The sequence below is a fragment of the Oxyura jamaicensis genome, chromosome 4 (assembly GCF_011077185.1).
Source record: "Oxyura jamaicensis isolate SHBP4307 breed ruddy duck chromosome 4, BPBGC_Ojam_1.0, whole genome shotgun sequence".
Classification (NCBI taxonomy): Eukaryota; Metazoa; Chordata; class Aves; order Anseriformes; family Anatidae; genus Oxyura; species Oxyura jamaicensis.
The window spans coordinates 67,595,110-67,666,743 of record NC_048896.1 but is presented as its reverse complement, the minus strand read 5'-3'; the positions used below and the strand labels follow the sequence as shown (position 1 = coordinate 67,666,743).

Genomic DNA, 71,634 nt, shown 5'->3' with positions numbered 1-71,634 from the left:
AAGCATTATAAATAGCAAAAGTTGTTTTTTTTTTTTTTTTTTTATCAATGTCTAAACTTCTACACTGTACCACTTGGGCTATACAGTTAATTCAGTTCCAACATGTAAATTACTACAGTTAAGCATCAAAATTGCAAGGAGAAAAAATAGATAATCAGTATAATGAAAGCAGCATGCAGATGAAATGGTGGTAATTTCCTGTCCATCATTCCAACAACCTAAAATGCCATCAAGGTTCCCAGCCCAATGGGAATTTACAATGTTACGTTAATCTGTTTATTAGAGGTAGGCACCAAGTAAAAAAAAAAAAATCAACATATTACTAAAACTCAATTAGGAAAAGTATCTTAGAAGAACAAAAAATATAAAATAACCTATAAATACTTGTCCCTCGCCTTCTAGAACTGCAGAACCGTTGTCGTCTCTGACCTCAACTGTTGTTCCAAGGAGCGGTGATCCCAAAGGTACAGAGAAATCAGTTCTAAATATATTGAAGAGAGAAGCAGTAAAAATCTTTCCCTTCTGAACACAAAACAACCATTCCACGAACAATTTAACATACAGTCTTTTAAAAGATCAGGGCAAGAGTAGATGGCTGGGGCTTCTTTCTACAAATATTTCTTCTTAAAAAACTGCTCTATTTGTTCAAAATTTAAAACTTCATCCATGTGCATGGGTTTCATTATCATATACAAAAAAACACCCAGAGAATGATAGAAAATAAGGCTTAATGGATGATGAAATCCCCTGAGAGTACCCTGAGTTTCTGCCAGCTTTTAAGTCCCCCTGGTTGAACCTCTATCAAGTTCAACCATTTTAAACACATAAACACTTCCTAATTCATTCTTTCCCTACCCTAGTTTGGGCTTTTATTCTTGTTGGTTACTGATATTGTGTCAATGAATACAGATGACTCTTCCAGAAAAACCTGCAATAAAAGGAACAGCAATTTCAATATCATGTATCTTATTACAGAATTCTTCCACCGAGCTGCAGGCCAACTAATTCCTTTCCCTTTTGCAAGCACTTTGCAAAACCTCATTCACTGAATACAGACACTACTTCTGAGTGAAAGTAGAGAATAATATATTTTTTTAGTCAAATAAAATAAAAAAGTAACTTGAAATAATTTTGGTAATATATCAAGTTAGGCATGTGTTTCAGCTCAACTTTGATCATAAAGTCTCCTATTTGAACGTAATACTCTTGCTCAATCCCTGCTATTTAGGCTGTTGAAATCTCTTCTTTTTTCTGATCAGTCACTGAATGCTTTATCCTGCGTTAGCCAAAACGCACTCAAATTTTGTATTTTTTCCCAAGTGGGGATCTTCTTTTCCTTGCTCTGTTCAGCTTCAAAACAGAATTACTTGGCAAAGAGAAAGCATCCCTGATATTCAGTATGTTTACCCCACACCATGGGAAAGTCCCAACGAAAATAATAATAATTAAAAAAAAAAAAAGTAAAATATAGCAACTACAAAACAAACAAACAAACAAACAAGATTACTACATATATTATAAAACAGCAAAATTAAAAACAACAACAACAAATTCATTTTGACATTATTTTTAAGAGACTTGAGATTACAGGTTTAATTTTGCCAAACCTATCTAAAAAACAGAGGGGAGACAGACCAATAATGCACTAACTTTTCTGCTGGTTTTTTGATATTCTAGTGTTCTCTAGAAACTGTGCCGGTTTTTATAATTTAGATAGCAAACGTAACAGACCACTGCACTCCAATTGTCCTACCAATACTAAGAAGTGCAGAAGGCATAAAACCATCTGTCCTGTTTTTGGTCTTGGGCTGCTTATTTGTTTACTGCAAAGAAACTGTAATTCCCTTACGCTTGGAGGGAACAGACTGCAATGTGAAGAGCAAGAGCCAACAGTCACAGACTATACAAATTTTCAGCATTCCAACTGCACCTTAGTTTGAACAGAAAAGCAACAGATTATCTCCTGAGCACAGAAACTTTGAGTAGAAAAAACAGCTTCACTGAGGAGAAGCCAATGTCTGGACTCAGAGAAAGCAGAATGAAACACTAGAATCAGAAAATTTCAGTGCTGTAAAAGAACTCACATTTTCTGCAGAACAGTTATTAAATAACAGGCCACATCTAGAAGAGTCCTTGCTTATTCAGGAGTTTTGCTGGAGAATTTGACAACGGTTTATGACCATCCACCATTTTCAGTCTTCAGTTGTTAAAGCACCAGGTTAAATATCACAGCATTTGTCTGAAACATCCCATTTCATAGGATGTGTCTAACTGAAGTCACATGTACAACACCATGCCAGAGAATAATTACACATTTCAGAGAACAAACAAAACACTGAGCTAACTCAAAGAACCTCTCATGGCCTTGACACTCCTGCAACTCTCTTTATGAAATACAATGAACAAACAAAAAAAAAAAGTCTTTAATTGTGTGAAAATAGAAGAGTGCTAAATGATGAAAAGAAAGTACTTCTGGAAGTCCAACTAAAAGGACTGTGAAACCTTGGGTGAGCCACTTTGTACAAATTTTTGTCATCCGTGCTTGTCAAGTAACATCAGTGGGATCATTTGTTCAACACTGTATTATCCAATGTCAGAAAAAAAATCAGTAATTAGTCTCCACTTCTCCATTTGTGGAGTTTTAAAACTGTAGGTAAAAGCACTGTAGTGGTAAGAACTACTCTTACATCTATTGATTACATTTGAAAGTCATCTCTGAGTATTTTTGCTTCAGATAAGTAAATCTCAGAAGCAACCTTCTAAACTTGACAGAACTAAGCTACGAAGGTATCTTTGTTCAGGGGCTATGATTAAGAGTTAAAGAGCCTCATTTTTCTACTCCCACTGACAGCTCTATTAGGTTTCTTCTATTTGAATATGCAAGATCTCACTGGAAAAGCTTCACGAGGAGCAAGAGTAGGGCTAACTGAAGTTGCTAACAAATTGGGTAGGAGCTATTTGCCTGCAGAGGTGTAACACCAAGCCAGTACCACCACAGAGATAGCACAACCTGGACTAGGCCAGTCCAGGTCCACCAGTGGGAAGGCAGGCTGGGATGAGGAAGAAGTCTAGATAGAGTGATGACCAAATCAGAGCCCATCATGACACTGCATGAAGCAGTGTTACAAGTATGCAGGATTTCAGGCTGAGGTTTTACAGTTCAAACATCACTCAACAACTTTTACTTGAGGGGGCTGTAACAATGTGAGAAATGGTCAGATTTGCCTATTTCTACATAAAAAACATGTGTAACTTCTACTGGCATAAACACTGATGAGGAATCAAGTAGTCCTGGAAACAGGAGACCTAGGTTTCATTTCTGCTGATTTTTAGCATTCACACACCAAGCCACAAAACAAATGGAATTTCCTACCTAAAATCAGCACTAAAAACCTCTTCAGGAATCTTGTAGCAAGTGGCCCAGCTTGACACTTCGGTGATACCATATAGATTAAAAATACTTGTTCTGTTCTCCTTGTGCTTCCAACTTCTCAAGACACTCAGTACGGAAAATGCTTCACCACCAAGGGCTAAGACTCGGAGTGAAGTATCTGCAGATAACACTGTTGACTTAATAATGTGAGCTCCAAACCTCCTGAGAAGTGTTGGTGTTGCCTGAATGATTCATGTTAAAAAAGATGAGAAACACCTGTTACTTTTTTTTTCTCCCCCATATGTGTACCTCTTCTTGCTTTATATCTACTATCATATTTATGTTATGGATCTACTTAACCATTATCTCTGTACAGTAGATGGCATCAACCATCAGATGTCAGTATAGAGTGTGCTGCTATTTTGCAAGGTTTTCTATATTGTGTGAAGCCTTTCATGAGTACTATCAGCACCAATTTACATTCTTCTGTAGAGTTTCTGCTTTACCTAGCTTTACAAAATACTTTGTTACACTGCCAGGTAAAAGGCCAGCATTATTCAACCACGCTTGATGCTCATAACTTCAAGCAAATATTCCAAAAATGAATTTTAAAGTTGTTAAAAATGAGATATTCCTATTCTAACACAGAAGGAACAAATGAAGCCTCATATAATTAGATGGCATTAAAACAGTAAAAGTGTTGCTGGGGAATCAATTATTCTATTTCTCTCATTATTGTTAAAACAAACAAACAAACAAAACTAACATTTTATCATCCTATCAATGGCACTATTTCAGTTGTATTTTCAGTACAGAGACTACCGCTAAAATTCAAAAATTGTTTGAGGAATGGCTCCAAGATCAAGTCTATTGCACAGTGCTAACATGTTTCTAACAGCTTACTCCATAATTTAATTAATTCTTAAAAATTAATGGATCCTGAAGATGGATGTTGGTTTTATCTTCAGTTCATTGCTTTCTGTTGCAAACTGTATGACGCTTCCTTCAAATGGTAGTTTGCTGAAGAGCTAATGTTTTACAGAAAAAGGATAGCATGAGCTCCTCTCCAGGAAGAACACTCCTGTCGTTACTGTTTAGACTGATGAAAAAGTAACGCACATTAGGAAAGGTGAGAAGTGAAACACTGAAAAACGTCATCTTAGGTGTTGCCTACCTGCAGAACTGTCACATGGTGATGGCGAAACAGAGCAGCAGACAGCTCCAAAGGCATCATTTTAACAGTGTTTGGGACTACTAGAATCGAGGCTCCACTGGTCAGCGCAATGAACATTTCAACCACAGATGGGTCAAATGTTAGAGGAGAAGCCAGGAATAGCACGTCATCCTGTGTGATCTCAAATATGGATCTGAAACAAGAAAGCCAGGAGTTACAAACCTGATCCATGTTGTTAAAAAATCAACTCCAAACTAGAAGAGCAGCACAAAAGAGGTTCCTCACTTAAGCAATGCCAAGGGGTTACAGACTACTCTGAATATGAAGGCATGCTGCCTGAATATGCAGACCAGTCAATTTCAGCAAGAGCTCCTGTATCAAGACCGTAACTATTGATATAAACTAATGAGGTCCTTTTACAAGTTTATCCACCATATTACACACCAATACAGCATGCTGAAAGATGTATTTCAACTAATGGGTGCTCATTTTTTTAAAAAAAACACACAACTGTTATTTCCCATAAATAGATTTTCTAGAAATTATTAAATAGAACAGAAAGCAATCCAAGGAGACTAAAAAGGAATTAGGATTTAAAAACTACAAAAAAAATATATAAACTATAACTGTGAAAAATTAACTTTGTTATCTATTTCTTTTAAGCAGCAAACCAGCAATACAAAACTTACAGCAGCACATTATTTGAAGTACACCCATAAAAAAATGAGCAAAACACATTTTAAAACATAATTTAAAAAGAAAAACAACAATATAAGCTTATTTTAAAAATAACTTAAAAGCACATTTACACATTAAAAATTACACTGAAAGAAACAAAACTTTATGATACTATTTTGAAACAATAGAAACACCCACAAAGAAATCTGAAAAGCAAGGGAAGAAGTGAAACAGTGTTAGCAAAGACCCAATGTACATCCCTCTGAAATGCTTAGAGAGTCCCTAAATATCAAATTTGTAAAAGCTTTTAAAGGAAAAACTGGAAACCACACGTACTTAAGATGCTGAATATTTGGCACTATACATTTATGAGGTACTCTGACAATTTTGGGGGTCCCAGTAGTTCCTGATGTATGCAAGACGTAAGCTAAAGAGCATTTCTGGCCAACATCCATGTATTCTCCTTCTGATGTTTTTACTTTGAGTTGCTCTGGGCAAACAGTATTTCCTGGCTGTGAGTTAGCCATAGCTTTGAAAGGTTCAAATTTACTGTTCACATTGTCTACTTGTGAATTTACATCAGTATTGCTCCAGCTTGCTTGGAAGAGAGTTAAACCCATATGTTCCACTGCGGAAGAATTGCAGGAAAACCAGCCAGTGTGGGACATCTGGAATTTCTGTAAAATAAAATGAACAATTTAAACAGCAGAAATCAGGATGTGCTATTGTTCTACCATATGTAATGAAATATGGAACAACATTTTTCACAAATAATCTTTAACCCCTTTATTCAGGAGGACTTACACCAGATAGTTTTAAGCTCATATATGTTTGTATATTAAATATGAGTAAACACAGACTTTATGAATGAGAAATAAACACCTGAGCAAATAATGAAAAGGGAAAACATACAAAAGAATTCCATGGAGGACAAAGAATTTTTCTGAACAAGGGAGAAGCACTTTGTACTTCTAATTTTAAAGATGTGCTTTTCTGAATGAAAGCCTCTTGTCATGAAAAAAAAAAAAAAAAAAAAAAAAACAAGCCTGACCAAGCTTATGGAAACAGAATACAATCTGAATAGCTACACATTTCTAAATTGTGCTTTGATGCTTCTGTAGAAGCCTGAACACTTACCTTTATTTTGTCATTCTCAACAAGAATATGTTGAAGATTGCATTTCCTTATGAAATATGTAGATAACACTGGTGGTGCATCTGGATCAATAGGGGAATAGGCAGCTGGAACCTGAAGGATTCTAACAAGACCCCCAAAAAATAAATAAATGAGTAAAAATCCACAGAGAAATGAAGAAAACTCTAGGAAAATCTATCTGAATTTAACTAAGATTTTTTTGTAACTGTAATTTGTACCCAGAGCCAGAAAAAATTTAGTTATAACCTGACTTTTAAATATTTTATTAGAAATAAAGTATGAAGCAAATTATAATCAGTGTTGCCTTTTGGCATTTTACAGCATGGAAAAAGATTAGAGCTAGATTTAAAAAAATCAGAATTCTTCTTGGCCAGGCAGGTTGGTGATGACAAGGGTAACACCGACATAACAGCACCATAATTTCAAAACTTCAGCTACAGACTCTGGACAGAAATACAAGCATTCATCAACCTGCAACAGTTATTTTTTAACAATATTAACAGTTATTTTTAACAATAACCTGCAGCAGTTATTTTTTTAAAAAAGGTCTACCCACTGAATGCAGTTCTTATTCTCAGTAAACAGTCCAGTATAAGAAAATTCTGAGCACGTACCAGAACTTTTTTCCCTAACAAATAAACAGAGGAACACTAAGTGTCGTTCTGCTCGTTCACACTGCTTTATGTTGTAGTTTCTTCAACTGTTGTTTACTGCAAGCACTCCCTCTAGCGGCTCAATTCGATAAAAGGCTAACACTTGAATTTATTAACTCCAAAAAAAAAAATCGGTAACTAAAATATGAAAAGTTTCCATAAATCTTATTATTTCATCTTAGGCTGGGTTCCCGTGTCTAATTTGGTATACTTTTCATTGTGCAAGTGATTTACCAGTATAATACTGACAAGATCCTGAACAAAGGGTTGGAAACTCTAGTGTTCTGCCTACTGGAATCAATACCCACGTAAACCTGCCTTGCATTATATATAGCAGTTAATTACTCAGCGAAGATGGCTGTAAAAAATCAAAATGCCCTGCCAGTTCCCAGGCATATCACAACAGAGATCTGTGTTGCTGCTCAGGGCATCAGGGCACAGAATAAACCAGGACAGATGAGACTACAGGCTGCCCAGTACAACCTGCTGCCCCAATGCCATCAGCCCTGAGGCCGTTGTGCAGGACTTTGTCAGTCAGATCTTGAAAGTCCCTGAGGACAGAGCCTGCACAACCTCTCTGGGCAACCTACTCCACTGCTGGACTGGGGAAAAAGTGTTTCCTTATTAGTGAGGAAGCTCCTCGGCACTTCTGGAAGGTTTACGATTACAGCACTCGATTGAGATCTTTATAGTCAACCGCATCTTCTGTGATGTGATGCATCTTCTTATGGTACTGTGTATTTTAGATGCAGTGTGACAGCAGGAAAATACCAACACACCTAAGTACCAATACCTAGGAAGCACAACTCCTGCAGTATACATCAGCTGAAGAAAATATGCTTGGGATGCTAAGATACTGTGTTATATCCTAATAGGTAAAAGGATACAAGCATTCTAATTCATCAATAAATGTAAGTTATATAAATTGCTGAATTAACATGAGTATTGAGAGAAACATTTCAATTTCCTAGCCATTAAATAATCAGTGTCTCTTTAGCGCTGCATTGCTTATTAGTTTCTCCCGCAACATTCCTGTAATGGAATTGTACCTATAGACTCATTTAGCTTAGAGCATGACTTATTTTCATTACTTTATTTCCAGCTAACAAGACGTGAAGAATGCATTAAAAAATGTATACTTGTTTTTGAATAGGTATTTATTCTGTTAAGTTCACTTTTAAACAAGTACAAAGATAGTCAATAATTGCTGATATTTCTATAAATATACTTAACCATACATTAAAAAGAACTACATACATTTTAGATCAAGGAACCTAAGATTCAATAAATTTTAGCACAGGCTTTTCAAAGACTACACTGTAATACTGCGATCTTTTCCCTTTAAGATTGCAAGACTCAGAGTGCCTCTAGACGGTTAAGGAATACTATAAAGAAACAAAAAAGCAAGCATTTCAGCAGTAGCAAAACCAACTAGTAGGTATTGCTTATAGTATTACTACATTTTTGTTGATCTTAAAAAGATGAACAGACTGAAAATTTACTTAATAGAGTTGACCATTAAAATACAATACAGATTCAAACCATTACCCTAAGATCCAAGAGGGTAAGTTTATTCCTGGATAGCAGTAAAGGCCTATTTCACATTTTCCTTGGTGACTGCAGTGCTTTTGAAGGAAAGCTGTTAACTCCGCGGCAAATTTAACCACTGTTGCATATGTGTAGAAAGTTGGAGGCTCATCGTTGCATTGATCAAACCAAACCGCCTTTCTATCCGAGTACAGGCTAGCTGCCTGGTTCACCATCTCCTGAAGAGTCATCCCAGCTGCATTTCTTCAGTAGCCCTGGAAGATTAACAAAGCAGACTACATTGTCACCTCCTATTTTATATATATATATATATATATATATACATACATATATATATACATACATGTATACATATACACATGTATATTAGTCAAATGACATACATGCACAAAACAGTACCAAGCAGGAAAGAAAAAAAAAGAAACAAACTTCTCAGTTAACAGAAAACACAGTGCTTCACTACAACACCTTATACTGCTAGAATGTAAAACTTAATATTTTAATCATATACCATGGGTCTCATGCTTAGGAGCATGATAAATTCAGTTAGATTTAATTACTGATGTAGTTTGCTCCTCATCATTACACCTATTATAAAGCTGGGCACAACTAAAATATTAATTTTAGTAATTTATAGAATCGTTAAGGCTATAAAAGTCCTCCTGCTCCCCACCACCAACGTCACCCACTAAACCACATCCCTAAGCACCACATTCAACCTTTCCCTAAACGCCCCCAGGGACAGCAACTCCACCACCTCCCGGGGCAACCCGTTCCAATTTCTGAGAAGAAATGTCTCCTCATTTCCAACCTGAACTTCCCCTGGCACAACTTGAAGCCATTCCCTCTAGCCCTATCACGAGTTACCTGTGAGAAGAGGCCGACCCCCAGCTCCCCACACCTTCCTTTTGGGTAGTTGTAGAGAGCAATAAGGTCTCCCCGAGCCTCCTCTGCTCCAGACTAAACAACCCCAGCTCCCTCAGCCGCTCCTCACAGGACCTGTGCTCCAGGCTCTTCACCAGCTGCGTAGCCCTTTTCTGGACACGCTCCAAGGCCTCAAAGCTTTAAACTGACCACCAGCTTTAACAGCACAGGGAAATTCCGCTTAAACAGGGACCCCCACAGGCGACTCCTAAAGCTTTACCAGTGTTGCTCCCGCAGGGGCGTCTCCGTGCACCACAGGGCCCTCCCGCCCCAGCCGCGGAGGGGACAGCTCCGCACTAAGCCCCCCGCTGTGTCCGCGTTCCCCCCCCCCCCCCCACCGCACCCAGCGCTGCCCCAGCCCGCCCCCAGCCGAGCAGCCGCCGCGGGACGGACACCGGCACCCCCAGCCCCAAGGCCCCCGGCTCCCACCTCAGGCAGCAGCCACCGCTCGCCACCTCCTAGCAACCGAAGGACAGCGCTTCTGATTGGCGGGGCCATTATAATCCTGGACAATTCCCCAGTAACGCGCGCTCTCATTGGTCAATATCTGTCGCACAGTTCGGGCATCTGAAAATGGCGCCCGGTCCTCCAGAGGCCTGCGCGGGGCGGCGCCATTTTGTCCTCGGGGGAGGAGGGGGGGACGATGACACCGGTGAGTGCGCCGCAGCCCTGCCGGCCCTCCCCGACAGCGCCTCCTCGGAGATGAGAAGAGGAAAAAAAGACACGCGGAGAGCCTCGGGGTGGAGAGCGGGCTGAGGGGTGCGGAGCGGCCAGGCCTCGCCGCTCACACACTGCTCGTATCCCCCCTGTCCCTGCAGAAGATGGTACGGGCGGCCGGGGGCGCTATGGCGGCTGGAAGGGCGCGGCCGCCATTTTCTCCAGGGGCAGCTGTGGAGAGGGGGCTGTTGGGGGGGGGGGAGGGGGGCGGTTTGTGCTGAGGGACAGTGGGGTCGGGCAGGGGGGTCCAGCGGCTGGTCCCAAGTGATTTGTTTCGTGGGGAGTTTAATTAAAACGAATTCGAGGAGTGTTGCCGGCAAAGGCAGCGCGGAGAGATGACGAGAAAAGCGGTTTTTAATGTCGTGTATGGGAGGAGTTAATACGTCAGCGCTCGACTGTTTTGTCCTATTTTTAAAATAACAGCATGGTTGCACGTTGGTAATAACAGTTTCACAGTGAAACACTGAAATAATACAAATGGCAACACTAGAACTGAAGTGTTTGTTTTGTTTTGTTTTTCCCCACTCAGTGCATGTGTGTATCCCACCGTGTGGGGTTGAAAACAAAACAAAAACTGGTATCCTGAAGCACGCTTCCAGTTGTCCATGAATAAAGTGACACTTGAAAAGTTTCTCCACTTTAAGGTCTTAAATACTAAAGATGAGGCGTGTACCATTACTAAAGATCACAGTGGTTGCAGTAGCGGACTTTCCTTGTAATTTCGCATGCATTACGTGGAGGGAAAAAACGTTCTGGGACTCTTAATGAAATCAGAATTATGGCACCTAACTCAAATCATATTTAAGCAGTTATTTCCACATGTAAAAATAACATATTTTTTTTTTTGAAAATGTCTCAAAAGGCATTTTAAAATAAGTCCAAAATAAATTGAACTAATTCGCACAAGTTTCATGTACAGTCTGTTTTACAGACAACTTCAGAGATACTGATTAAATTCTGCTTGCAACGTTGTGAAACTGTCCACCTACGTTTGCATGTCACATAGAAAGGGCTCCTCACAAGCCTCTAACATGCTCAACTTGCCCCTTCTTTTAAAAATGTTTGCTTTTTTGAGGGCAAGAAAGAAGAAAGGTGATAAATGTTAAGTTTTCCTGTTTTCTCACCCTTCTCCCTGCTAATCTAAGAGAGGGGAGGTCAGAGTGACTGCACCCGGTTCTGTTTTCTCAATTTACTGTCCAGGTTATGGGACTGTTAAAAAACAACAAGCTTGCTAATTAGGTGAGATCCAAATACCTCTCCCAATATGTGGATCTGGGTTTTGGTGAAGGGCGTGATGCTCACACTGAAAGAGATTTTTCCATGCTCACGCTGAAGGAGATTTTTCCATTAGCTTGACTGCATGTAGGTTCTGATTGCACAAGACTCAGTCTCGACTTCCACGAAATGTACTGACATGCTTTCTTGAACTGGGACTTCTGTTTTGTGATTGTGTATCAGGCACAGTTGCTACAAATCCCACCTAAGAAAGCTCTCTTCTGAATTTAATGACCAGCGCTGTAATTCTCAACCATGTGTAAGATGGGGAAGGAAGAATCTCTTAAACTTTTATTTTTCTTTGTTGTTGTAACAGTGTCACAAACAATTGTAAGGGCAAAATATACAACATTAAATATAAAATCTAAAATTAAATTGCTGGTAGTCAGTGAAAAAAAACGAGGTATACAAAATATTTTTACAATTGTGCGTAAATTTGTGATATTTTTGAAAGGTGCTTTTCCCTTTCAGCTAGTGGTTCATTGTGAAGTCATCTTTATGTATACAAGTAACCGTAATTGTTACTGATTAAAACATACAAGGCATTCAATACCTAATGGTTCTTCAAAACTTTTTTTTTAAAAAACATTACATTTATAATAACAGCAGTAATGTAGGAAAATAAGAGTATACCCAGAACAACTCATAACATTCAGTTGATCTATCACTCTCACTGTTAAGAAAATGACTTTATTTTTGAGTTAAGTTTGGACACTGACATCTAGAAAGCACAAATAGCTTAGACTTCAGAAGTTGTCAGGATTTGTCCTGGAGAAAACAAGATGTGAAACAGAAAATAAAACAAATGGCACTGCCAGATATTTTTCTCCTTCCACATCCTATTGCCATCTGGTGAAAGCACCTGAAGATCGGTGGACAAAAACCTGGAAATGAGCTGGCAGGCACACTTGCAGCCCAGAGGCCAACTGCATCCGGGGCTGCATCAACAGCAGCATAGCCAGCAAGGCAAGGGGGGAGATTGGGCCCCTCTGCTCTACCCTTGTGAGACCACACCTGGAGTGCTGCGCTCAGCTCTGGGGCCCCCAGCACAAGTGGGATGTGGACCTGGTGAAGCAAGTCCAGAGGAGGGCCATGAAGATGATGAAAGGGCTGGAGCACCTCCTACGAAGACAGGCTGAGAGCTGAGGTTTTGAGCCTGGCTCCGGGGAGACCTTACAGCAGCCTTCCAGGGGGTTTATAAAAGGAAGTGTATAAAAAAGATAGTGATTTTTTACATAGGCACATAGTGATAGGGAAAGGAGGAATGCTTTATAAAACTAAAAGGGTAGATTTAGCAAGGAAATTATTTATTGTGAGGGTGGTGAGGCACTGGCACAGGCTGCCCAGAGAAGCTGTGGATGCCCCATCCCTGGCAGTGCTCAAGGCCAGGCTGGATGGGGCTTTGGGCAACCTGGGCTGGTGGGAGGTCTTCCTGCCCATGGTGGGGAGTTGAAATTAGATGGTCTTTTAAGGTCCCTTCCAACCCAAACCATTCTATAGTTCTGTGATTTACACTGGAATTCAAAAAAGAATTTTGAAGTTATAAACCTAGAAAGCTTTTGGCTGAGTGTTTCCCTGAGTCTTCATTTTTTAAAATCATGTGCTAGACCTTACATTTATAGAATCTGGAAACTTAGTTACAAAGGGCTTGATTAATAATGGCCATTTAGTTATATACGCAAAAGTCAGGTACTTCTATTTTTAAGAAACCTAAGCAAGAACTGCTGAGGAAACAAGAAGACTCTTCAGAATCAGGTATTTTTTTTCCAAAACAGAAAAGCAAGCTTTGCATTCTTTTCACTTAAAGATTTAGATTAATTTGAAGTTATACCACATGATTCATAATTTGTACTTTGTGAACAAGTCTTGACAGGGATATCTCACATTCGGGGCAAGACTGAAACAAAAAGCTATGGAATTGTTACATAATTATAAACACTTTGGTTTTTAAAATATTTTATGAGAAAATAGAAGGCACTACCGTGCATCGAAACTATATGATTTTGTATTTCAATCTGCTTACATAGTTTTCTTCAGCACAGACTTTCTCTAAGTCTTTACCAAGAACGATGTATTTTACTAACAGTAATCAGTCAACTATAATGAGCTTTACGTATTACCTAAATGTAAGAAGGCTATTATTAGCAAGAAGGCATCTTTGCAAAAAGTACATTCAGCAATGATGAACCCAAGTGCATCCACTAAAAATTCACCATTCTAGCTCTACGGGATATTCTCCAGTGAGACATGCTGTGCAATGACCAATCTTTCCAACACGTGATTTCTGGGTTTTAAGGCTGTTCTCATTCTCTTGTCTTGCTCTGATGCTTTCTTGCACAGATGATACCAGCCCTTCCACAGAAAGGTAGACAACACTGTCTGCCCCTAGACAAGATAAAGAATTCATCTGTTAAAAGCTGCAATAGTGTACCAAATGCAATGCTCCTAGGAAATGCAGTCGCATTGTTGTATGGATTATGATGCAAGGTGGATCACCTCACCTAGAGAATGGTTATGAAAAATTATAAGACCATAACAAGCCTTGCCCTCTCAAATTATTTGCACAGGAAGCAGATTCATTGAAATGTAGACAGAAGGTTTTGAGTTGGGGATCTATTAGCCAAACATACTGCAAAAATTCAAACAGAATCCAGAGTGTGTATTAAGACTCTCTGAACTCCCTACAGTGGACATGTGGCTCGTGCTTCCCCGTCTAAACAACTAGGACTTATATACTCCTATTGGAACTTGGAGGAGCAGGAAAGCATCATGTAAACAACCAACCAACCAAACAAACAAACAGCATCCAGCTCATGAAAATGTTAGAGCAGTAGGAAAGACAGATGACAGCCTACTCAGATCATTACCTTATCAGTTACACTCACTATTTTGTGAATGAATACTTCTTAAATATGAGATACTACAAACTTGAAGTATTTCAACATGCCTTCATGACAATAATTTGGGGGAAAAGAACTCATTGCAAGATTAGACAAAGTATTTACACAAGAAATCTTAGTTTAAAGTTTCTAAACACAGCTATGTTCTTAAAACATTTTAAAAATATTTTGCAGCCCAAGAAACTATAGAGTAGATCTTCTCACTTGTAGACCTTCACGTGATTTCTGTTACTGATATTCCCACGATGAGCACATTATTTACCACGTAACAAGAACATAAGCTGTTGGTTCTTCTTTGTTCTTCTGTAAACATGACTCATTCTATAGATTTGTGAATGAATTTAATTAACATTCTTTGATTAGTTTCAAATGCCATGTCTTTCAAGGTAAAGTATCGTCCAATGCAATTACAATTATTTAAATTTAAATTTGTAGAAAAATCGGTGGGTATTTACAAATTCAGAACATATTTTTATGAATGCCACAGAAGTGAAACTACATTAGTTTTTTTCATTATTCAACAGATTTTCACCATTTATTTTCTTTCTGATATTTTGCCTACAGTAGCTCTGTGTTGTAAATTTTCCCAGCAGGAGCAATACATATCAGAAAGCTGTGTTATACTTTACTTGTAACTTAGGAAGTTATTCTAATGCTTTATATCGTTCAGAGAAATATAACACTCTAATTGTGGTAAAAAATACACAGCTAAGTTGGTTTGATCTGTAGGAAACATACAATGCAGAGATTTAATGTGTCAATTGTTACGATTTTTTTTGGTCATTTTGCCACTCTCACCTCGATGTGTTGTACTTTATTTTGATGCAGTCAATAAATGCCCACAAGTGAAAATTCCCAAAACAAAGAAACAAACAAAAACAACTTTACCTATATAGTTTGCAAGATCGTGAAACTCAGGTCTGTTGGCAATCAATTCTTCTTTTGTTGGAATGTTTATTCCCATGTAACAAGGAAATCTTATGGGAGGTGAAGCCACACGGATGTGTACCTGAATAAAAATACAGTTTCAAAACAGCTCTATGAAGTGAAGGTCAGCAGATCATAACTAAATATAACTCCAAGTTCTGCAAAATAATTATGAAGAAAGGAACACAGCACTAGACTGAAGTCATGGAAGAGTTAAAATAACATTTTTTTCAGATGCCAATGCAGGAAGAGAGAGAAAGACCTTTTAGAATGTATTGTTACAATATTTCCTAATATTAGGATAAGATTTTGCTTCTTTTATGTGGCATTCAATCCTTGATGCAGATGTTTCAGTTTACAAAATCAAACATCACACAAAATATTTTTGCTCCACTAACAGACTTGCACAGTCTATTTCAGTTAAAAAATCTGAGACCCTCCAATCAATCTCCTATTTACATCTGTACTGTACTGACTGAAAACGAACTTACCTCTTTAGCTCCTGATTCCCGTAGTAGTTTTATTATGGGTGAAATGGTATTGCCCCGCACAATCGAATCGTCAATGATAACAACTCGCTTGCCTTTAAAATTGTCAGACAGAACGCCAAACTTCTTTGCAACACCAAGTTGCCGTAACCTCATATTTGGCTGGATGAACGTTCTTCCTACATACCGATTTTTACAGAGCACTTCAACGTATGGCAGTCCACACTATGAACAGGAGATGGTTAAACAGAATTAGTATCTATAAAACTGGTTATTCTCAGATCATGTATTTTGAAGCAACCTTTGGATTTAGTAAGGACTTCACAGTTAACCAAAAAACTTTGGAATACCTTAATATAATGGAATAATGACAAAAAACAAGTGCAGATGACTCGGTAGATATAAAGCTTTATCAGTACCAAACTCCAGTGGCCCATACTGAAATAATCCATTACAAAAAGAGATATGTGTAAATGTGCTTGAGAAAAAAAAATGCAAATAGAAACCTTTTGAGCGTAGCCCAGAGCTGCTGGGGTTGCAGACTCTGGAACAGTGCTGACCAGGTCTGCTTCCACAGGTGCTTCAATAGCAAGTTGCTGACCGCATCTCCTCCTGACTGAATACACCATTTGACCTAAGAACGGAAAGAAGAGTTTTTCCTAGTATTCATAATTCAGATTTCCACTCAGTTTGCTGTATACATTTCTGTGTCAAGTTGCAGGCATAGAAGACAGTGAGAAAAGCTCCAGAAATAGGAAGCAGTCATTCACATGAGGTCATTTTTTAGTTCTTCCCATAATGTCATATTCTATTTTAACATTCACATTCATACCACTACATAGAGAGTTAAAATTTACGTTGCCCTTATCAGGTAACTAAAAGTCCTGTGGATGTTACAGGAGGAAAGAAAAAGAAAATTATTCCTGCAATGTTCAGTGTGCATATCCTATTTTTAGCTGTTTTCTTAAGCAGACAAAGTTTGTGCAATCATGCCGTCTGCCTGTACTGTTAGAACTTTGAGTCAGTCGGTGAACTTCACCCCACATTCAGGAAGGCAGGGAGAGGCTGTAGCATAATGACCACAGGGACGCCAGGGTATGTTTAGGGATCAATAGCTTCAACAATCTTAACGGCTGGAGAACAGGCAGTTTGAGACAGCAAGGCGTCTCCTGAATCACCCTGCTTTGTTCCTCCTAAGTTGTTTACATTCCTCATGACTTCATAGTCAGGAGTCCGATGTTATCACCAGCCATGGGGCTTGTCGACCCCTTTGGCGATGCTCCCACATCTCCCCCTTTTTTATTAACAAAGAAAGCACAATTAACACAAATTAAGACACAGAGAAAAACTATGAGGCATACTAATCCTATCTTTAACAAACGTTGTAACCACATCCCTGGGAGAGGCAGGCACTGAGTGCTGCCCAGCGGGGGGCTCTGGCTGCCCCTCCAGCTCCTGGAGCCCCTGTTTGTGGGTCCTGCATATGCCAGCAGGACCCTCCCATACGTTGTTTTTTGGTTGAGCTGGAATCTAAAGCGCTGAGGAGAGTGCTGTGATCATGTTGAGACGGACGGACGGACCCATCGCGCTGACACCCATCTTGGACCAGCTCCTTCAGCCAGTGAGAGGTGATTGTGTACGCGGGTATTCTTCTCTCAGCACAACGCTTCTTTCAGCTTGACCTTCCTTTCAGCTCGGGTGCGCTTCCTTTCATCTTGCTGGGTTCGGCCGAACCTATCTTTGTGAGGCAGTGTCCCTGTCCCTGTTCCGTTAGCCTGTCCCTGTTAGTTCATTTTTTGTTCTTGTCCCTGTTCTGTCAGCTGGTCCATGTTCTTCAGGTCCCTGTTCTTCAGGTCCCTGTTCTGGCATCATTTGTAGCTTAATGACCACACGGACACCAGGGTACGTGTAGGGATCAATAACTTAAGCCTCCTTTATTGAGGACAGGCTCCCTTCTTATACCATTAGCTCTAGAGCCGTACTTTCCCATCGGCTATTCATCGGTTAACAACTTTGCCCAGCAACAGCTAACATATAGCAACTCCCATGTTTTAAGAGTTGGAGAACAAGCAGTTGGAGACAGCAAGGCGTCTCCTGAATATCCCTTCTTTGTTCCTCCTAACTTGTTTACATTCCTCACGGCTTCATCCTCACCAGCCCGATGTTATCAGCAACCATGGGGCCGGTCGACCCCCATGGTGATACTCCCACAAGAGGCCTCAGGAGCTTTTAAGGTCCTAAAAGTCTGGGACCAGGAGAGGGAACTAGAGGCATTGTGAGAAAAGGCAAGGTAAAGATTACGGAGGACATTACTAGGGAACATGAGAGACGTGAGGACAGTGCTAGGTATGAGCATCTTCGCTAATATCTTGTCACTAAGGCAATTTTCAGGGGCTTCTACTGAAATAGTAATAAAGGCATTAGACTGATAGCCTCAAGTACTTGGATAAAGCATAGATTTCAGTTACATTATAAGCATCTTCCTGAAATAACCGTTTCTTGCAAAGAAAACACCAAGATGAAGTTGTTCTGCAGATTTTATTTCACAGGTCTGATTTTTAAAAGGTTTTCCAAGAACGAATACAGTTCCTTCCTTAAGTATCTCAATTTTAAGGGTTATTTCCTCTACCTTAGCCATGTTTGTGGCTTTTTTCATCCTTTCCACAAGGCTATACAGGCAGGCCTGACTGAAGCTGTATACACAGACAGGAACAGAAGGGTTTTATATCCTCAAGAACTGTGCAAGCCTACCTAGTCCCAGCCCTGCTCTGGAAATTCACGTTCAGTGTCACCCTGCTATGATCCCTGACCCTTTGTAGAATCAATTGTCCTTGAGAATGTAATCTCCCATTATTTGTGAGGCAGTGGCTTTGTATGTTACATCTTCTTACCTTCAAAGATACTGTCTGGTCTTGCAAAATAAACATATTCAAAGATGCAGAATGCTGATGGATCTCCTTCAGGTCTTGGTACCACATCCAGTGTTTGAACATCATACCTGGATATTTTCACAATCTCTCCAGGAAGGACTTCACGGTAGTACCTTGAAAGAGGAATACATAGCATTTAGAAATGTCCCAGACATGAATAATAGTTTTAAAATATAAACTCTATTGACAGGAAAATTGCTTTTGAACATCCTAACGTGGTATTTTGCTTCTATCTTAGGATTTGATCTAGACTGTTTTAAGACCAACATGCTAAGACAAAACAGCCTGAATAAAGCCTGAAGGATTACTTTACAAGAATTCTGCTGCTAACTAGGCTAAAATTAAGAAGTATATGGATAACTAGATTTAATGCGACACGCAAGAAGCATCCTTGAAGTTGTCTTTACCATTACTTTCTGAACACATAATTATTTAGCTTTCTTTACATGAATCCAATCAAGAAAATAAACTAACAAAAGACAGTTGGCAAAAAACCTCCAAGCAGCTTGACAAACTAACCCTTCACGTCTTTCACCTTGTTAAAGATTATGATATTTGGCAGTTTGAGGTTTAATGTTGAATTGCTGCCTGAGGAGATCTTTCAGATAAAGTGAGAATTGGAACACTTACTCTGCACCAATAGATAAAAAGCTACAGGATTCAGAGGAGACTACCCATCCTTCTGTTTCACTGTTATCCTTTCCTGAAATAAAAGATTTCAGTTACTGTTGGATTCCACAATTCTTGCTACCATTACCACCACACACATTGCATATCTTAATGCAGTACCTGGCTTGCTACAGTTTAGGTTGCCAAGTGCACAATTACAAATTGTTGTGAGTTCTAACTATAAGGTTTAGCATTCCAAAGTTTCTTTAATATTATTAAAAAAAATGCAAGCATCATAAACTTGTTCTAGGCAGAATGGGAAGTAACAGCATCATATCTATGGTTCACAAAAATTGACAGTTCAGATGTTATTTCTGCAGTATTTCAGCCTTGCCCAGTTCTAGTTCAATTGCTTTAGATATACATAATTACTTTTATTTGGACAAGAAATTCCTTCCTTTTCCTATGTTAAATGCATCAATGGATAGATCCTTTTGACTACAATGGATACTGGATTGAAGGAAGAGTATAGGCACAGGATAGATCAAACCACAGCACAGGGTATTAGTGTTTGATAATAATCTTGGTAATTTTTATTTTGGTTTAATTTACCAAATTTTCTGAAGCTATGAAAGCATTTACTTGTTTGCCTTTAAATTATTTTCATACAAATGACCAGATTTTAATCTCACTTTAGGGAACATGTTGATTTGCAGGCTAAATGAGAGCTGCAAGGACTTTTTCCCATCAACTGATTTGATAGTGTTCCATTACCAAACTAAGTATGACTAGAAGTGCTTGGAAGCTAGAAATACATTGCCAGTAAACCGACACTTTTTCACCATCTTATCCCAGCAGAAAGAAGGAAAACAGACTTGTTTCTGGGCTGGATATAGTCCTGGGCAAATAGCTCCAGGTGGCTCTGCCTGAGCAGGCAGGCTGGAGCAGGTCATCTCCAAGGTGCTTTCCAACCCCAGCTGTGATTCTGTTCATCCTTGCTTTCCCATTGAGATGGTAAGAATTTAGTTAGATTTTCAATAATATTCTATTACAGTTGGGCTGCCTAATTCTGACACTGTCAGCAGGCAACACGGATTCACTTTTGCTGGGAACAGAAAAGATGTTTGCCAGCTTCCTACAAATTATTTTTTCCTTACACCACTTTTGTTTTGAATTTTAAAAACTGACTTTTGCATCAAATATTCCTATTTCCACCTCAGTAAATGCAGCTGTAATTATTTATATTGATGATTTAATGCACAAACTATACATATATTTAAATGTATATATGTGTACAAATATGAATATATATGTATGGTTTACCTTTTCCGTTCATGTCCCCTACTGGAATAAGGCGACCAATGCAGAGTGGACGATTTCCATACGGATCACGTACTGCATAAATTATGTCTTTATGCATAATTAGCAACGAATAAGAAGTTGGAGTTTCATTCATTAAATTTTTTATTCTGCAATGAGACATAAGTGAACATAATCATGGGTTGCACGCCATGCTGAGAACAGATTGCTGTTCTTGATTCTGAAACCTGTCCTCACCTTGCTACCCAATCGGCAGTGTCATCGTTTTCTAGAGGAGGTGTGAAAGCCAGCAGCTGGGTGATCAATTCACTGTCAGAACTGGTCGACAGTCCTACACCATGCCGCATAAGCTTTTAAGACACAAAACAAAAGTGTTACCAGCACTAAAAAAATGATCTCACATAACACTGCTTGGATTTTAATTTAACAATACCTTTATACAATGAAGAAATGTTTTCAAACATATCAGTGCTTTAGACGATTAGATCATCATAAAATCAACTTTCTTCCAACAAACCAAATATGGAAGAAGAACTGGTACAATCATCTATGTCTGCAACTGCACTTCTCCCTTTCTATCACATTCCTTTGCTTCATACACAGCCAAAAGTATTCATTCACCGATATTCAGGACATAAAGTCATGTTTGGGCCATTTAATCAGCGTTGTGTTTCTGCTTGCTCTGGGAAGAGAGGTAAAATATGCATGGGGGAAAACATGTACCTATAGAAGATACAGAAAGAGAAGAGAGATGCCAAGACAGAATGGTGGTCAGGGCACAAAGCAAAAATAAAAGGTGTGAAGGAAAGCGGAGTGGAATTAAAAAGCTGAAATCTCCCCTTTTTTTTGCTAGGGTTTTCTAGACTTGGTCAGTCAAATTGTTCTGTCCTGATGTATTTATGCTTCTAAGGAAGCTGAGAATCTGCAGTGTATTCAGCCAACTATTACAACCTATTCAGTGCTGTAGGCACTACAGTTACTGGATTTTGTCTTTAGAAATCATTCTAACTCTCAAGTAACATGGATTCTCCACTTTCCATCTACATTTCCTCCCCGTTGTTTTTCTCTCTCATCCATTAAATACGCTTGTTAACCTGATTAAAGATGGGATAGGTTACTTTAAGCATGTCATATGTTTGCCTTGCTACAAAGGAAAATTATGTCCTCTAGCTTTTGGCTGGAACTTAAGATAGAACAGATTTCACAATGAAACATCTGCTAGATTTTAAACAGGTTCTTTAACACATATCCTTGCAGCCAAACACACTACAAAATCTGGCGCTTGATGATCTCCTTATGTGTTTATGTCCTGACAGTGTTCATGATGAATTTTGCAAGGCAGAAATAAAAAGACAATATTCCAAACAAGAACATACTACAATTACTTCACCTTATTATTATGCCTCTACTAACTCTAAGCATATGATTTTCTGCTTCTATCAGCCATAACAAATGAGGAGAGCTTCAAGCCAGGATCCCCCGTTATGGCTGAGGTAGTTTTCTCACTTGTCCTACAGGAATGTACCATCAGTCTAGAGGACTGGTGAGTTTTCCCCTGTGACAGTTACAAATGCCTCTTCTCTCCAGGAGTTTTTTCCCACAAATTATCTATTTTGATGATGGTGCTCCCTCACTACACCAAGTAGTTTGGTATTAAGGACATGTCACAGCAAAGTTTTTGCTCATTGCTGCCTCATACTCAGACCTAAATGATGCTGGAGCTTCCCAGGGGAGGTACTGACCTTCCTCCTCAGTCGCACGGCATTTGTTAGTTCACCGTTGTGTGCCACAGCGATCTTGCCATGAAGAGTTTCTACAACAAAAGGCTGGCAGTTCTGCAGCTCAGAGATCCCGGAGGTAGAGTACCTGGTGTGCCCAATACCAAGGTTTGAAACATACAGCTTCTTCAGGCTGTCTGCATTGAACACGTGATTTATAAGACCCATTCCCTTTGGGAGAAAAAGAAAAAAAAAAAGTGTTTTGTTTTTCTGGCAATTTGCTCATTTCTGCTTGTGTTTGGTTTTGGTACTGCATTAAAACTCTGCGAGAAGGGGAAATAACCTGAAAGCCACAGGAAACAAAGAAGCTGAGTAGGTATCACAGTGCTATGTCAGATCCCATTACTCCTGTTTTTAAACAAAGCATTATACGTTGTTGTGCTGAGGGTTTTCACAGAACAATCTATTCCCTGACTAAAAATACATTTTCTGAAAAACACTGCTGAACTGTTGTGGTGTTTAAAGAAGAAAAAAAGTTGTGAGAAGGAAATTCTACTTAGAGAATACTACTTACAAGTTAGCAGTATATTTGATTTACTTTTATATTGGGTCTATGACAACATTTATCAGATTGCAGTCATTCCTGCCAATATTAGAAACAAAGCTTTTTTTTCTAGAGTTTTTTTTCTGTTTACTTGAAACAAACTTTTCATACATTCAGGTTGCCTTCTATCTAAAGCAGAAATGCGTCAAGGCTTTTTAGTCAGCCATCAGGAGCTCCTTTTGGCAACAAACACAATTTAGCAGCAAGAATAGTCTGAAAAACAAAAAAAAAAAAAAAAAAATGCACACAGAGAGGAAATCAAGACTGGATTCCAAACCCTCCTACAATCCCTGCTTCTTCTGCTGCCTGTGGAAAATATTTACATCCTTCTAAGCCTCGGTTTCTCTATCATGCATAGTAATTGTGATATACATGAAATCACACATGGTAACAACACTCTTAGGATGGGCACAGATAAATGGGAGAGATTGGAAAGTCATGAATGGTTCATAGTCTGTGCTGTGGGTACAAGAAGACAGTGGGATGAGACAGAGAGGATGGAAATATGTTTTCAGAGCTCAATCAAAGCAGCTTAAAGAAAGCCAAGCTTTAGGGTATTTTCTTCTGCGACTGATAGAGAGTCAGAATATTAAAAGGCTGTGTTTGCACATGTGGTTTTAGGATACTTAACTGTCATGTTAAAAAGTTATTGCCTCAGCAGTCAAACTAGTATAGGTTTACTTGAATGGTTCAGCAAACTTTATGCCAGATCAGATATCATCTGTTGTCTCACAGATGACATGAAGCTTGCCTAGAGTCTACCATGTACAGAAATACAGTCACACTCTTTTTTTACTTTGGCCAGTTTTATCCTGACAGGAGATCTGGCATTTCACAGGTCCAATGTCAGTGGGCATGGCTATTTGAAGCACTGCTATAGCTTAAACAAGCAATGACATTTTAAAACAGAATTGGTGACACGAGTACATAATCTTTAAAATGCAGCTTGAAATATTTTGCTGATTTAGACTGTGCTGGTGTAGGACAGTAAATGTGAATGGCACCAGTATAAAAAAATCCCAGTGAAGACGATCTGACATCTGTATTACAGGAAGCCTGGTACATACCAGAACATGATAATATAGCTACTTCAATATAGATTCTTCTGCATATTCAAGCATGCAACAGTCAGACAAAGCCTTTCTGCTACTGACATCACTACATCTATACAAGAGATTTAAGTTTTTCCACATCCTGAGCCAGTACATCTACTACATCTATACAAGAGATTTAAGTTTTTCCACATCCTGAGCCAGTACATCTATGACACTAATGTTTTCTTATACAAGTCTAGCTGAAAGGCTCCAACAGACAAATCTGGATGAGTCTTCTGGGAGAGTTTAAAACAATGGATTAATTGCCTTTGTCAAGGACTATAAATCTGTTGTCAAATGCCAGTAACAATCAGAAAGGAGCACATACCCACGCCATAGGTAGGCAGTACAGTTTGTACTCTAATTCGAGCATTGGCTTAAGCTGTTGACAAAGGTGAGTTTGCACTAACGCACTGGGTTGTAAATCAATGCAGGGAGCAGCAGGCACCTTTTCCATTCTGTTGTCTCTGCTAAGAATAGTCAGCTGGGGTTTGGAGGAAAAATGGACACAGTAGCATCCTAACTTTTTTTTTTTTTTTTTTTTAATCATCTAGTTTACAAGTTAGACTTGTAAACTTATTTCCACTAGCGTAACAGACCGGAATGCTCATTACATTGGCACTACTTCTGGGATTACTCGTCATATCTGTTGTACTCCACAGGCTCTTTATTACACTGTGGTTATTATGTTTTTTTAAAGTGATGTAGCTGATAAAGGTATTTCAAGGATATACACACACTTAAAATATCAAAGCTGATATGATAGTCAATTAAATTTTTAGCATGACAGCCAAGTATGTCAGCTCACTAACATGGAAACTGCAGATTATTGTATTGACTGCTAGAAGTTCATTCTAAGAAATATATTCTAGTACAGGATTTATCTTTTAAAGCTCACTTTAAAAGGAAGTTGCAGTTTCTGTAAACTTTAAAGAAAGTTGAAACCCAAGCAGGAGCAGGAATGAAGAACAGACAACACGGTGCAGTAGTTCAGAAAACTGGCATTTAAAAGTGTGTAGGGGGGAGGATCAGGCTCTAAGTAACAGGAGGGGGGGAAATTCCGGAAGAGGAGACAAACATGACGCTCAAGAGATAAGACTGTGCACACGTTGAAATACATGCTGCTGCAACAAAACGGGTCTTACTCTTACACTGATTTGAACAGCTTAATTAATCTTCCTCGGAGACCCCAGACAAATTGCTTTCAGACTGTGGTCAGAGAGCACACTGGCATCAAGAATTGCCCTGTGGTTTTGTCTGCTGAAATAGTTTTATTTCCTATACATTGCTCTTCCAGGGTTTAATAGGCTGATGATTATTTTTTCCACATTACTATTTGAAACAGAATGAACAAAACTTGTCTCAGAAAATGCAGGGATTCTCCTGGCATAATACTTCAGAGGCTGTGGCCGTTTTATGTTTTTTTAAATCCCTGGGGATTCTCTTAGCTTGAGAAACACTGGGTGACCTTCTCAGGTCTCCATTCAATCATCTGTTTTGTTCATTTTCACCTATGGGTACAGTAGCTGCCACTGCCTTGATTCTCACTAAGAATGTCATCCACTTGCTTGTGCAGAACCTGTAACTATTTTCCTTTTCTCTTTCTCAAGCTGTGATGAACTCTTCCAAATCTCTGGAGTTAACACTTTAGCTGCAGGTTGACTTTGCTAACTGCTTTTTAGGAACACAATAGCCTGATGTGAACATTTCTGTGTGTCTGCCACTGTGCATGGATACAACCAGCAGGGATAATGTTGGCATATCTGTTTTAAACGTGTACTTAAGTCAGAAATAGCACAAATAACAGAATTGGATATTAGCACTCTGACAAACCAAAACAATTAATCAAAACACGTTGCTTCCCCTCTTTCTAATTATTCAGTTTTCTCACTGAAACAAACTGTCATGCATCTCGGTCGGGCATGTACAAAGTATTTACATTTTACCTTGTGCACTTTGAATGCCTGGGATGACTCTCCATCACTTGTCACAATTCCAGCACTCTCCTGGCCCCTATGGACAAAATACAATTAAACATGAAATGCTTGGAATAAAACGCTGTACCTTACTATAGATTGGTGGGTTTTCCTCTGTTCTTTACAAGATGAAATTTTAATGTATGTTTATTGTTTCATTTTACAGGCTTGTAATCAAAACAGTGGTTTCTTGCCCGTGTTACGCTTAATTGAAAACAGTCACATAAGGTTTGTGCCTAAGCCCGCTGAATTCAGTGGGAATCTTTCCATTAATAAGCACTGGCTCAGCCTCTTACTGCAGTCCGATTTCAGTGTGGGCACAAAATAACAGCAGATGCTTAATCTGCAAAGCCACTTTGCAGTGCTGGTACTCCAGGCTCCAGCAGTAGGCTCCGCAGCATTACTGCATTTCTGTCGGGGTTTGGGGCGCTTTGTCTTAAACTGCTGGTTTTGCTTTAGGGAATGCATTGTCTCTTTCACCGATCACCTGTGTAAAAGCTTTTGAACTCTTGCACTTAAGCAATCAAGCAGGCATTTGCACAGCTAACTGTGGGAGGATCGCCATGGGGGTCGACAAGCCCCGTGGCTGGCGATAACATCGGGCTGGTGACGATGAGGCCCTGAGGAATGTGAAGAAGTTGGAAAGAACAAAGCAGGGTGATTCAGGAGACGCCTTGCTGTCTCCAACTGCTTGTTCTCCAACCCTTAAGACATGGGAGTTGCTAAATGTTTGCTGTTGCCGGGCAAAGCTGTTAACCGATGAATAGCCGGTGGGAAAGCACTGCTTGTGGAGCTGATGTATAAGAAGGGAGCCTGTCCTCAATAAAGGAGGCTGAAGTTATTGATCCCTGCACACGTAGCCTGGTGCTCGCTGGTGTGGTCGTTTCGCCACAACGGGGACATTCCTAAACACATTTAACTCAGGAAGATTGCCCCAGATTGAAAACACAAAGCCTGGCATTACAGCTAACTGATACACCGCATCCAGCAACTTGTAATATTACAGACGATTTCCATTTCAGTATCGATGCTGTCCCTTTAAACATCTCCAAAATGAAACGGTGAGAGAAGCAGACATCCTGAGTGAAAGGCCTTGGCAACTAGGCAGTTTATATCTTTTTTTTTTGTAGTGCTAATGGCAGAAAAGTAAGCACAAGCAGACGGGAAGTGCAAAGCTTATGCAATTTTGCCACTTAGGCGAATTTACATAGGCGAGCGTTTTATTAAATCATCACTTGTAATTAATGAGCATTAACACCGTGTGTAGGCGGCCCCCAGTTTTAAAACACCCCCCACGCAGGAAGGCTTGAATCATGCCCACGTTGCTGCCAGCCCGCCTCTGGAAACCTGCCACCTACACGCACTGCGGCCCGGGCGGCAGCTTCACGAGGAGCCGCGGCGGTGCCCACGCAGGACGCCCACACTGCCTGTCCCCTGCCCGTTTTCCCACACAGGTGCCGTTCCTCCTCAGAGGAAGCCAGAAACACCCGTGTTTTTCGCCCCGATGGCGACCCGGTGGCGATGCCGGCACGGTTTCTCGTGTGAGGCCGGGGAGACCCACATGGCCGCCGAGCGGCTCGGGTGGGCTCCGTGGGGGTCCGGCCGCCCGCAGGCCGAAGTGCCGCCCGCGCTCGGGCCCCGCAGCGGCTCGGGGCGGTGCGGCGGAGCGCGGCGCTGACAACCAGGCGCCTGGTTGCCTAGGGAACCAGATCTTGGCTAGAAATAGTGAATCATTTCCAGGTCACTTTCAACATGGAGTGTGGAGTGGGGAAGCACTGGACTGAGGAGGAGGTTAAAGCCTTGCTAAGCATCTGGTCCGAGAAAAGCATCAGGAAGCAGCTCCGCGGCACCCTGAGGAATAAAGGGATATTCATCTACATTGCCAAAAGGCTGCAGGAGTTAGGAGTTTGCAGGGATTGGAAACAGTGCCGGGCAAAGTACAAAAACCTCAAGTACGAATACAGAACGGTTAAATACGCCCACAACTCCGGGGATGCTACTAAAACCATGAAGTTTTTCCACGACCTGGATGCCATATTGCGATATGAACCTGTCCTGCAGTTAGGCGCTGAAGAAAACGGCAGGTGCTCCGCGACCGAGGCGCGGCTGAACGCCAGCCCCACCACAGACAGCACCCAAGGTAAAAAAAAAAAAAAAAAACTCTTGCTATTTCCTCTCTTTGCTTTAAAACCAAACAAACGCACAAACGAGCCAGGGCAAACAGACCCAAAGCCCAAGTTTGTGGCTGAGGCTGCCCAGCCCCGGCAGCGCTGCGAGCAGCGACTGACTGGATGCGCTCCTGGCGCAGGGCAGAAAAATGTGAGCACCCACCAGTGTCGAAGCCTGTAAATACAGCCTAATTCTCACCAAATTTTGCTAACATTAAAGCCTCGGCAAGTACTCACTGGTGTTAAGGCTCCTGCACCGAGTTCAAACCCTAAATTAAGGAAAACTGGCCGGTTTGGGTTATGTTTTTGTTTTTCCCTTTGACATTTATTTGCAATACTTTGGAGCTCAGTGGAGCTCCAGCTCAGACATAAACTTAGAGAAAAATGAAAGCTAATGTGGAAAATGTCATCAACTGTTTTCTGTGGTATAACCGAAATTCCTGATTTTTACCCCTATTTCTCTGTAAATGAAATTTCAGATATGACAACTGAAGGTAAATTATTTTGTAAGCAATTAACTTCATTTTTTTTTTTTGAGAAACAAAGGATGTTTAATAACTTCTCATGAAAAATTACAATATAGTGAGGAAAGTCAAAATGTTTGTGTTTATTGGAATATTCAGAGGCAAAACAAGTAAATTCCACTGCTTTTATTTATTCTGGAGGGTTTCTTACTGAATTAGTTGCATCTCTTGTTTTATTCAGCCCTCTCTACATACGCATTTAAGCTGTGCTTAACATTTCAATAGGGTCAATCTGCTATTTGACAGCACCCAAATCTCCTCATCACATTATAAATGTCACCAAAGCACAAGCCCCAATAACAGTTAGGAGTATCAAAATAAAATGGCTAAAAAGAGGAATACAAAGCTTAGCTCCATTTTTGCCCACAGTATGTGAATGTTTACATTACTTAAGATTGTGAGTCTTTTTAAAGAAAAACAACAACACTGAATTAGTATCAGAGGAGATTGCTAAAAGCACAGAAAGGTGCTGGACATCGAGCTTGCCCTTGTACTCTTCCAAGGCTCCCCCTACTATGTTGTGGTACAGGTCTGAGAAAAAGGAATTAACATTTCTCTTGCCATTCTTTACCTTAGGTAAAAGCTTGACCTTAATTTGTCATCATTAGTAGAAAGCCTCTAGTCTTTCACAAGCCACTTAAAATGAAACAGCAATTTTATACTATTTTAACATCTGTTCTCTGCACTATATATTGCTACTACATTCCATTTTTATTTTTAAACATGCAGAACTGAGAGCCAAATCTTTGGCTAATACAAACTGTTAGCTCCTGAGGACTATGTGAAGCTGAGATAGTGAGTGTCCTTCTCAAGACCTGGACTTGGGTTATCCTCTGTATTTTGATGCAGTTTGCACCAACTGTTAATTCTCACCTGCTTTAGGCCTCTAGGAAATTTAAACCAGAAAAGGTTTTAATAGCAGTTGTGAATCCCAAACTGGAATAAAACAAAACACAAACATCTTTGCCCCCTTGTTGAGACACACCTCATTTTGAAGCATTGGCACAATCTGGTTTTAAAGGTGATATGATTAAATACCCTCTTAAGTGCATTTCTCTTAATTGCTTTAGGAAAAAAAAAAAAGCCAGCTATTTTATGGATAAACACAAATTAAATGCAACTAACTGTAATAACACTAATGATAAGAATTTAAATGCAAAGCTTCCCACAACTGTAATTCAGCCACAATGGCAACATCCTAAGGTATGAAGCATCCTGCAGCTACGTGTGGCATACCTACACGAACACCAGGGTGTATTTAAGGATCAGTAACTTCTGTTCAGCGATTTAAAAGAATTAAGAACATAGCATGCTTTAGTTATCCTTTCCTGGAGGGTCATACCCCGTACGTACGTACACCTGTAGGGAAGGACAGAGAGCATACCCCTGAGAACATCCTTCATTTAAGGACACAAAGTCAAGCAAATGATGCTGCTTTAGGGGCCCAGTCCTTTCCCATCGTAGTCAGAGTTGCGGTGTCTGTGAAGGGAGGAGCTGCTGAGCTCAGTGTGTTGCAGGGCAGTTGTGAGGCTGAAGTGGCATTTATGGCTCTGATGGTCAGAAGCCTTCCCGTGAGGGCAGATCTGAAGGTAGCACTCCCACAGGTGGAAATGGGACTCGCCACAGGCCATGTGCCTACCCAGCAATGAGCCTCACAGCACCTCATCTGCCTTGGGGAGGAATGGGACTGTGGATACCCTCTTGTAAGGCAAAAAATACCAAAGTACATCTGTGTCCTTGCAGACGTCCTCCTGAGTTTCTTCTGTTCAACCACAGGAGAGGAGGGAGGTGTGTTCCCTCCCCCTCTTTCAAAAGAGGCTGAGAAGCCTTATTTTGGCAGTGCTGGAGGAACCAAGGATGCTTAAGCTTCTGCCTTGGATAGGAGGCACAGGAAGAACAAAAGGCTATCAGTAAATTAAAACCTGTGCCAAATAATAATGTTCAGTATGCATTTCTTATTTCATTTGGATAACTTAGTAGATGTACTAATTCATTCTGTAAAATGCATGATGCAGGACAGTGCATGCTCCCAAAGAAAATACTTTATTTTTACCATTGTACTTAGCCTCAGTCTAAATACTCATACCCATCCTTCACATAAAGCTACAAATCAAGTTTTTGTGTTTGATTTATTTGATTCTCTCAAATACTGGGAGACTGCTGGGGGGGAAGAGGAAGGAGAAGAAGGAAAAAAAAAAAAAAAAGACTACTTTTATGGGACTGAGTGGTATTTCTATAGCGTTTCCCTGAGGTGTTTTTCATAGCTTGTAAAAGCAGTTTTCTGTTGGAAGTGTAATTGAAGAAAGTAATAATTAAAATCATAATCAAATCTAAGAGAAAGGTGTCTGAGGCCAAACTCACTAGCAACATACACCAAATCCCAGCTCATTCATGGAAAGATGATGCTTTCCACAAAGTACATACAGCAGTGCAGGCCCATGATGTTCATGTTGTCTTCCCAAAATACACTATTTCAGGGCAAAGACATAGCTATAGCTTAAATAATAATTTTAAAAGGTATAATTCATTAAAAGTTCAAATAACTGATCTTCTCAGTTTGTTAGCCAGTTCGGATTATTTCAAGTTAGAACAAGTATTAACAAATCGAGCATTTGATTTACAAAAGCAAAGCTCACCTCGTAATTCCTGTAATTTACGATCTCTTGTATTTCTTGCTTTATGTTGAAATATTAACATAGTTAATATTGCCCTTCACTTTACAACAGCATCTATAGAAAAGTTATCAAGTCAGAAGAGAAGTGCACCAGCAGCAAAAATATTATTGTAGGTACTAAATTTACACAGCTTCTAGAAATGCAAAAAGCTCCTTTATAAATGCTGACTTGAAAATGGCACTCATACGTAGTTTTCATTGTCTGGTTTTCAACATCAAACATGTCATTTACAAGTATTTTATATATGTACGTTTTTTAATAAGGGTATGCCATACATGCATACGAACATTTTCGCTCAACAAATACTTTTTTCTCCCATCAAATATTATTTCTTTCAAATATAACAGTTTGTGTTAACTTTTCTTGTTTACTTATGGCATTAAATAGTTTCTTTTTAAATAGCAGAGTGTAAAGAAGGCTTTCTCATCCCCGTGCCTACAGATGCCCCACTCAGCAGCATCCCAACAAAGAATTCCTCTCCCCTCTCTGTAGTTTGCCATGCAGCTCTCAGACAGACAGAGCTGAGCCCTGGCACTAGTGAAGGAGGCAGGAGCACACCTTTCCTTCTGCCCACCCACCGCAGGGGGTAGCAGCTCCTGCCACGAAACAAGGTGGCCAGCTGGGAGCAGTTAGAGATCAGGCCGCGGTGAATATGAGTCATTACCGCTGAACAGGTAACTTCGCTCCCCGTCACCTACCGGGCTGGAAGGGACAGCAGCTCACTCAGCATGCTTATGAAATCAGCATTTCATACCTGCTGTCAACAAGATGTGTTGAATACAGCACAATTGAAAAGTGCTCTGTGAACATTAAGCTGATTCATAACCTGACTTATGTATGCTGCTTTCCAAACTCACACGGCAATTGCTATAACACTGCTTTTTAAAGGACTGTAAGGAATGAAATACTGTAAAAAAGCTAGATTGAATCCAGTCGGCTACAAATATGTGTCTGATTTCTAGTCAAAGTAGTTTCCTGCATTCTGTGTGCCATTAATGAATCTCAGAGATTTCCAGAACCCTTTGTAGAATGTTCATGTTTTCTTCCTACTCTTCTCTAAATGTTCTTCCTGGAAACTGTTTGGTTATATAAATGGGTTTGTGTTTATCTGAATCTATGTGCAAAGTCCGCTCTTTTTTACCATCTATTACTTTACATTCTCTGCTTTTCAACTATACATGTGCTATCCACTCTAAATACTGAGAGTCAGAAAAGCACACTGGTCACTAGAATCTAGTCAGTTTCTACATTTCAAAATAAAGAATATTTCTGACGAGCTTCATATTTAAGATGTAAAATAATTTAATTTACCTCCTGTAACTCCTGGCCCTTTAAACTGAGTACAAATTGAGTGTGGAAACTGCAAAGTTAATAATCTCATTGTGTATGGACATTTTCACTAAAACAAAAATATAAGCTAATTTTGTCCATACTATTTTTATCTGAAAACTCTTTCCTTCCCAGGTGAAATATCAGTTTCTTTAGAAGATGATGAGGATGCTCCAGGAGATCCACTACTTTTTATGTCACGTGTCAGACCAGTTCAACTAGGTATAGTATGATGGTGCAGAGACCAAAAACTAAAAAGCAGCATTGGTGTCAAAGTGCTTTCTGATGGCATATTCAAGCTATTGTTCCATTTCTCATCAGCATAGCTTTAAACCAGCCACATTTGTGCACCATCTCATTCCCGGTTTTGGTACTTAGCAGTCCCGTGCTTCTCTAGATACTGTCCACCACACATGATGTGCCTCCTGCTTGACCACTGTTCAGGCTCAAAGCACATCTCTTGCTATAGTATAATTGAATTAGCCACATTCATTTTGTTAAGTGCCAAATAGTAGCGTGTGATACACACGTCAACTTGTGGATTCTCTCCAACTCGTAATTTCTGCTTAAGGCAGCACGAGTGAATGGCCTCAGCCAGGAGAGAGATGCAGGGTCAGACCTCTCCCACTGAGTAATCCAATGTGCAATGGGCTTCACAGCAAATGTGTCCTCTCTCCAAGCAAGGGGTGGTGAGCAAAGCTTCAGCCCAGCCAAGGGTACAACAACTCATCTGGAAACTGCTCACTCTAGCAGTCTCGCTAAGGGAAGTCATTACAGAGCAAAGGCACAAATATGGCAAGCAAGAAGCAGGGAGAAAATCCTAGTTGTGAGCCCCTTCAAGGGGCTGCTAAAGGGCATGGAGAAACCTGAATGCATTTCAGGGAGAATCAGAGAGAACTAATGAGCTCATTTCTTGTCTGGATGCACTGTCCTGAATATCCCAAGTGCTCTTTCCATTTCTGACATCTCTCTGTGCCCCAGCATACATCCCAGTCCCCCAATCCAGTCACAACTTTCACTAGAGAATCATCTCCAAGGTGCGATACTCAGAGAGGAAAGTAAGTCCCCAGCTAAACTTACAGGTTTTAGAGTGCAAACTACACTCCTTTTGCCAGCATAACAAGAAATTAAGGAAGAGACAAGAAATTTACACGCAACTGTATACATATATATAAAAACAAAACTTTTCCTGCTGTATCTGAATCAAAATTTATGGGAATAGGTCTGTGTTATTCATCGGTGCTCCTGTAACACACTGCCAAATAGATTTGTTTGACCTGCTAAAGCACTTGAGTTCTGGGAAAGCTGCTTTCTACAAAGCCAGCAAAATAACTTAAATTGCACGGGGCTCTCACGTATATATTGATACTGAGAAGTCTTCTCTAGCACTTCTCTTAGTTTTTAGATTTCAGGTGCTATTTCAAACACCACTGAAAGAAATATTGAGCCGTACATACCTATATTGCTTAATAATTTGGTTTCATTTCAGCAGATTGCTCACTTTTGAAGCTTAGAAAAATGTCCAATATGGCATAAAGACATCTTTGGGTTTAGAAAATCCTGGTACCCTGTCTTAATGATTTTGTAAGTCATTTTAAACAAATTTGAGCTAAAATACAGTTGAGACTTAAAATTTTACAGTGACTATAACCACTCTGTCTTAAAGCTGTGCTTATTGGTAAAATATTTTTATTCACAAAATTTTTAAAGGGAAGGAGGAACAAACCTAGCAACCATTTTCTACTCTCCTCTACCTGCTCTGCATATAGAAGAATGAATGAGCCATCCAAACGGATGTTCATAACTGAAAGTGAGCTCAGTTGTAAATTAATATATTAATGACTTACACAAGAACTACAGAAACTGTTTCCCTCTCAAACCACGCATACTACTGTATGGCTTTGACTGAGAAATGCAGAGCCAGTGGAGGAGGCACCTTCTGTTCTTCCTCTGGGGTTTTTCTCTCCAGTCTCCCTGGTGCTCTCCAGTAGTGAAGAGTGAACCCATGTGGAAACACGGATAGTTGACATGCTCCCAGCACATAAAGCAGAGACTACATCAAGCTTATCTGATGTTGGCAGTTGTTAACCATTGCGATTCCTATGGTTGCATTCACCTGTAAACAAGCATTATCCCTCAGGAAGAAATTAAGAAAGCATAATTGATATGTCACCTGAAAATTACCCTTCTCAGCAACACGTCAGTTGGCTGACTGCTGGGGAGTTCCAATTAACACAGGACTAACAGGAAAAATATTGGTATCTCAGCACAGTTTTACCACTAGAATGAGACGAGCAAAGAATGCCTGTATCTAGGACAAGTTTGTCCCCAGACAGGTTATTATACACAAGTATGCTCTACTGCAGCTGTATGTGCAAGCAAAGGTCAGATATTTTTGCCGTCAGACAAAGCCCAGTGACTATGAAGTACCCACCCCCATAGCTTGGCTTGCCCTTTTAGAATAAGACACTTGCAATGGCTTTTATCACTTCAGCATGAATGCAGAAAACAGAGTCAATTACTGTGCACTTTCCTGTTTGTTCTCTTTGATAAAGCACTGGGGTTGGTTTTAAAAGTTTTTTTTTTTTTTGGGCGGGGTAAAGATTTGGAAAATACATGAGAAACAACTTCGCAAACTAATTTGATAATCAAAATTAAGTCCTTAGGCAAATACTTAATTACAAATAAGGAAACATTTTTTTAAAAATTGCAAGAGATTGTATTTCAGTGTTTTCAATAATTGCATGACATCTCCTTTTATCTCTTAATATTTAAAAAAAGCTTGGAGACTGCAAAAGGTAAAAAAAAAATCTTACTGCAGAGTAAGTAAGATAACTCAAATTTTAATTTTTATTTAAAACAAAACAAAACAAACAAAAACAGCAACAACAAAAAACACAACCTTTTGATCATTGAAACCTTAATGTTTATACTGGTCCATACTGAGAAAGGGAGAGGTTCACGAGAGCTGGCCTCAGTATCACACGAATGTTCTTGTGTAACTCAAGGCAGAAGTCTCCATTCCTCCACTCCTCAAGAAAGTGGTGCTTTGTTCAGAAGTAAGAATCAGATTCCTCAGCTCCTTACTCAGTCTGATGTTCTGAATGTGTGTAAAACCAGAGGCATGAGATGAATGCAGAAAGTCTTTATGCTAGTGTCAGTGACTTGGGACCCAACCTGTTATCGTGCTGATAATACACAATAATAATTGTGCCATTCAGAGAGTTCTCTGCTCCTGACCTATGGCTCAACAAAAGTTAATAGGTCATTCTCAAGGGTCTTACAAGTAGAAGTTAAACATATTTGGGAGCAGAAGTGTTCTTCTCAGATTAAATAAATGTATATGCACTACCTTAACACAGGCTTTCTAGAGAAGACAAAAATGATGTCACAACAAAAAGTTAGCAAATTAATAACCAATACCTTGATTTTCATGTCACCTCTGCTCCATCTTTCCTTGGAGAGAAAACTTGTTAGGAACCAACTTGCTTCATTCTCATTCTCTCTGTCCTTTCCTTTCCTTTCCCCACCCCACCTACCTAATGCAGGTAACCCACGCCTGTGTCTCTCCCCTACCCCCCATGATGCAGGTAATCCACCGTCAGCAGTAGAGACTTCTAAAACTCCGGCTTTTATTCCAACAGTAGCAAACGAAGGAGGAAAACACTGGACTGTTGATGAAGTCAGAGCTCTGATACACATATGGTCAGACAAAAATATCCAGCAACAACTGGAGGGGACAGTGAGAAATAAAAGAATATTTGAACATGTTGCTGCCAGACTTCGGAAGTTCGGAATTGTCAGGGACTGGAAGCAGTGCAGGACAAAATATAAAAATCTGAAACATGAATACAGGAGTGTAAAAAATGCCCAAGGCTCAGGGAGTACAAGTAAAAGTATGAAATTTTTTAATGAACTGGATGCTATTCTGGGGCACAGCGCCATGGAACAAGAAAATAAATCAGATAATGAGGAAAGCGGGAGGCCTCCAGAATGGACAGAAGCAAAATCAGAAAAGGACACCGTAGGTAAGTACTTCAGCTACCCATATATCATTTAAAAGTTTTACTTTTTCCAGCCCTACGGAGACCTTAAAAGAACCAAAGAAACCAAGCAGCTAGATTAACCAGTTTGCTGGGTGGGGTGGGTGGGGAACCCAGAACGGAAATTTATTGTTTTGTCCGGTAGTTAATGAATATTGTTGTGTGATTGCCCCAGACATTTTTTTATAGAACTGGAAAACAAAAAGAGAAAGATAAGAGGGAGATGTAGGGTAAGACAAAGATACAGAGAGACCATTCCAATCAAAATCATATCTGAAGGGACTGTTCCGAGCTTAGATAAAAATGGATCTGAGAAATGGTCAGACTGTTACTGGAAAAATGAAGACACTGAGCAAAAGAAGTCTGTACTTATAGACTTGAGTTAAAAATTAACATTTTAACCTGTCTTTCTCTTATAGTCCCCAATAAGTCCAGTTTTACTGGCCTTTGGAGCAAGACTCCCCAGGTCATGGGACACCTATTGTGAAAAGAATAAATTCTGGCACAAAGAATGCTGTCAGAACTGGCCTTCATTTTTGTGTGCTTATTGATGGATAACTTGGTACTGGGTGGTTTAATGCAGAATTAGGAGACTGAACCTACACTGCATAAGAGTTATTTGTTTATTTATTAATGTTCAGCCAGGAACTGGCCTGTTGTTTAATAACAAAAATAAACTTTAAAGTGATCATTACACAGTAAGAATCCTACACAGTGGGTGTTACGGTGGCCACGTATAAGTCTAGAAGCTAGTAGGTTAATGGAAGAAATCAATGAAGAAAAAGGTAACACAAAGATGAGCGTACATTCTCTGCCCCAAAATTATGAAAGTGTTTTTGGGGAAGTTTCACTCTTCAGTTGCTGTTTGTAGACTCTTTACTTATGCATCTACTACTGACTGCTGGCATAAGGAGGATCCTGGGTTGGATAGCTCATTTGATTTGACACAGCACAGCTGTTCTTATGCAGAACACAAATGCGGTGCCCTGATTAACATAGCATTATTTACACAGAAATGCCTGGAGACACAGGTGAAGAGGACTCTGTTAGTATTATGTCAGAAGACCTACAGATTGCAGATATAAAGAAAGTTTCTGACTCAGGTAAACGGAAAAGTCTTCTATTTTATACAAATTCCTACATTTAGTAAGCTCAGATGGATTTCTAAAATGAGCGTGCATTGTAATGACCAAAAATGCAGAGGCCTAAAAACTTTTAAGGAGGTAACACAATAATGGTAACCATACTTTTAATACAGGCATACATGTGCACATTCTCAGTGCTCTGCTAAATTTGGTAAAAACAGTCTAGTAAATAATATTTTTGAAGATTCAGGGTCCAAGACATAAAGAAGAAACTACTGATTTAAGCAAGTTGAGTGTGATGTATTGTTGCATTTACTTTTACTTAAGCTGTAAGTCCCCAGGGAACAGAATTGTTCAGTCTCCTGTGCAAAGGTTAACACAGTATTCTCTTCTTCACAACATAATTAGATCAGTACTTAATATAATTCTGCAAAAACTCATGTTAAGGTAAAAATTTCATTTCAAAGTATCACTCTCCATTTCATGGTGGCTGGTAAAAAACGAAGGTCATATGCTCTTTACAAAGAAATATTATGGCTTATGTCTGAAGGCATAACTTTTGGGGGAAGTGTGGGAATTCAACATTCACCTAGAAGCATGTATGAAAGCCTGAAAGACTGACAGATGTGTCTCTCCACAGTAGAGAGCACCTCATGGTCTCCTTCAGTAGCATGAGGCAGAATATGCTCGTAAATTAGGTGTAAAGGAGTACTCTGACAGAAATTTAAATGGCCTAATGTGAACCTGAAAGGTTTTAATGTCAAATTAAAAATCTTCTGACACATGATATTAGTGTAAATACTTCTGCAGAGAATCTGGCAGCTCTGCATATAAGGAAAGAAACAGCTATGACTACTATGTAAAGATATGGTTGATGATGAGAGGTAATCTGAGGTATAATACTGGACACTGTAGTGTGCTTGCCTCACCACTCAAATATAATTACATTTATTAATTAAAATTTACTCACAAAGAAATAGGTAACTGGCCTTTTAGCAGATCACCACGAGCACAGAGGCATTCATTAGGGAAAAATAGGTTGTCATGGAAAGTGCATTTCCTACAGGGACTTCATTTTGAAAGAGACAAAATACGTAAGAAATCATAACCTGCACTCTGTGAGGTCCAGTTAAGACAATTTGCAAAATGCATCAAATTCCATTTCCTCCCATCAGCAAGTAATACTACTTCATGTATATGAGCAGTAGCAAGACACTGTAATGTGTCATAGATTCAGCAGTGACACTAAACTGTCATCTGGTATAGTTACCAGCTGCTTGCAGCTATGCAATACTGTAACTATTCTGGATCACAAGCTTCCAAATCAGTTACTTAAGAAAAAGTTAGCTTTATACTTCCAGTACAGTTTTGAGTACTCATTTTTTGCATTTTTAACGTTATGTCAGGATGAGTGTAGCTGTTAGATATCTGTAGTTTACAGTGGTTACCATTTCCCTTCTCAAATATATGTATTTAACAGCACTGTTTGTTTGTTTCCGGGTAATTGCAATTGCAGTATGATTTTGTGGGCAAGGACTAAAATAGCAAGTGTTTCATTAAGTTTCTCTGGCTTAGTCTGCTCATTCAGTAGACTACTGTCCAAACTTCTATGGGGCAAAAAAAAAAAGGGCAAAAAACAGCACTCTTTCTTAATAAGATGCAGTTTCAGCTTCCAAAACTATTTCCCTCATTCCCAAATGAACAATACAGGCTCTAATCATTTTACCACAGGTGGTGAAGAAGACTTAGACTTTTGTGTTGTTTATAGTAACATAATTAGGTATTACATAAAGCAGAGAACAAAGGCACACTTTTTACATTGCAATATCATTCTGTTCTCTAATGTGGTACATGCCTTTCTCTGATAGTTCAAACGAATTCAAAGTAAGAAAACTGTTATGAGATTATATGTACCTTTGTATTCATAAACTCATTTGATGATAAATAGTGAAAAAGGCAATCAGGAAGAGATATCATGTTATGCGGGTTCTCTGATGCCAGTAGATCTCTGACAATCTATAGCTTTTAGGATATGACTTCTTGAGGACTATTACCTATTCAGCAGGACTTTCAGAGAAAACTGTTACTCAACAAACATGCAGTCATAATATATACATACATTTAACGTTTTTTTTTAAGAATTATTATTAAAAAGACAATTAAGAAATTCAGTGAACCTTTCACTGGGTTTTCATGTTGGGTCATCTTCCTAATTTGTACATGGAGTTAATGTACTCTGCAGTCAGAGTTAAGTGCACATTTGTCTATATATATTAGCAAGCCTGGGCAGCCATCTGCTTTCTGGCAACAGCAGTAGCATAAATGTGCAGAGTTGCACCAGCTTCCTCCAAAGTACACGTGATTCTCACGCTCTTACAGGTGTATCTGTGTTATCAGCCATGGTAACATCATCTCCACTGCTAATCCATAAACTGTCCAGTCAGGTTTGCCATACGCCAGCAAGGAAAAAGATTAAGATGGTGTTAGTTAAAGGACAAATGTTTCAGTTGCAGGTAAATGCCTAGTTATTTCCTGTTTCATTGCATTTTTTTTCACCTCTGCACAAATGTATTTGCTACTTAAAGAGTAGCCAGTGTGCACCTGAGAAGGAACAGACAGAGATAAATAAATCCTTACATGTTCTCCTACAGACTGCAACTTTATTCAAAGTTTCTCTCAGAGCATTGTATTGTACTGGAGGAACTTTCTCAACAGACTGGCCAGCAGAGGGTGCAAGAGTATCGTATCAGTCACAAAACCAGATAGTTCTTGGAAAAAGCAGCTAGAGAAAGCCAAGGGTCACTAAATTTTCTCTTTCCTGCTAACACCTATCCATATTAAATCAATCTGGAAATAAAACCTTACTCATTTTGACTGCTGTTTTATACTTCATGGGCTCGTGTTTAAGGGCAGCTATTTCTGGAAATCTATTTAGAAGAGACAAATTGCTTCAGTTTGCACACATGGTGATCAGTCAGTTCAAACTCCACATGTGTATGTTCCAAACATGTCAGACTTTGCAGCATCACCACAGACTGTGTACAGGTATTTAATTAAATTTGAGGCACTTGATTATATCTGAGGTACTGTGGGAAACAACAGTGGAGACAAAAACAAAACTCTAAGGAATGCTAGTAGCCCAAAGTTCTTAAAAACATCGACAATGAGTTTTTTGTTCCCATCAAATTACTTTTCTTGTCATTATTCTTTAGATTTGTTGGTGCCTTGCATATGCCTTGCATATTTTACTGTATGTCTGTCTTATGAGAAATTCAGAGTAAGTTGTGACACTGCCAAGGTGCATTGCTAAAGCAAAGTGTTTTTTTTTTTTTTTTTTTAAATGGTTGTTTAAAGTTAGGATCTTAAGTCAGTACGTACTCAGGCACTTATGTTGGCTTCTTCTGAATGTTGGCTGCTGTGTGCATGGACTTTTTAAAGGTACAGATGTAAAATCAAAAGAGAATGTTTTAATACACATGCTCCAGGCAGGTACAAAGTAGATGTTTCAGAGAAGTGCAAAAGCAGTGGTTCTTGATTATTCGCTGGCTTAGCCCATGTCATACTCAGTCTGCAGACGCTACCTCTGAGTTGTCTCTAGCCAGTTTCACAGCTCTGCATTGCAGAGACTGCAGCGACTTTTGCCGCCTGTTAGAGTTAACATCGGCCACACATTGAAAAATCCTCCTCCCCCCTCCCCTTTTATACTATACATGACACACATGAGGGTAAGGATTAGGAGACAAATTACTGATCCTGCCTTGTGAGCCAGAACACAAGATTAATAGCAAGAGTGAGCATGGTGCCAAAAGAGAACATAGCTCACATCATTCCAAGGGAGTAAAGGAAAAGACTGCTACAGCATTGCTCTGGTGGCCTTGCGAACAATGCTTCAAATACAAAGTAGAGATTAAGCATATTTGCTGGCAACTGTCTATAGCTTGACTAAACAATGTGGCTGGAGCCAATTTCTTTTATCCATGCCAGAAACTGTCAATGGTTTGTTCTGTTTGGCTCCCTCTTGCTCTCCTCATGCCCTCCCCCAAAACACTCAGACAAGTAGCTTAGAAAAAAAGCCAGGCTATCTACCCGCATTCTTGGCTCACCAGAAAAAAAGGGGGGAAAAAAGCACATGATGCTGGTCACATCATAAAGAACGTCTGATGCAAACAAGTCCATATCGATTCGGTGGTAATTTTTAATAAAATGGCTATAGATCATGCGTTATTGCTCAATGTTTGGGGGCAATATTCTTGAATGGACTGAGAACAGGCTGGGAGCCAGAAACTGCTGCCATTGATCCAGTGTGGCCTTCAGCCTGTAACCTCTGCACACCGGTTTCCTCACCTGGAAATGAAGGCTGGAGAGACCACTTGCATCATCTGCCAGGGCACAGGGGTGGCGTTCTCCGTTAAACAAGAGAAGACCAATGACAGAGGTGCTGAGCTCTCCTCCCCGTGACTCTCTGCTGTCACAGCTGTCAGCATGCCCAGAGCCCGGGCAGCATTGATGTAAACCCTTCTGTATGCTGCAGCAGGGGTGACGCTCTGATGACAAGGATTTAGTACTTTGTCTCTATCAAGCAAGTAATCAGTCCTGCAGATCAATCATCCAGGCAGAGCACTGTTATGTCAGTGAAAGACCCCTTTCTCCAGCCGGGGCTACCTCAGTGACTCCTAGCATCAGTCACCTGAGAGCCTTGCAATAATTTCAGTGTGTATTGAAGCCCTTATGAAAGTCACCATCTTGCTTGTTCTGCTGCATACAGGTTCACCTCTCACCACATGACTTACAACCATGATCAGAGAATGATTCAACTAATTCTAATTCAGGTTTTAATACCTTAAAGAGCGTGCACATTTCATCCATAACCTTATGCTGAACAGTTGTTACATGGTCTTCTGTATTTATTTTATAATTGCCAACACTAGGTAGGCTCTTAAGCCCACTGTTCCAGAAAGTGACAGTTTAAATTTATTTAGAGATGAAATCTCTAACAATCATTATTGTTACAGACGTTCTCAAGTTGGTGATCCTTCACATTTAACTTGTGAATGCTGTAGATGCCCCATCCCTGGAGGTGTTTAAGGCCAGACTGGATGGGGCTTTGAGCAACCTGATCTAGTGGGTGGCATCCCTGCCCATGGCAGTGGGGCTGGAATTAGACAATCCTTTAGATCCCTTCCAATACAAACCATTCTATGATAATATGAACTTAAGGCCTGTTTACTTAATAAGAGTTCTAATTTTTTTGGTGCAGAAATCCTTGAAGATGAGGACTTCAACAATTCCTCCTTAGCAGCACTGGAAGCTACACAAATAAAGAAGGAGACAATTGACATAGGTAGGTGAAGATTGTAGCCTGATGGTTGTAACAGCACACTCTACTGGGAACTGCAGATTCCCAAGATTTGTATCTTAATCTCACACATTATACTCAAGCTACTTCTAGGTTATAAAATCTGGTTTTATTTGATTTCATAGTGCAAAAAGTGCATAAGCTTCTCTTTCCACTTACTGATAAAAATATCTTATTTCTCTTGACAATATACTTCCTATTATGCTAGAGGTGATAAATATGCATTTCATTGTGACAAAAATACTGTTCTTTTTCATACAAATCTACTAGAGAGCATGAACTGGAAGACTAAATAACTGTCTTGTAAACACTGAACATTTTATGACTTGTCAGTCTTTTCAAACTATTTCATGACAGTCCATTTAATTTCAGACTATTCACTATCCAACAATTACCATAAATATTCTGCATTATTTTACATGTAAAACTGAAATCAGAGCCTCAGCAATATGCAGAAGTTGTACGTTCAATGACAAGTATTCAGGAAATTTGTTTTACTAAAATCGCTTAAAATTGACATTAGAATACGCTAGGGATAATAATCTTCTGGAATAACTGAACATAGAAACCATGGATGGCTGTGAAAAAATGACATTAGAGGAAATAACAATACATTGAAATCTATTGGCCTGACATCCTGGATCAAATTATACTGTTATGGTATTACTGTTTTTACTCAGTAAATGGAAGTTAATGGAAGGAATAAAAATTTCTATTAGGATTCAGTGAATGACAAATTCTTTGCCCTTTTACCCTTAAACTTTCTACAGTAAGTATTGTTTGCATCAGTATTTCTGTCATGCAAGCAAGGTGCTGTCTTCTTGGCAATTATGTTATTTGAAGTTGGATATTCAGACTCCCAGACTCCCAGCACAGCTTTTAGAACTGTTTACGTAGGCTGTTCTTGATTATGAAAGATAACTGTAAGGAGTATGACACCGATGACAACATCAGAGTAATCATAGCAATGACACAGAAGCAAGGCCACATCAATGCAAAGAGGACAATGACAGAATAAATGTCATGCAAATCAACTGGCAGGCTTATACATACAAATTTTCCCTGGTCTTGTCACATAATATCCGTCTGAGGATAGCAGTCACCCCGGTCAGCAGTACACAAATGCCATTGCCAAAGGTGGAAAGATTAGAGAACAAGAATGGTTGAGAGAATGAGCACATGATGAAGTGAAAGCCATGGTTTTGGGATCATAATTCAAAAAAAAAATCACTTAAAACCCCAGGAGCAGAACTATTGCTCCCTTCTGGTTCAAGGCTATATTTCCAATAGCTGCAGATGCAAGAGTTTTGTTAAAGAGTTATGGGGAAACCTAATTATGAAATAGATGTTTATGAAAACTTTTTTTTTTTTCCTGTTAGCACCCGAAGTAAATCACACACACCATTGTAAGAATGTAATTTCTAAGTCTTCCATTAATTGTGACATTAATTCCTGCATATGGCTTGTGAAAAATATTTACCAAACATGTAAGATAAAGCACGTTACAAAGAAAATATGAATTCCAAATACTACTCTGCATATATTAGCAAGCACCATTATAGAAAGTACATCAAACAAACACTATTTTACCAACTATCTCTTATTTCTAAGTATCTAAACCATCCACTCAGTTTTTCAAACATATAAGGAATATTTACTGCTACCGTTTCCTGAAAACTTTGTTGAACATATTAGGTCTGTGACATCCCCCACTAAAACTATAAGAACTAATCTTTCTCCCCATCCCAACCCAACAAGTAATACCTCACAAATTGAACTTTCAGCCTCAAAGAAGTCCAAGCATGAGAAAGCAAGCCCAGAGTCAGCAGAGCTGGGTTTTGTTGTCCACAGATGGTTTCAGGAACTCTGAGGGCTCATGTCCAGCCAGACATGACATAACATATCCTGTTAGCAATGGAATTTTGAAGAGAGCTCTGATGCGAGTAGAATAAGAAATACTTCTCCTGTCCTCCCTGTTTTGTCATTTAAGCTGTATAGGATAGTTTCAGATTGAGCCATCCCTGCACGTAGAAAGTGCAATTTAGGCGATAAGATTTCCACAAAAGCTTTAACGAATTGTTTACTTCCCAATTTTTCTACCGCTTATGTTATCTCCATCAAATCAGCTCCGTATCAGAGACTAGCATTTCACCCCAAAGTAAACAACCATGGTTACCTCCTAACTGGGAGCAAAAGCTTGCAACCTGCCCCACAAAACGGAGTGTCTGTTCCTTGTCTCTTTTCTGGAATCTGGGACAGGTACACCTCAAAGCCCAGACTTGAAACCCACCATGGTAGCTTAGTAAAATGGACTCAAAACTACTTTTCAGTGGGAAAAAGGAAACCTGAGTAGAGGAGAACAAGTAGTAAGGAGCAAAGGCCTCTTTTCAGCTGCTTTCCGGTACTCAAGGATCTCAGAAAACACACACTCAGCAGTACGAAATGAAGCTTTGGCAATGCCACTGCATGCAGGTCTGTGTACAGGTGCCTGTGCCTGACACTCCTAATCACAACTGAATCTGTGCAGTTCCCAAACTTGAGAGCAGGACTTCTGGAGTAGTCCTAATAAATAAATAGAGAGGCAAGTGGCAGAAAACTTGTTGTAATCCTGAGTTAACGGGTTATGACATTTTTAATCGAAGATAGGTGTTACCTGCAGAAGATGGGAATAATATTAGCAATTTATTTCCCTAAATCCCTTTTATTTAAACTTGCATGTTTCTATAGATGATGATTCTGTAAGTACTACCTCAGAAGACAGATCTTGTACGCCAGTAGCTAAACGGATAGTTGGGACAGGTGAGTATTAATCTCCATGCATTTATTTAAAGAAAGTTGCATTGGAATTTCTGTACAAAGCTGGAGCAACCAAATCTCTACTGTAAACATGGCTCTAAAAGAAAGTTATACTGATAAAATGTGGAATTTTAGATGGCTTCCAGAGACAAGAGATTACGTATTTTGCATACTTAAGAGAAATGTAATCACAAATGGATATTGACATTGTAAAATTAAAATATTTTTGTAACCAGAGATTATTATAAACATTAATTAATCCTTCAGGTTGTTACTTAATCATTAGCTACAATTACACTTTAATATATGTATGCTCAGCAATACTCAGTTGTTTCATTATATTTTCAGATAATCATATTCCCTTGGAAGAAGCACGAAATCACTTTAGAGTTATTACAATTAATGATACTGGAGCAGGAAGACACTGGAGCGATAATGAAGTCAGAGCTCTGATAAACATATGGTCAGATGAAAAGATACAGCAAATGCTTGAAGGGGCCACGAGAAATAAAGAAATATTTGAGGAAATTGCCAGAAGGTTAATGAAACGTGGAATAGACAGAGACTGGAAACAATGTCGCACAAAGTACAAGAACCTAAAATATGAATACCGCGCACTACAGAAAGAAAATGAACACCTTGGTAATCCTAAGAGAAAAATGAGATTTTATGAGGAAATTGATGACATCTTAAAAAGACAGCCTCTAGTTCCATCAAGCTGGCGATATGAAAGTTCAAGCCTCCTATCAGGTACTAAAATTTCGGTAATGAGACAAAGAAATTAAAACAAAAGTTAAAGTTGCCTGATGACACATGCTCCTGGGGTGAAATACAAGGGTGAGATGAGGAGAGAGGGAAAATAACTGCAGAACCTCTATCTGCATGGTCAGACAGGCAATGCTCAGAGAATAGCAGTGGTCTTTGGAGGAGTTTAGAAGTGAAAAAAATAACAAAAAGTAAAAGCACCCAACATGCTCAGTGTTATTAGAAAGTCTTTGTGCTTTTGGAAGTCTAAGTGAGATACAGTGAAATGGTGCTAGAGAAACAAGGCAGGCCTTAGAGGTGATCCAACAGGCATGTAAAGCATTATGGATACAGAGCTGCAAGCTTATACCAATCAGAACTATGTAACTGTGTAACAGTCAAGCCAAATGCAAGGACTCCCAAAAAGCAAATTTCATTAATTAAATTCATACCACAGTCAACAGAGAAAAAAATTCAGGGCTGTAATGTGTATTTGAGCACTTGTAATTAGAATCTGCCTGGAGCAGAGGCAGCTGCTCCTGAGAGCCAGAGCAGTCAGGTGGATCAGACACTCATGAAGAAGCAACTTTACCACTGCAGCTTACAGCTCAGTGAATTATGGTAAACCAGGTCTTTTTTTTTTTTTCCTAAACATATTAGATAATAATTACCGATGTCACAAACATTAGTTGAGGACTTGAACCAGTTTGGCAGCAGAGGTCAGACGGACAGCTTGAGCAGAAGCTGCTGGAGCAATCCTTAAGGCAGCTGTCCTTACTCGTGAATCAGAGCCATAACATGGTGTTCAGCAGCACCCTATGGCAGTGCCATTAGGCGAGGCTGGTGGCCATGAGATGGCACTGCTGTTTCCCACCTATCTCTTTCTTATGCTAGAGGACATTCTTAAGACATCCATTTTCTTCCAAATCCAGAACCTGAAGGTATTACTGCTCACTTCTGCTCTCTGTAAATGGAATTCTTCAACACCAAGAGTATTTGAGCTGACATGGCTGCTTTACATTTTAGCATGACAGAAAAGGGCTGTGTTATCTGTGCTGTGAATGCTGATGCAGGCAGGATACAGGGAAACAATAACCTTTCAAAAAAGAGGCTTTAATTATTAGCTTGCCTGAGGCATCTGTCAAGCAAACGTATGTCTCCACCCTGACTCTGCATGCCAGACCAGCACCTAATATCTCTAGAAGATTCCTACTGCTCCAAGTCAGTTGTCACAATGCATTTGCTTTTGTAGGATAAAGCATTTTGGTTTGTGACCGACTATGCTTTTAGAATCCCTGCAAAATACTTAGTCACCTTGCTTCTCTCTTTTAAGTTTCAGTGGGAGATGTTACAGCAAACACAGGATCCTTGGGTATCAAGAGAAAAACATGGAATGATGGTAAGAGCCTCTGACTTCTTAAAGCATCTCTACGTTACTGTTAAATTGGATGCCATATACTAGTTTACAGTTTAAAAAAATCCTATAACTTAACACCATCCTCCAAACTAACATTGTTCTTTCACTCTTAACAATCTGCAAAAGAAACCTCCAGATTAAAATGTGGGCCTAAGGGAAAATGTGTAATTTCTTTATTTGAATTGTCATCCCTGATAAAAAAATAAATAAATAAAAATGAGGGAGGCACCAGGAAATCATAGAGTGGATCAGGTTGGAAGGAACCTCAAAGATCATCTAGTTCCAACCCCTTGCCAGAGGCAGGGATGCCACCCACTAGATCAGGTTGGCCAAGGCCCCACCCAACCTGGATATGCATTATATATCCATTATATGTGGATATATATTAAAGAAATAATTATTTAATTTATGAGACTCAAATGTAAGGAAAACAGTAGCATTTTAAAAAGAAGAAGCTTTTTAATAACCTGCGTTGCTCAGAGGAAAATATGGACAGTATCACAGTCATGGTTGTAATTTCTTCCTATTATATCATGTGTCAGTAAATGAGAGGAGAAATTATGTGCTTAAAACTGCACAAGAGAAAAACAGGTTAAGATGTATCATCAAAGCAATGATATGTTAAAGAATCACTGAGAGAAAAACGAAGGAATGGACAGAAATATGTGGTATGCAATCTGAGAGGAAAGGTCAGGAGCTATTCTTGTTCCTTCCAAAATTGGCAGGCCCTAAATAATCAAAAAGTCCAAAAATGAGGGATAACAGAGTTAGTTTTTAGGAGACTCCCCCTTATTTTTAATACTAAAATTATGTCTTGTCTGTAGACAGATGAACACAAACAGGTCCATACACCACACCATTTCTGTTCAGTACATTGTTAGAAATTGCATTAACAGGACTAACTATGTAATTAAGTATTATTTCTTTTATTGTCAGTTAGATAGCTGTGTCTTGCAGAAGGCAGTAGTCAGACAAAGCCTGAGAGTTCAATATGAGAGAGCAGCCCGAATAATTTTTTACAAGGTGTACTTCATTCCTACTGGTCATTATACAATGACCCCTTACACAACACCAGACAATGCCTGCCAAAAGGGGGTAATAGAAGGACGGCATTAGGAAAATGTGGCATGTGCTAGACTTCAGTCAACGGTTCATTGACTTGTACACTCTAATACTTTGCTTTGTTCACAGAGATGTCACCTGTTCCACTTAAGAAAAGTGCTTCTGAAAACACCATACTCCAGTTTCAAAAACTGTTAACAGAGAGAGTGCACACAGAAGGCAAAAAGTTACTGTTAGAAAGGCTTTGTAAGCAGGAAGAAATGCAAGACCTCAACAGAACTCAGCTGTATGCTGACCCATCAGCCATACAACAGGTTGGTTTAATGAACTTTCTACCAAATTAGCATGCAAAACGATTCTCTCAGATGGTAAGAAATTAAATAGACTTATTTGTGAGAGTAGGTCACCCACATGAGTACACGGTTGCTCCCCTTTAATTTATTCACCTTCTGTCATCTGAACTAAAAAGTATGAGTTTCCATCATAATCTTTAACAATGAACTTTTAGAAATAGCATCAGTTAGTCTAATAAATGATAAAACTTCTTACTACATGCCATGGGTCACCTACGTGACACAAATGACAGGGTTAATTGAAAGAAAAAATCACTTTGACTGATCAAAGAAAACATCTACACTTAAAAATTTCAACCTATCATGTTCAATTTCTATGTCTATAACCATTCTAGCAAATTAGTCCTCTGCAATTAAGTGAACAGTTAAGTGAACAGAGATTTTCTTTTTGGTTAGACGAGGCTGGGGGGGAACAACACTTAATTCCTTTTACCCTGCTAATCTTGTCACCTGCTAAGGTAGGGAACCATCCCCATCTATCTGCAGAGGGTATGGTGCTGTGCAGTAACAAACTGGAGAATTCAGTGAGCCAGAAAGTTGGTGCCTACCTAGAAGGGGCAGAAATGGGTTTCAGTCCTTGTTCTAAGGGATCTGCCCTCTCCAGTACCCAAATGAAGCAGCGAAAACATAGACACCGTGCAGGGAGATGATAAATGACAAACACCATTAAGTAACCGTGAAAAAACCTACTAGCCAATACTTGGCTAGTAAAAAACCTACTAGCCAATACTAAGCAAGTACTTTACAGCCTATCCTGCCTGCAAGGCATGCATTTGCAAGGTTTTCCTTTGAGTGTATTCAAGCAGAAGAACAACTCATTTGTGGATCTGTCATGTTTGTGCATAGACCTGCACAGCCCTGCCAAAGCTAGGTTAGTTCTGGGCACACACAAAGACTCAAGTGAAGTCAAACAGTCAAGTCCTCATTGCAGAAGCAGCAGCAACCGGTTTTGTTTTGTTTATTAAATACCCAGGGGCCTAAATTCCACCCAATCCCTCTTCACTAAATTTTACACAAAGTGAAGTAGAGGATCTAGTGCTTTGTTTCCCACTCTGTGGTTACTTATTTTCTTGTTACTTCTTTTATGAGAGATTATACGAAGGTATTATTTATCTTCAAATTATACTCATTACCTTTCTACAGTGGTAGGCTTGATCTGTTACTTGACTAACACTTTAAAAACAATTCTGAGAAGCCAGAGAAACATCCCTAGAAAATCATCATTTTTTGATCACATTCATTTATACAGTGACAGACATGGAGTCATGACAGTGTATACTTACTGACCATTTTTCACATTTACATTGGTTTCTTAGTGTAAACCAATGTAAATGTGAAAATCTTTAGGTTATAATGAGACAATAGTAACACTAATCATCGTTAGCTAAAAAAAAAATATCTCTCCTTTACAAGTGCTTTGGTTAAAATACACATCCTTGAACTGACATTATATTATATATATTACTTGCATATGGAACTGTAACTTTTGGTAGGACAAGGAATCTGTCTCTGTCCCTGCCTTATGGTCAGGTGTCCTAGAACATGCTGAGCTAACTGAAGAGCTTCCCATTCCTAGCAGCACTAAAATCACAGGTTAGTCCTTTCACATATGGTCCAGAAAAAAAGTGTTCCCACTTTAATTCACTCCAGTTTATGTAAACAGTTGAGATCAATTCAGATTTAGATGACGTTTTTAAGATAACTGTACTCCATTCTGTGAGTACAAGGCTGAAGTTGCATAAACCAGCTGCAACTCAGTAACTCATTGCAACATGAAGATCTCTTCTTTATTTCTCTTCTTTATTCCTTCTGGATCCCCCATAAACCAGTTCATTTTGATAGTCTGACACCAGACTAGACCAGTTAAAAAAAAAAAAAAGGCAAATGATTTTCTGTGCAGTTAGTGAGTTGAAGCAGCCCAGCAAGTCCTCAGGTGTGCTAGCCCTAACTTGGAGCAGCTCAAAGGTTGTCTTTGTTGCAGTGTGACTGCCCTCACAGAAGAGAGGCTAACTTGAGGAAGGCAGTTAGCATCGCAAAGACAAACTTCACTTAAAATTCTGAATGATGCATGAGGATTGCAGGCTCTCCAAAGCTTTGCTGTCATTCGGTACAATGCCCGTCTGCTTCCCCCCCCCAAAAGAGTTCTCTCAGAATACAAAAAAAGATTTATTTTATTAATTAAAACAAGCTCAAGAAATATGCATCTGTATTAAATGCTGTTGTTCAGGTGAGAACTCTACAGCAGTACTCAGGCAAAGGACTGTAAATTCTTAGAAGGTCAGAGCACACGCAATCGCAGAGCACACACGCAATCTCTATTTGGAAACTGTTCATATGGACACTAGAGGGTAGGCATGAAGCAAGAACTGACAGGCAAACAAAACAAAACAAAACACGTGTGGCTTTCTACATTTTTTTTCTGTTTGTTTGTTTTCCTCAGAAAACATGCCTGCACTTAGAGAAAGCAGCATTTACCTAACAAAGAATTTGCAAAGAAGGTGGACTTCCCTTTGTCTGATATTCCACTTCTATTCTGCTTTGTGGCTAGAAAATATAGCATGCTTTTAAAAATTATCTTGACAGAAAGCTACCCCTTCTTTTCTACCATTCATATTTATTTTTGGCCAATAGTGATAAGTCAAGTGTAGGGGAGCATTTGGCACCATCTAATACTCTCACTTCTTTGTAACAAGTATTTTACTTAAATGTGTAGGAAGTTTAGAAGGATAAATCAAAGTGGCATCAGGACAACCTTTCTTCAATGTGAAAAGAACGACAACATGGTTCCTTTTAAGCAGTAAGGCCAGACCAGGTTGTTTCCATACAACTGCTCCTGAGAAAATAGTATAAATTACATCGTGGAAATAATCCAGTTTAAAAATCCACACCAACATGAAGTAATGGTGGGAACAGCAGCAATCCTATTAAAAAGTCTTTGTTTTTCTCCCTCCTCCTCAAATATCTGCACTATTAGCAGGGAGCCACTCAGATTAGCATTAGGACAAATCTGTCTCCTCCCCAGTTTGCCAACGAGGGTTCTGAAATTTTTGAGGTGTAGCAGATAAATGGAAAAATCACCACTCCGATCTATATTCCATTCACCTCTAAAGCACACTTATTCACGGAGATGAATGGGTCGCTTTACATGTCTTTGATAGGGCTATTACCCTGGAAAGTCCTCTGAATGCCTCATTTAGTTTATTTCCTGGTAGCCCAAACTGTATTTGGGCCAAATGCATGAAGAATGGGCTTCACTGAGCAGGGAGGTGCTTGCATTCCTGGAGTCCAGGAATCCAGTCATCACTGTTGGCTTAAAAGCACTCCCTCCGGACTCCCACTCTTCTGCAGATGTCTCTGTTGCACTGGCACCAGCGCTCGTGCCCAAATGGTTATCCAACCACCAGAACTTACTGAAGTTCTAACTTAATAACAAGCCCCTCCAAACACCCGTTTTTTTGTTGTTTATTTATTTTAAAAGTTCAAGAAAGGGAGTGAGAGACATGGCAAAAAGAGCAGCCAGGACAGTTTATTTGAGCTACATCACCCATCATGAACCAACCTCCTGTGCTGTGTACAACCCTCACTTCATGCATCAGGGTGAAATTTAAGGGATGGGCAGACAAGGCAACAAAGAGCAATTCTGTGAAAATAACTCGAGCTGTATCATGCCTGCATGGATGACTTAACTGAAGTCAATTTGAAGAAAAATTAAGTCTCATCCCCACTCCACAGCTAGGTTAATGTGATGGAATTAAACTCTGTTAGCCACAATAATTACCTATCTCTGAAACATCCTCTTTTAATACACCTTTTAGTACCACTTCTCTGCTGGTTTTCCCCCTCCTTCTTATGTTATCTTACTCCAATTTGTAATTCCACGTCCAGAGATAAGAGCTAAGGCTGGACTGCATTTTGTGGAATATACATTATATTCCAGGGATTTGAACTTGGTTAGAATGTAAATCTGGCTTGTCTTCACTTTCAGGAAATCACCATGCAGGAAATTACATAAAAGCGGATGTAACAGCTCAGCACAGCCAAAAGTGAGCCAAAACACCCCACTCCTCATTTCTCTTCCTGCAGTAGTGAACGGTGTGGTGTCCAATTAAACTGGGCTGTCAGCACCTAGCCGCACAGAATAGCCTATAAACTTAAACCAGTACCTACCTAAGGATAAAGCGTTACTAGTAACTAGTTACTAATAACAGTCTCTGAAAGTACTCAAGAATCTTTTACCAGCACACAGCATAAATGTGCTGGTAAAACACCATACAGGCTGAAATAATTAGCTGGATGTTTTACCCAGTATATTCCTTAGGGAATGTATATACAAGTACAATTAATTAAAACATTTGGCATTTAGACAGTTAAAACATGAACTGCTGATTTTGCATCTGGGGATGGAGGATTTGCTAAAGCCTACTGGGTTCTTAAGATTAAAGGAAAAAGGTTACACACCAAATTATAAGGATCATTACCTGCAGCATATCCATGATCCTCAGAAAATTTTCATCCATTTGGTCCATTTTGCTCAGGTAAGACTCACAGGATAAGACAGGATACCAATAACTTACTGAAAAGTGTTATAAAATCTATCTTGCAGCCAAGAGGTTGTATAAAAAAGGTAGATAATCCTATTCAATATGCTACACTGACTGTAGATATTTAGAAAAGTGGCTAATTGGAAACAACTAGCAATTATACTGGATACAAGGCAAAGTAAAAATCCTAGTTTACAACAATGGTGATTATTTTGGCATGGTTGTATGAGGTTTAGTAGTGGACAATAACAGGGAAGGTATCAAAAAAGCATGCCTGCCAAGCGTCCTCTCCATTTACTTTGATTCTCATCACCAATCCCATACATAGACCCATCTGAGCTGGGATGAGAAATAATCCCTGTCTTAACTGGACTTCCACCTGCACAGAAAAGGCCTTTTAAAGATCTTTAAAAAAATCAGTACAAAGCTGAATCCCAGGTTCCAGTACATGGCATTACTGCCAAAAATATTTTCCAAAGAATTTTGCAAAAAGTTAACCGAAGTCACACTTGTTCCCAGATTAAGGTTGCAAATTTGTCCTGGTCAAGGACTCAGATGACGTTTAATACATTTGTAACTCGCAGTACTCCTCCTCCCTCCCTCACCGCCCCCAAGAAAGTCCTCTCCTTACCAATATCCCTTGACTTTATTTTGGCAGGCTGTCAGTGGATTTTATAGTGATTTTGGTCCCTGGATTACAGTTTGTAAAGATGACTTAGAATACCCACTTCGTTAATGTTAAACCCAGAGTAACAGTTTTAGCTTTAAAGGCTTTCAAGTTTCAAACATAATGAAATTCACTGCTTACATAGCTATAAAATGTGTCAAAACCAAATGAAAATCGCTAACAAATGGCCTTAAGTTAAATTGGTGCAGTGTTCTTAGTGCGTGGAAGGACTGTTAGTAGGAATACACACATTTTTTGTTTTAATTCACAATTCACCGCTATTAAGTAAAAGCCAATAAAAAGCCATATTCTGCCTTCTGCTACAAAGGAGTGTGAATTTAGGCTTTGACATCTGAGCAGCTGTTTTTTAATTAAAAAAAAAAGAAAAAAGAGAAAAAGCTTTTAGAAATTGTCACTTACATAACAATAAAGTGAGATTCCAAGTCAGTCAGTCTTTCCTGGTGTGTCTGCTTGTGGGCACACCGCAGAACCCAGCTTACAAATACACCTGACTTCATGCAGAATCATTTCAGTGATACAAAGAAAACCACTCAAATACATGCTAAAATATTCTGTTTGATTGATGCAGTGTACTGAGTTTCAAGCTTTCAGTTTCAAACATCCTCACTGAAGTAAAGCTCTCCAAAGTGCCTGAATATCTTTCTAACCCTGTAAAAAAAAACTATCAGCTCTTCAGGCAATTTATCACAAAAAGCAAAGCCTTTTACATTGCTGCAAATGCCTGTATCAGAACACAGAGCACAAGAAATTCATGCCATATGTTTTTGTGGCTTTTAACAAGCACTCCATGTTTATGCATACAGATATGACTTCAAGGATTAGAGATTATGATGTGTTCCCAACAGCTTTCTCTACTTTGTGGATCAGTCATCTCAAGAATGCAGCTCAATGCACTGCCACGCTTGAATATTCTAAAATCTGAGATGAATTAAGGGCCAAATTCTGACATTTGACTTATTGCACAGGACTAATTAGCAATAGAAGAATCATGACTATGACTATCTAAGGCCAGTAGTCATTACCTATACATCCTTATTAATTTCAATGGGAGGTCTAAGGACTTTATTTCCTGGCGGACAATCAAACTTCTGATGGTCACTCAGGGCCTGCTTGGGACTATCCATTGTTATTTACCATACTTCTCTCCCATATTTACATACCTTGAAAGGAATACAGCTAAAGAGATGCTTCTTACCTTTTCAGTTTAAAAGAATGTGCTTCGTGTAATTTACTGATACAGTTAATGCTAAACCTTAATCCTGCTTTTCAAGAGATGTTCCAGCAAGAACAGGTGCTACCTTATTACCTCCTGATAGGGATGCCGCCGCCTTTTACTACACTAAGGAAAAATTCAAAGAGGTTAGAGAGAAACATTAAAGAAGGAAATGGGAACATTTAAATCTCGGCTATTTCATATAATTTTATTGCCTGTTTGAACGGTATACCTAATTGAATGGACTGTTTAACTTCACAGTGAAAGTAAACAAGTTTGATTTTACAGATGCAATAAGGTATATGTCTCTAAGAAAGCATCCCTTAGATTTTTTTAATTACTGAGTAAGGAAATCAGAATCAGAGGTAGCATACGTATGCTTTTTAGAACTTGCAAATTGCTTCCACTTTCAGTCACAACATTAGCATTACTGGCTGTAGTTGTCTCACATAAGGCTCCACAGGGGGCATTTGATATTAAAGAACTCATGGAAATCAAATGTACTTGTCAAGTGCCCATCAGAAAAGAGAGGAGAAAAAAACACCGTGTACTGAAAATCATGAAATAAGGTTGCAGTGGAAGTTGAGATAGTAAGCTGCAAAATTGTGAGAAATACAGCAATTTTATTTCCAACTAAGAAACTTCATCCAGGTCCACTAGTGTAGCTGTGCAGGCATAAATGAGATCAGATTTTTTTCCAGCCTCTACAGAGAAGTGGCTCAACCTAAAATAAGACCATTAATTGATTACCCGGCTTCATTCCTTGGATTCTGTAGCTTTATCATTCCCAATAAAAGTGGTTTTTATGGACACTGGCAAATACATGTAGCTTATGAACGATACACCTGCAACCCAAACAGATATTAGTACCTGAGTGTGATGTAGGGATGCACCATTTAACCAGTAAAAGCATATGAAACTTGGCTGTAATAAATAGAGAAGCTGAATGTAAACTATTTTATACTGTTGGCCCAAAACAACTTTGGAGCAACCCTTACATGTCTGTGACCTCAAAAATACAGTGACCAGCCCCTCCCCCCCCCCCTTTTTTTTTCCTTCTTCAGTGCATGTGTGCCTAGGGAAGCCCACCTCCCCAGACTCATGCATGTGACCGTTTTGCCCGCTTCCCACCAACGTGAAGCTAGGCTTACCGCATCGGCGTTTGCGGTGCAGAGCCGAGGCTAGCACGTGCGTGTATGCCTGTGCATGTGCTCCCACGAGGCAGACAGACCTCGCTGGCACCGATGAAATAACGATTAACGTATGTTCGCGTGGAACAGCGTAACTTTGAAATACCAAGCGAGGGCAGAATCAAAACTTCATTTTACAGCTCCTCATCCACAACCGCTCACGGATTTGTACGTTGCCACAAACCTCTCAGGTGGCAGGCGGCTTTTATCACCCCGCGACGCTAGCCCTTTCCGCCTGCGGCTGCGAGGAGCCCCGGGGACGTTTGAGAACCCTTTCCGTTTCCGCAGCCTCCCCTCGGCGGGGCTGCGTTTTGAACACCAGCATCTCGAGCAGGGCCTCGCTGCACCGGGACGAGCCGCCACCAGAGGGGGACGGCAACGGGGACACGAGGCCGGGGACACGCGACTTAGCTGGCCGCAGCCGAGGTCCGGAGCGTGTCCCCAGGCTGCTGCTCCCGCGGGCAGCCCCGCGGGATGCTGCGGGGCTCGGAGCGGGGACGGGACGGCCGGGAGCGGGCAGGGCCCCGGCCACGCCGCTCCTTCCCCGGCCGCCGGCGAGGAAGGGACCCCCCTTCTCCCCTCCTCCCCGTGCCCGAGCGGCCTCCCGGTGCCCCCCTTACCTGTGCTGCAGCCCCACCAGCCCCAGCGTGATGACATGGGGCACGTCCAGCTCGGTGGGCCACACGCCGGAGGCGATGCAGCCGAACACGCCGCACTCCTCCCGGATGCCCAGCTCCTCCAGCTCCATGGCGCCGCCGGCACGTGGCGGTGGCGGCCGGGCAGGGGGCACCGGGAACCGGGCAGCGGCGTGCGGCGGCTCCCCTCCCGCTCTCCCTCCTGCCGCCGCCTCACGCAGCCAACAGCGCCGCGCCGCGCGGGGCCGCCGGTAGCCTGCCGCGGCGGCCTCCCTCATTTACATACGGGGGGGGCTTCGGCCCCGCACGCCGCCCCCTGCCCCGCCGCCCCGCCGGGGGGCTCGGGGGCGCCCGGGGGAACGGGGGCGGAGAGAGGGGGGCGTCTGGGGACCGGGGGCGGAGGGGGGGGGGTCACCCGGAGGGGCGCGGGGTGGCCGCGATTGGCGCTGCCCGCCGCCCCGCCTGCCCGCCCCTTCCGCCGGCCCCTTCTTACCGCGGCGCCGGGGCCCGGCGGCGTGCGCTGAAGCCTCTGTCCTGTGCCCTAGGTGCCCCCCGCTGCCGCCGCTCCCGCCGCCATCGCCATGGCCCCCGCCGGCTCAGGTAACCGCTGGGGGGCTGAGGGGACCGGTGACGGCGGGGGGGGTGATGGTGGTGGTGTGGGGAGCGGGAGTCGCGCTGCCGCCTTTGGGCTCTAGCGGCGTGAAGTAAAGTTTTTCGTCACGAAACTTTTTTTTAAAAAAATATTTTTATTTCGATATGGGGGGGTGGGGGGAAGACGGGACGCTTGCTCGCCGCGCCCCTGAGGCGAGGCGCGGGTAGCTGCGCAAAATCCCCCTCAGAGCCCAACTTCAGCGCTGCCTTGCAACCTCTTAAACCGGTTAAAAAGTAGTTTTAAAAAGAAATAACTACATAAAAAGTAGTAAAAGTACCAAAGTACCTTCACCCCCTTCCCCCCCCCCCCCCCCCCGCTTATACCGGCGCCCCCTGAGGCAGCGGCCGCGTGTGGGAGCTGGCTGAGGACCGAGCCCGCTCCTCCTGGACTGGGAGCGGGGATGCTGCTGGGCACGGAGCTGCTCGGGTGTGCAGGCTCGGTGTGCTGGTCTGGGGGAATAGGAAATCTCTTCCGATCTCAAACTCTTCTTTTTGTTGTTCTGTAGAGCTGAAACTTGGTAAAAAAGTGAACGAAGGTAAAACAAAAGAGGTTTACGAGCTGCCAGATATCCCGGGATGCGTTCTGATGCAGTCGAAAGACCAAATAACAGCGGGAAACGCGGCCAGGAAGGACCGAATGGAGGGGAAGGCTGCCATTTCCAACACAACGACGAGCTGTGTGTTTCAGCTGCTCCAAGAAGCCGGTAAGTGTTCTGAAGGCAGAATAAATGCCTGCGTGCTGCATATGGTGTTGCAAAACACTGCTGCTTCTGTACTGATGTATCCTGCCGTGAGGCTCAGATGCTTTTTTGTTTTGTCTTTCTCTTTCATTAGTTGATAATTCTGCTTTTTTCTTTCTGGCGCTACAGACCTAGGTGGGTGACTTAGTCATTTGGGCCGTGCGAGTATGTGAAGTAATCTAATCCACCACTATAGTTTCTCCCATTTGTCTGGACATAACCCCAACCCTCCCCTCTGCTACGAAGTCCCAGCTGAGTACCAGTTGCTCTAAAAGCTCTATTATCTGTTATAAAGTGTGGTAATAGATCTCAGTCAAACAGTCAAGTCAGTGTGTTTCAGATGTGAGGGAGAGAAAGGAGGTTTCTGTATAGTTATATCTACCTCTGTTTCTGTGCAAGTAGTTCTTCAGCGACAGGTTAAGACCTTTTGTGAATGGATTGGTGGAGGAAGAAGACTTGATGAAGTTGTTCAGTATGATCCTCAGTCACTGGCTTTCCAAGAAGCCTGTTGTTGATATGGTACAAAGAAGTCTCTGGGGTCTTTCCATTTTTTTTTTGCAGTCAATTAAAAATACCGGTTCTAATTTAGAAACAATGAATTATGTGTTTTTGCCTAATTCTTTATGGCTAATAGTTAAGCTACTAATTTTCATACCCTACAGATGCAGTATAAATTCAAAGTATGAATTCAATGCTAAGGAGCTGCCTCAAAGACCCTTAAATGGCTTTCACTCAGTAGCTTCAGGTGCTGTGGAAAAGTATGCAGAGTAAATTGCAGCTGCAGTTTAAAGCAACAAAAGAAGTTTAATGGTTGTGGTCTGGTTTGGTTATTTAGACAGGCATAAATTGCAGATAACGTGAATACCTTATTGTAGAAGTAGTTTGTTTGCTTTTTCGCAACTCTTCTTGACCTACTTTATCAAAGGTGGTGATTTACAAAGAATTCTGTTAAAGTTTCTCTCCCACTTAGAGTAGAGCCAATGTCAGCCTTTCAAAAGCACACATCTGCACTGATTGAAAACTGTAGTAAAAAAAAAAAAGCTATGAGGGTGATTTAATTCCTGGATTTAGAAGTCACTTGGTATGCAGTTTCTTTCTCGAGGGAAGGATTTGCAACAATTGGATTTCTGACCAGAGCAGAAGGTTCTGAGCAACAGGTGAACAGGATACTATAAAGCTGGCAAACTGCTGACCTGTAGGAAAATAATGGCAGTGATGGCCTTTTGCAAGGTGAAAACAAAGCCCTGTTGTTAGGCTTAAAATACCTTGGAAGAGATTCAGTGCATCCCTGAATTCCAGAGAACAAGATTTGGTTGTGCTTAAACTTAAAGATGCTTTTGACTCTTGTTTCAATTGTGGAGTTTGCCTAGTAATAGAACTCATCTTTATATTTAGGAATTAAAACGGCTTTTGTCAGAAAACACAGTGACACAGCATTCATAGCAGCTCACTGTGAAATGATCCCAATTGAATGGGTGTGCAGAAGAATTGCTACTGGCTCCTTCCTCAAAAGAAACCCTGGTGTCAAAGAAGGATATAAGTTTTACCCACCCAAAATTGAGATGTTTTTCAAGGTAAGTTTCATCTCCTGCAATGTGAATCAAACTGTCAGCTAGAACTCTTTGGCATCTTTCTAAAAATGCTGACGAATAGAAGGTTGCACTAGCAATTGACCTTTTAGGGTTGGTAGTATCGCTGTCTTGAAGCTTTCTTGTATTCTCATTCAAGAGCTGTTTTGTCCAAAGCATGCCTGGTGACAGGACGAGGGGGAATGGGCTAAAGTTGCCCCAGGGGAGGTTTAGGTTGGATATTAGGAAGAACTTCTTTACTGAACAGGTTGTTAGTCACTGGAATAGGCTGCCCAGGGAAGTGGTTGAGTCACCATCCCTGGAAGTCTTCAAAGATGTTTAGATGTAGAGCTTAGGGATATGGTTTAGTGGAAGATTTGGTAGCGTTAGGTAGAAGGTTGGACTCGGTGATCTTGGAGGTCTCTTCCAACCTAGACGATTCTGTGATATATAGCACAATACTGGCTCCCGGGGGGCATGAAAGAGTAACAAGCAAAACGGGATAGAAAGGAGATACAACTCATCCTGGATATATCAGGAAGTGTCTTGTGAACTATGACCTAAAGTGCTTGTGTTTAGTGTTTTTTTTTTTTTTTTTTTCATACTCTGTCACTCTTGGGATGTGTCCAAACTTGAAGTGTTTTGAAAAATGTTAGTGTTCCAGGTGTTGTTTAATGCTGTTCTCCCTTTTTTAGCACTAATTACAAAATTCTAGTTATGGGCCTATATATATATATATTTTAAAGGCCCAGTGTACTATCGTCTAATGGTTATTTTTCCATTATAGCAAACTTAACTTACATGCCCTTACCTGTTTCGGTTTTCTTAACAGGATGATGCTAACAATGATCCACAGTGGTCTGAAGAGCAGCTAATTGAAGCAAAATTCTGTTTTGCTGGACTTACTATTGGTCAGACAGAAGTGGATATTATGGCTCGTTCTACTCAAGCTATTTTTGAGATCTTGGAAAAATCATGGCAGCCCCAAAACTGCACTCTTGTAGACCTGAAGGTATGAAAGTCTGACTTCTCATGATCGTAGTTCTGACAGGAAATAAACTACTGAGTAGTTACTAAGATAGGATTCTTGTTGTCTTTTTAGATTGAATTTGGTGTTAATATTTTGACAAAAGAAATTGTTCTTGCTGATGTTATTGATAATGATTCATGGAGACTGTGGCCATCAGGAGACAGAAGCCAGCAGAAGGACAAACAGGTAATGTTCTATTCTTTTTATCTTCTAAGCCTTTTGGAAAGGAGAAAGGAAAAAAATAAACCCTACTGTTAAATACCTGCTTTTGGAGTACCTTTTTTTTCCCCAGATAGCAGGAAGCCAGCGGTATTAATCTATAGTTGAACTTAAATCAGGAAACAGAGCTACTGAGTTGTTTACTTTACCTGAATCGTGTAGCAGCTTGTCTGAGTGAATTGCTCTGTGCTTTTTGCTCATCTGCTTAAAGTGAGGTACGCCATGATGTCATACAGAACCTAGGCTGGCTAGTGCAATGCTGCTGCAGGCTGTCATGTCACTACAAATTCCAACTTTACGTTAATTATATTAATTAATTCAAATTAAAAAAATAAATTAGTTGTATGTGTTCTCTTAAGCTTGCCCATTGAGAAGTTAGCAAAACCTTGATACTCCAGTGCCTAAAAGCCTTCCACATTAACAAATGGTTATGAATTATAACATAGATGGTTGTTTACTAGTTATTCCTTGCTTCCATATGCATGTATAAAAGGAATAATCACATCCATTTGAGCCCTTATTTTGATACAATTAAAAACTTGGCTCTTTCCACTTACTATTCTATGCAAAGAAAAGGACACACTTTAGAAGCTACTTCTGTAACTGTACCAATATTGTCTCTCTTTCCGTGTTAGAAATTGCATCAATATTTCAGCTGGGGTATTCTTAATTACGGTAGCAAAATGAGTGCTTTGTGTACCCAAACACCAATTTTAACATTTCTTTTTATTCTTTTTTTTTTCTTTTTCAGTCCTACCGGGACCTGAAAGAAGTAACTCCTGAAGCTCTGCAAATGGTTAAGAGAAACTTTGAATGGGTTGCAGAAAGAGTAGAGGTATGTACCTCTGGGGTTTTCTTGTTTGGTTTTGGGTTGGTCAGTTGGTTTTCTCCTCTAATGAACAGCGTATCTAGAATCAGGCTGACTGTTGTTTTTTTTTTCTCCTTCCATCTTCTCTCTAGCTGCTTCTGAAAACAAAGAGCCAAGGTAGAGTTGTGGTATTGATGGGATCTCCTTCTGACCTCAGTCACTGTGAAAAAATAAAGAAGGCATGCGCAACCTTTGGAATTCCTTGTGAGTTAAGAGTAACCTCTGCCCACAAAGGGCCGGATGAAACTCTGAGGATCAAAGCAGAATATGAAGGTAAATGCCAAAGAGCTACTGAGATAGATTGAAACAATATCATGTACAAAAATTATTTGTCAAGTTAAGGATTTGTGTGGGTGTCTCTTCCAAATTTTGTTAAACATGACTAAGCTGTTACAATGCACTTCTTCATTTGCTAATTACATAATGATAGGTTATATAGGCTGCACTAAGCAATTATGGAGTAATGTATTGTCCCACAGCCCAGACACAACTTCCATTACTCAAAAGCCTGAACTCTGCTTTTAACCCAGTACCTGAACTGCTTTGCCCTGGCCTTGATGGTATTTATACCAGCATCAGTGGCAAGATACTACAGGAAATGTATTTCTGAAATGGGGAAGAGCGATGATTTCTCTAGCTGACTGTAAATGTTTTTATACGTTACTTACAAGGCAGATGTTGCTGCAATCATCCTACCTGTTTATTGAAAATGTGCTTAGTTAACTTTAGATGCCATGAGAAAAATGTGATTTAAATTCCTATTTCTATCAAGAGAACTTGGCACCTCTTTGAAAGGGTGTGTAGGCTACCAGAGGAGAGAGAAGAATTAACTATTTATCCTTATAGGAGTACACTTCCTACAGAGGAAAAACTGACAGATGGGGTATGAGGGGAAGCAGTTAAAGACTCAATGACAGTACAGATGTGGTAATTACAGTTAAAAGACACTTGTTCTGAGGTGAATTGATTAAGACTTTAGAGAATAGAAACATAGCTTAACATTTGAGCAATAATATAGCCAAGTAAGCCTCCAGTATCTTTAAATGTTGCTCTTTTCAAAAGCTAAGTAGCACTTACTCATCTGATAATGATACTTTCCCTCAGATGCAGAGTAAGGCATGCTAACTTCAGTTACAGTAAGCAATATCTGGGTTTTAAGGCTCCAAGATCTGACTAATTTTTGCAAGGGAAAAATTCAAGATAAAACTTCAGTGCTATGTAGCAGAATCAACAAAACTCACTGCAAACAGAAAAGCTGTATACTCAGATAAAGCAGCTACAAAAGCAGGTGGGAGGAAACAAGGTGGATTGCTTATCTTTTTGTTTGCTTTTTTTTCCCCTCCCAAGGAGATGGAATCCCAACTGTGTTCGTTGCAGTGGCTGGCAGAAGCAATGGTTTGGGGCCAGTAATGTCGGGTAACACTGCTTACCCAGTTGTCAACTGTCCTCCACTCTCAGCTGACTGGGGTGCTCAGGATGTGTGGTCCTCTCTCAGACTACCCAGTGGTAAGACAGTCTTCAGTCAGTGCTGTTGTACTGATGTAGCTCTACTTGTTCTAGCCTACATGTGTGCGCGTACACACTGTTGGGAACAGTAGATCGGTACCAAACAAAGTCTTTAGAAGTCTCTTGCACACATTCTTTTTTTTTTTTTTTTCCTGGGCTTTTTGCAATGAAATCAGTAGAGCAAAGATTACATACAAATACGCTTTGAAAGATACAATCCTTCGCTTATCTTTACTAAACATCTGAATTTAAAGCTGGAATTGGTATGAATGCGAACTTTTTTTGTTCTACTTATAGAGCTGCATTTTACTATAATCAAAGATCAAAAAAGAAAAACCTTTCTACAATCGGCTTGATCCTCTTATAACAGTGCATTACTACGTGCATGGATTTTAATTTTTGTTAGTGACTAGAATGGATTTTGACAGCTTTATGCTTTAGGCCCAGAAGTCTGTTACCTCTGGATGAGGAGAGTCATTTGCTATGCTGGCTTTTGGTTTCAAATGCCATGAAGAGAGAAGTAATGAATATATGACTCTTCAGTAGCTTCAAAACTAGATCATGCAGCTCCAGAGCACTGAAACAAGCATTGTTTTAAGCGGTTATTTAGAGGCAGTGTTTTGCTTGTGCCTAGAAAACATATTTTGGTAGGTGACATTCTCCTTTCTTTGCAGGTCTCGGCTGTCCTACTACTCTGTCACCTGAAGGAGCTGCTCAGTTTGCTGCCCAGATATTTGGGTTAAACAACCACTTGGTGTGGGCCAAACTGCGATCAAGCATGTTAAACACATGGATCTCCTTGAAGCAGGCTGACAAAAAGCTTCGAGAGTGCACCTTGTAAGTCAAACTAACGAGTAACTTTTTCTAGCTACACAAAACTAATGGCGTGTACATTCCTTTGTATTAGGGTTCTCAGTTGGATGAGCTGAGAAATTCTGCATCTTTTCTAACAGAAGAAAGCATCTTTAGAGCAGTAGACAAAGTCTGCTGTGTCCTCACCCCTTTCTTCTGTACTTCTTTTGGTTTTAGGTTTTTTAATATAACTTAGTAAAAGATGGGGAAAATAGTATTTTAGTTATCTTTCTGTTGCTCCAAAATAGTGCTGTTCTGCTTTTCAGTGTAGACTGTTAACTACAGCTGATGTTCACGTCAAGATAATGATTTGGTGATTCAAATAGAAATCCCCTTGTTTTCTGTTTCTGTAACAGTAATATTCTTCCATAGTAATAACGTATGTCCTGAACCTTATTAACTCGACAGGACTAACTAAAACTAGTACTGATACTGTTCTGCTTGCAATGATGGTATGCTTTCCTTTAGCAATAAAATGGCAACATATGCTGTATTAATAACAAAATAACGTGGAAAAATGTAAGAGCCTGAAAGAAATATCTGCCTTATTTAAAATCACAAACATCCATTATATTTTTTCATGTGTGTATGTATGCACATATACATCCCATCACCTCAAACGATGTGATAAAGTTGACATCAGTTCTGTTGTTCACAAGCTATAGATCTGAATGGAATTGTAACTAGGCTTGTTGCCTACTTGCTGTAGCCCTTGACTAGTCAAGTCTTTGCCCTTTTCAATACTAGGCCAATCTCTAAAGGACTTATGTGGTGTTGTTGTCAAATGATCCTCATACACTTCAATAACTCTAGCTTTATGTGTATTTCTTCACTTTGTTTCTATGGGAATTGTACTGAACTGAAGGTGGGAAAAAATGGTAAAGCACCCAACTACTGTGGGAAATCCAAGCATGATTGTCTTGTCTTTGCACATACCATTCTTCTAAATAGGTACTGATTCTAAGAAATATATGCAATTATTCAATGTATGTAACATTCATGCTTTTATAATTAAATAAACTATTGAATTCAAAGCTGTTCATGGAGACTTGATAAACACACATGAATTAGTAATCAGCTGTGGTATATAACTTCAGGACCTTAAATTAGGTAAAACACTTGAAGTTTATGCACTAAATTTGCACAAAGGGGGCTTCTGCAAGGTCAAGTAGTAGACAACACTGCTCCCTGTTACAAGAAGCTGTGTTGCTTTGCTCGTATAAAATACACCCTTCTATTATTGTGTAATGAGTCACACCCCTTAGTGAGGGGAAGCAGATTAGTTTGTGCTGGCCTTCTCCTTCACAGGAAGGGAGTGCAGTTTTTAACTGTACAGCAGTACTCTAAACAGTGCTGTCCCTCACCCCCATGACAGTGGTGTACTGCTGTCTGCATAATCTCCTATCTATGCAATAAAAATTAGTAATACTCAGTATTTTGACTGTTTTAAGCCTGGCATATTCTGTACTGGCTCTAGTTTCTCATATTGCTCACACCCTGATGATACTAACTTGATTTGTAAAAAATGTGCCAACCTCTGTTGGGCATGAGCATGCCAAGTGCTTCAGTTGCCATGGAGAAGGTCATGCTTAAGCTTTTGGGTGTTTTTCTTTTTTGTAGTCTGTACTAACTCCACAAAAGCAAAGCTATGTTTGTGACGTTGTGCAAAGAAGAGACAGAAGTACCAAGAGAGGGCAGTTAGCATTAGTGATACATTGCTGGGAGGAGCGGAGACTTGGAGTAGCTTATTACTGCAAGGATGTTAGAGTTGTCCTACAGGCAGAAGTGTTACCTGCAAGTTCTTCCCAAAGTTTGTGCTGTGAAATGCAAGTGCTTCCCCTTTTTTCAGCATTCCACTTACTGCACTGATGCAATAACCTGTGTATTTTTTCAGCCAGCAGTTGCTGCTGTAGCACTGGTGTTTTTGTCTAATTTTAAAAGAACTATCCCAAGAATCCCAAGAAATTCTTAAATGCATCCATCTTCCCCAAAATTACAATGTAGAGAGGTTACTGACATCTATTTGTATTTTTTTGAGTGGGAATATTTGTAATTGAGTGGGAATACTTGTAACAACAATACATTTTTAAGCAGCTGCTGTGGAACCTAGGATGCTGGATTAGATCATGTCCTAATTACCAGTTACCTGCTTAACTGCAGAAGTTCCTAGAAGGTATCAGTAAGCAGCTGTTCAGAATTAACAGAAGATTAAGGGCAGGACTCATTTTACATCCTAGACTGCTTCAAGTACAGGTAAATGGAAGCTGATGTTCAGCCTTTGAATTCTCCTCAATCAAAAAAAAAGCCAACCCCCATTCTGTATAAACTCCCCTTTTCTGTAAAAACTGCTTCTATTGTTATCCCCCATCTTCAACTCAAGAGTTAAAAAAAACAGTCCCCAGGACTCTGAAGGTAACATTTAATATCCTCAGCATGCAGAGTTGTAAAAAGTGAATTGAAGTCCTAGGAGCAATGATCTTCTATGGGGATAGCATAAAGGCACTGTTTTTGATGTCTTTTTTTTTTTTTTTTTAATTGCTGCTGAAATAAATTCATACCCAAAGAAAAAACATCTTTATATGCTCACTAGAGAAAGCCTAAAGGGTTGATTTAAAAAAAAAAAAAAAAAAAAAAAGCAGAAACTCCACACCTGAAGTTCCTGCAGAGCTCAAGTACATCTACAATTGGGTTGCAGTCCCAATTTCCTATTCAATTTGAGATTTAAGTATGTGCATTTGAAACTCAAAATCTTCAGAACTGTGCAACCGCCTGCTGCGTGATCGGAGAGACCCAATGCCTCTAGTTTCATTTTTGGTAATTACATTTCCCTACCCCTTAAGATGCTTCTGCACAAGGACAACAGCAGATGCTTAGGTCTTGACACACCAGGCTTCTTATTCATCTAAGTCGCATCAGGATGCACAACATCAGTATCACAGCCAGAACCACAAAGTTTACCATTCACTCAAAACATGAGATGCCCTCCATGTTAGAACAATCAGCCAGGCTATAAGCAAATTAATCCCTTTTCTACTGGAAAAAAGGAACAAAACTCAAGTTTTCCCTCAGAAGGGTGCTTTAACTACATTTAGCAGGTCTATAGGAGAAGATCTTTCCCCTTTTAGCACTATTTCAATTTGGTTCCTTAAATGATTGCAACAAGGGTTAGATCACCACAATGCTGCAGCTGATTATGTCTTTGAAATATCAGTTCAATTAGTGTGAATTCTCTGAAGGATTTAACTCCGGAAGAGTGTGCCCTGAATGTAAATATCTTAAAACTTGAAGACAGAAGATATCTAATTCCCTATAGAAGGTCATTCCTTCTTCAAGAACTTCTGGTTTTAAGATACATTCCCATGGAACTCAGTAGAAGAACCAACAATAACAGCTTCTCTCTCCCCCTCTCTCCTCCTGATGACAGATGTCATCACAAGTAGGATGATGTCTTCATAGAAAAAGAGAACAGAAAACATGTTGTCAAACCACAACAAATACTTGAGAATATCAAGTCTGTGTCTTTTCAATGACTGAGTTTTTCATGGAAAGGATTAAGTTGTCACATACAGGAACCCAGAGCTTCTATAAAGTGCCAGAATCCCACCCAGCAGAGGGCAGGAGGTTGAAACATCTGAACCGATGTCGACCAACATATGAAAGATAGACTGGTAGCCCCAACAAGCAGTCATAACAAAGCATGGTCTGATGTAAGGAGGAGGATGAAGAAAAAAGACGGGGGGGAAGAGGGGATAATGGAACAAAATAGAACGTACAGTGGTGTCAGGGGAAAATCTAGCCCACTTTGCCAAGCACACTGTATAGCTCCAAGCTGATAAAAAGGTTTCCTAGCTGACAGATCAGAGAGCTCTTGAATACATGGAACCAACACTCACATAAACTGATGTAATTAAGAAATTTTTTCAAGATGCCAAGTTTCAGATAAGTTCTATTTTGATTGGACAATAACTATATTTGTCTTAATACAGCACAGCTCCACAGCCCTGATTTCCCATTACATCAATTTCTAATGTATCTAAACATCTAGTATGTGGTTGCTTCCTAGCTACAAGTTCATATTCAGCCTGTTCTAAAAATTGTTTCCAATACAAGACACTTTGTCACCAAACCCTTCTTTACCAAAACATAAGTCTTCAACTGGAAGCGTAAAGGCTTCACCTACTTGTTCCTGTCTCTCTTCCACCTGGTGAGCTTCCATGACCTCACAGGCATGTCTGACTACAGTTGAACTACACTCATAGTATTGCTAATGCTATTGTATTTTCAAATTCATGGTGAAATACTTTTTATAGACCTTTATTCATGGAAACAGTTGCAGTCAATAGCATCCACAGAAGTATATCTTCAATAAAAATCAAGGCTCAAATCTCATGGGGCACTATTTTGCTTTGTTTTGGGTAAAGGCCTTAGAATAACTCCAATACTAGCATTAAACATTTTGCAGCATTTTTAATTGTAGAAAAGCACTAAATGACAATGTTATGGAGAGATTTCAGTAAGATGATTAAGTGGTATGGATACAGTGATCCTTTAAAAGATACCTCATGTCTACTCACTAACTGGAACAACCTTGTTCCCATACTTCTAGTGCAGAGTGGTAAAAATACCAAAGTATAAGGAAGGACATCCCTAATTCAAAACATTACGTACCCAGTATAGCATGGTATGTGTCTTCAAGTTATAGACTGAATGTTGGCATAGGTCTTTCAGTCTATCTTGTTGTTCTGTCCCATCCCAACTGCATGAAGTGACAAAGTCTGATCCACAACCTAACACCTGAGAAAGTCCCAACTTATGAGACCACCTTTTTCCTCCTCAATTTTATATCATTTCCAATGGCACCTTCAATCATGAGGTTTGTGGAATAGCTATTAGCCAGTAATACTTAGTCTTAATGCATCATGTATTAGTCACATAACTTTGCCTTTTTGGTGCTGTTCTTTGAAGTTCTTGTATTTTTTCCCAGTCCCAGAGGTGTAGCTTACATAAGCACAGGACAGTGCCAGCCATATGACACTTCCTCACCTTATCTCATCATATTTATTTTGTTAAAAATTCATGGGAATGTATAAGAACAGCTAGAAGCTACATCTTCCAGCAGACTAGGGAACACTCAATTCCAAAATTAAAGGTCCCTGCAAGGGAAAAAAACAAACAAAAAAACCACCAACTTCCACTAGACTGGTTACTTTCCTGTCGAGATAAAATAAAAACCTGTCATCTGCATTCCTAAGATCACAGTAATAAAAAGATTAAGCTTTTTAGGTTAACATACTTCAGCAGAGAAAGGGAGGATCCTCTTTCTTACACAAATGAAGTAGTATTCCCAAATACTAACCCAGAACTTTACTCATGCAATAAAGAGAAAATTTGTCCTGGATAGAAGCCCACATTAAAACTGATCCAGCAGATTCTGGTTTGCCTGTAATATCTCAAGCCTTCTGTGTCAGAAGAGACAGCCAGAGGACCTGACCAGCAAGCTTGTGAAACACTGATCTGTTTCACTGTAATTTCAACTTTCAAATTCTGTGAAGTGAAAGTTTCCTATTTCAAGGCACCCTAATTAAGCACAGTAGCTACAGAAGCAGGACACCAGCAACAAACTTGTCTGACTGATAACCAGTCAGAGAGGTACTATAAGCAGAAAGAGATTACATACATACCACTTAACATCACAAAGTGCCCACAACCTTGATCTAGGTTAAACTGCCCCAGTAGAAGCTTCCCAGAATAGGAGCACATGGAAAATGAAAGTGATTTTTAATTTCTGATAAAGTTAAAATATTACAAACTTTTAGCTTTTATTGAAAATTAAATATATTAGCAAAAGCAAGATTTAAGAAATATTTTACAAATCATTTACATACAAGAAAGCCAGTATCAGACATTCACAAATATGCAAACCCTTAATTACAAAAAGTACCTATTGGCAGCATGATGCTTATCTTGCCACTGCAGTGTGCTCTACTGTTGATATAAGGCATAGAACTCACATTTGCACATTTGCACCAACTTAAAAAGTTCAAATAAAACTTTAAGCTTTTAAATCCTGGATGCACAATCCCCAATACACACACTCTAAGATTTCTTCTTGTAAGCTCTATAAACTAAGTGTGTGCTCTGGAAGAACAGCCAGCCTGAAAAGCCCAGTAGAAATGTAACTGGTACTAGCATTTAGTTTTCAGTTCTTCTTTAACATGTACAGGCCTACGTATGTAAACCATATTCACAGTTTAAGTATTTTTAGACAGAAGTACCTTTTTTTGCATTTGTTCCTTAAAATTGGCTCTCAGTTCAGCA

At 39.9% G+C, this 71,634-nt stretch overlaps 4 protein-coding genes across 8 annotated transcripts in view; 1 reads left to right on the top strand and 3 right to left on the bottom strand.

Moving 5' to 3' along the window:
- AASDH (aminoadipate-semialdehyde dehydrogenase) overlaps positions 1-10,067 on the bottom strand; it is a 19,378-nt gene extending 9,311 nt beyond the window's left edge. For 3 of the 5 annotated variants that reach the window (XM_035326279.1, XM_035326282.1, XM_035326283.1), the window contains exons 1-7: positions 9,935-10,067; positions 8,582-8,835; positions 6,363-6,483; positions 5,562-5,902; positions 4,548-4,740; positions 3,374-3,615; positions 375-481 (exon numbers count right to left, since the gene is read on the bottom strand). In XM_035326279.1, the coding sequence (XP_035182170.1) occupies positions 375-481; positions 3,374-3,615; positions 4,548-4,740; positions 5,562-5,902; positions 6,363-6,483; positions 8,582-8,811 (1,234 nt within the window). In that variant the 5' untranslated portion in view covers positions 8,812-8,835; positions 9,935-10,067. Of the gene's footprint in view, positions 1-374; positions 482-3,373; positions 3,616-4,547; positions 4,741-5,561; positions 5,903-6,362; positions 6,484-8,581; positions 8,838-9,129; positions 9,260-9,448; positions 9,705-9,934 lie in introns of those variants that run through there. The other 2 variants (XM_035326280.1, XM_035326281.1) reach the window with 2 other exon arrangements.
- A 3,169-nt stretch (positions 10,068-13,236) lies between these two features.
- PPAT (phosphoribosyl pyrophosphate amidotransferase) lies at positions 13,237-58,084 on the bottom strand. The gene is made up of 11 exons (XM_035326381.1): positions 57,868-58,084; positions 26,034-26,100; positions 22,414-22,620; positions 20,909-21,021; positions 20,675-20,820; positions 19,373-19,445; positions 18,704-18,855; positions 16,319-16,446; positions 15,816-16,037; positions 15,286-15,406; positions 13,237-13,882 (listed from the first exon to the last, which is right to left on the bottom strand). The coding sequence occupies exons 1-11, from the start codon at positions 57,993-57,995 to the stop codon at positions 13,707-13,709; spliced, it is 1,533 nt and encodes a 510-aa protein (XP_035182272.1). The 5' UTR covers positions 57,996-58,084; the 3' UTR covers positions 13,237-13,706.
- Positions 36,410-66,350, top strand: LOC118167136 (multifunctional protein ADE2). The gene is made up of 16 exons (XM_035326379.1): positions 36,410-36,787; positions 37,816-37,905; positions 43,145-43,228; positions 45,971-46,042; positions 46,388-46,789; positions 48,117-48,182; positions 49,392-49,576; positions 58,428-58,482; positions 59,040-59,237; positions 60,669-60,847; positions 61,674-61,853; positions 61,944-62,057; positions 62,842-62,925; positions 63,051-63,231; positions 64,306-64,464; positions 65,139-66,350. The coding sequence occupies exons 1-16, from the start codon at positions 36,658-36,660 to the stop codon at positions 65,303-65,305; spliced, it is 2,346 nt and encodes a 781-aa protein (XP_035182270.1). The 5' UTR covers positions 36,410-36,657; the 3' UTR covers positions 65,306-66,350.
- Positions 66,351-71,138: 4,788 nt separating this feature from the next.
- Positions 71,139-71,634, bottom strand: part of LONRF1 (LON peptidase N-terminal domain and ring finger 1) — a 15,906-nt gene continuing 15,410 nt past the window's right edge. The window contains exon 12 of the mRNA XM_035326380.1: positions 71,139-71,634. This exon is cut by the window's right edge and continues 704 nt beyond it. The gene's annotated coding sequence lies outside the window, so the exon portion shown is untranslated.

What these genes read in the sequence shown, in the direction of transcription:
- LOC118167136 (XM_035326379.1), top strand. Translation starts at nt 36,658, where the DNA reads ATGAAATTTTTTAATGAACTGGATGCTATTCTGGGGCACAGCGCCATG. An exon ending in GCCAGCAGAAGGACAAACAG is followed by an intron (nt 62,058 to 62,841) that starts GTAATGTTCTAT and finishes TTTCTTTTTCAG; the next exon opens with TCCTACCGGGACCTGAAAGA. An exon ending in CTCTCTCAGACTACCCAGTG is followed by an intron (nt 64,465 to 65,138) that starts GTAAGACAGTCT and finishes CTTTCTTTGCAG; the next exon opens with GTCTCGGCTGTCCTACTACT.
- PPAT (XM_035326381.1), bottom strand. Translation starts at nt 57,995, where the DNA reads ATGGAGCTGGAGGAGCTGGGCATCCGGGAGGAGTGCGGCGTGTTCGGC. An exon ending in CCGTGCGACTGAGGAGGAAG is followed by an intron (nt 21,022 to 22,413) that starts GTCAGTACCTCC and finishes GTGTCTTAAAAG; the next exon opens with CTTATGCGGCATGGTGTAGG. An exon ending in CTCTGGGCTACGCTCAAAAG is followed by an intron (nt 16,038 to 16,318) that starts GTTTCTATTTGC and finishes TCCTGTTCATAG; the next exon opens with TGTGGACTGCCATACGTTGA.